The 52324-nt window shown below is 42.3% G+C and overlaps 1 protein-coding gene across 2 annotated transcripts; it reads left to right on the forward strand.

Moving 5' to 3' along the window:
- The first annotated feature begins 27522 nt into the window (after positions 1 to 27522).
- On the forward strand, positions 27523 to 43899 carry LOC116375313 (mucin-2). 2 transcript variants are annotated; one of them, XM_031832611.1, is made up of 14 exons: positions 27523 to 28026; positions 28156 to 28217; positions 28302 to 28450; positions 28619 to 28780; positions 33632 to 34002; positions 34263 to 34327; positions 34408 to 34592; positions 38901 to 39304; positions 39571 to 39635; positions 39716 to 39900; positions 42197 to 42402; positions 42532 to 42593; positions 42681 to 42829; positions 43301 to 43899. In XM_031832611.1, the coding sequence occupies exons 1-14, from the start codon at positions 27748 to 27750 to the stop codon at positions 43390 to 43392; spliced, it is 2436 nt and encodes an 811-aa protein (XP_031688471.1). In that variant the 5' UTR covers positions 27523 to 27747; the 3' UTR covers positions 43393 to 43899. The 2 variants fall into 2 exon arrangements, with proteins under 2 accessions (XP_031688471.1, XP_031688470.1); XM_031832610.1 differs by lacking the exons at positions 27523 to 28026; positions 28156 to 28217; positions 28302 to 28450; positions 28619 to 28780 and adding an exon at positions 28788 to 32017.
- Positions 43900 to 52324: the final 8425 nt, after the last annotated feature.

A 52324-nucleotide genomic window follows, 5' to 3' on the forward strand; every position in this document is an offset into this window, starting at 1 on the left:
TCATTTTTTGAAGAAAAAAAAACGTTCCCGTTTTAATGCTAGTGGCAGGTCATTGGTAAAATTAGAAAGAGTAGAGGGCCTGGAGAGCTGCCCTGTGGTACTCCACATTTTACATGTTTGACATAAGAGAAGCTTACATTAAAGAAAACCCTTTGAGTTCTATTAGATAGAAAGCCATAACAGATACGTTTTTTAAACAACAGGTTATGGTCAATAATATAAAAGTGTGCACTGAAATCTAACAATACAGCTCTCCAGAATCTTCTTCTTATCAACTTCTTTCAACCATTCATCAGTCATTTGTGTCAGTGCAGTAGTTGTTGAGTGTCCTTCTCTATCAATATGCTGAAAGTCTGTTGTTCTTTTGTTTACAGAGAAATAGCATTGTATTTGGCCAAACTGGCAGCAAGCTTATAGGTCTGCTGTTAGAACCAGTAAATGCTGATTTACCACTCTTGGGTAGCGGAATTACTTTTCTTCCCTTCCAGGACTCAGGACAAAGACATTCCTCTGGCTCAGGTTAAAGATATGACAGATAGGAGTGGCTGTAGAGTCAGCTACCATCCTCAGTATCTTTTCATCAAAGTCGTCAATGCCAGGAGTTTTGTCATTAATAATCGATAACAATAATTTGTCTACCTCTCACACAATAACATTACAAAATTCAAACCTGCGATGCTTTTCATTCATTATTATTATTTTTTTTACGCATGAATATGATGGCTCACTGCTCGCTGTTGGCATTTCCTGCCTAAGTTTTCAGACTTTGTCAATAAAGTCATTAAAACAATTGCCAACATCAAATGTTTTTGTGATGAATTATTTTATTTCACCTTTATTTAACCAGGTAGGCAAGTTGAGAACAAGTTCTCATTTACAATTGCGACCTGGCCAAGATAAAGCAAAGCAGTTCGACACATACAACAACACAGAGTTACACATGGAGTAAAACAAGCATACAGTCAATAATACAGTAGAAAAATAAGTCTATATACAATGTGAGCAAGTGAGGTGAGATGAGGGAGGTAAAGGCAAAAAAAGGCCATGGTGGCGAAGTAAATACAATATAGCAAGTAAAACACTGGAATGGTAGATTTGCAGTGGAAGAATGTGCAAAGTAGAGATAGAAATAATGGGGTGAAAAGGAGCAAAATAAATGCATAAATAAATACAGTTGGGAAAGAGGTAGTTGTTTGGGCTAAATTATAGATGGGCTATGTACAGGTGCAGTAATCTGTGAGCTGCTCTGACAGCTGGTGCTTAAAGCTAGTGAGGGAGATAAGTGTTTCCAGTTTCAGAGATTTTTGTAGTTCGTTCCAGTCATTGGCAGCAGAGAACTGGAAGGAGAGGCGGCCAAAGGAAGAATTGGTTTTGGGGGTGACCGGAGAGATATACCTGCTGGAGCGCGTGCTACATACAGGTGGGTGCTGCTATGGTGACCAGCGAGCTGAGATAAGGGGGGACTTTACCTAGCAGGGTCTTGTAGATGACCTGGAGCCAGTGGGTTTGGCGATGAGTATGAAGCGAGGGCCAGCCAACGAGAGTGTACAGGTCGCAGTGGTTGGCAGTATATGGGGCTTTGGTGACAAAACGGATGGCACTGTGATAGACTGCATCCAATTTATTGAGCAGGGATTGGAGGCTATTTTGTAAATGACATCGCTGAAGTCGAGGATTGGTACGATGGTCAGTTTTACAAGGGTATGTTTGGCAGCATGAGTGAAGGATGCTCTGTTGCGAAATAGGAAGCCAATTCTAGATTTAAATTTGGATTGGAGATGTTTGATGTGAGTCTGGAAGGAGAGTTTATAGTCTAACCAGACACCTAGGTATTTGTAGTTGTCCACATATTCTAAGTCAGAGCCGTTCAGAGTAGTGATGTTGGACAGGTGGACAGGTGCAGGCAGCGATCGGTTGAAGAGCATTTAAGAGTTGAATTTGTCTTTCTCCCCATAATTTCATTTAAAGTACTCCAAAGTTTTTTTCCATAATTCTTTATAACATTGCTCTTGGCTTCATTGCTCTTGGCTTCATTATACAGTTTCTTCTTCTTTTTGTTGAGTTTAGTCACATTATTTCTCAATTTGCAGTAAGTCAGCCAGTCAGATGTGCAGCCAGACTTATTAGCCACTCCTTTCCCCCCCCCATCTCTTTCAACCATTCAGTTTTTCAATTCCTCATCAATCCATGAAGCCTTAACAGTTCTAACAGTCAGTTTCTTAACAGGTGCATGTTCAATCATTGGAAGAAGTAATTTCATAAATTCATCAAGTGCAGTGTCTGGATGCTCAGACCAACAAATATTTGTGACATCATCCACATAAGAGTCACATGGTCCAAATACACCAAGACATTTGTGTATAGAGCACAACATAATCTATTCCCCATCGGGGGACTGTAAAGATTTGGCATGGGTCCTCAGATCCTCAAAAGGTTCTACAGCTGCACTATTGAGAGCATCCTGACGGGTTGCGTCACTGACTTGTATGGCAACTGCTCGGCCTCCGACCGCAATGCCTTACAAAGGGCAGTGCGTACGGCCCAATACATCACTGGGCCATCCAGGACCTCTATACCAGGCGGTGGCAGAGGAAGGCCTAGCCACCCATAGACTGTTCTCTCTGCTATCTCACGGCAAGTGGTACCCGAGCGCCAAGTCTAGGTCCAAGAGGCTTCTAAACAACTTCTACCCCCAATCCAGACAATATGCATTGACACCCGCCCCCCCACGTCTTTTCATGCTCTCTATTTATTATCTATGAATAGTCACTTTTATAACTCTACCTACATGTACATATTACCTCAATTACCTCGACTAAGCTTTGGCCTCGCATATTGACTCTACTGGTACCCGCTGTATATAACGTCGCAATTGTTATTTTACTGCTGCTCTTTACTAATTTGTTACGTTTATTTCTTCGGTATTTATTTAAAAACTGCAGTGTTGGTTAAGGTCTTGTAAGTAAGCATTTCACTGTAAGGTCCTGTTGTATTCGGCGGATATTTGATTTGTTTTGTATGTGACCAATAAAATTTGGTTTGCTTTGATTGGTTTGATTTGGTCCTTCAGAGATTGTTGAATTTATACATCAGGTGATGAAGGAACTGAAAAGAAGACTGGAGAGACACTTTAATTTAGATGCTGACAACTTTACGTTTGCAATTTTTACTGGATGAATTTGTATTGTAATACAATATTAATTCTAGGACATCAGATTTGATACAATAGGTGCAAACTAACTGTGACAAAAGTAGTGTTTTTCATTTGTTACTTTTATATTGTATTTATTGATTGACAACCCTAATGTCACAATATGCTTTGTGTTTTGCTCTAGCCTAATGACCATTACACGGAAGTAGAGAACAGGTCTTGGCAGTTAAAAGGAATGCATTAACAATACATCGTAGACATGAGACAAGGAACAGATTGGTCACCACTACAGTACCTCATATCACGTCATACCACATTACCTTATATAAGTGCCCACAGTCAAGATTAAGTCATCTAAGGGTGCATCATGGATTCTAAGACAAACTACTCCTGAACTTCTGAGTATTGCACTATAGATACTGGATACATATAACTTGGTGTAGCTCTCGTCAAATAAATGATAAAATCAACCAATAAGACATTTTAGAATCAACAGAATTTATATTTCACAATAATGGGTAAGTATTTGAATATTCATTATAATAAGCCACATTTGTACTATTTTTCTTTTTTTTTCTTCTGTAAACTCACTTTGAAATACATTTTCTGTCAATCATATAGAAAAGGGTCCTTATGCATTATTTCAGTACAATACCTTTGAAATGATTCATGGCGTTAATTCATAGAATATCTCTTGTTTTTTTTATGGCCAACCACCACAGACTGAAAAAAAAGTGCATCTACTTATCACCCAGATAATAAATGTTATAATGATTTCTTCGCTGTCCCTCAGCCTCAGTAGTAAGCAAACCTGTGGTGTCACAGAAAGTTCAGAAAATGGAGATGAGCTTCAAAAGTAACTAGGATTCATTTAGATCCAATGTAGGCTATATCTATATCTCAATCTTAATTTGTTTCATTCTGGTGCTCCTAAACATTGTATTTTGGGTTTAGGAGCAAACTGCATTCATTTTTTGACCTATAAATGAATGATGTAAACCTGTTGATTTTTAAAGAGTTTAACTAATAAATGCCCCATGAGCTTAGTTCAACTGTCGTAGCCAATGAGATGCAAAATATATGCTTGTTTTCCCAATTCTGTAAAGTAAATGTAAACAAACACTGTACAGCAAGCGGTACCGGAGCGCCAAGTCTAGGTGCAAAATGTTTCTTAACAGCTTTTACCCCCATAAGACTGCTGGACAATTAATCAAAAGGCCCTGACTATTTGCATTGACCCCCCACCCTTTGTTTTTACATTGCTGCTACTCGCTGTTTATTATCAGTTTACACCTACCTATATATACAAATAACCTCGACTAACCTGTACCCCCACACATTAAAAACCTTTACAGGATCGGTGGGTCCCCCACGGGACGGTTGAGCTAACGTAGGCAAATTAGCATGAGGTTGTAAGTAACAAGAAAATTTAACAGGACATCTGAAATTGGCATACAACTTAAATTCTTGTTAATCTAACTGCACTGTCCAATTTACAGTAGATATTACAGTGAAATAATACCATGCTATTGTTTGAGGTGAGTGCACAGTTATGAACTGGAAAAGTTATTAATAAACCAGTTAGGCGCATTTGGGCAGTCTGAAAACAATATTTTTTAACAGAAATACAATGGTTCATTGGATCAGCCGTCAGACTTTTACTGAGGGAATTGTTTATATGTTGTCAAATTTTGTATTCAATATAACATTTGAAAAAATGCAACAACAAAAAAATGCTAAAAAAAGAATATATGTTTTTGTATTTAGAGATTTAAAAAGTATTCATCCATAATCTGCTGGTTTAAAAGTCCACTCCTTGGAATGTCTTAACAAAATTAAACCAAAATATTTAGGCTGACTTCTTTCAGTGTCCAGATTAATGGATTTCCGGTATATGCAAATATGTTCTTATTTAATTAGATATCGCATAATTTTTCATTTTAAATACAATATTTCAGAAAATGTGTAATACAAAAAAATTATTATATTTGTGTCTACATTCAACTGGTAAAAGTTGATTGTCATATGATTAAGGGGGGAAAATGTATCTATTAGGATAGGATAACTGCAGAACTCAGTTAGCTTAAGGCTGTCTCAATTCATTTGTTGAATTGTTCTATATCTTAAGCTATAGCTACAGTGGTTGAAACATGAAGAAAGTATTCAGATCCCTTGACTTTTATTCTAAAATGGATTAAATACATGTTTTTCTTCATCAATCTACACACAATACCCCATAATGATAAAGCAAAAACAGGTTTGTAGAAATGTTGGTAAATTTATTCAAAAAAATTGAATAGCAGCAAATTGGTTTTAAAAGTGCATCATGTCAAAATGTGTAGAATAGCAAGATCACCACCGGTCGACATTGCGCCACTGTCATGACTCTCCTTCCTTGGGAGGATCAAAGGTGCCAGATCAGCTAGGCACATGGGGGACAGATTGACAGATCCCCCCCCCCCCCACTCTCTCCCACAGGAGAGCAGGGAGAGAGGGATTATGGACGGTTTTATGACTTCACAACCGGTTGTAAAATTATAGAGAACTTTCTCTAAATTGCCATGCAGTATTGTGAAGGTAAAACTCCCTTTGTTACAGAGAGACTCTTGCCACCAAAATGTGGGAAAAAGTCAGTTGGGACTTAAAGAATAATTCTGTCAAAGTGTTATTTATTTTGTGATGCCATTAATGATGGTATAGCTAAATAACTGTATCTCTGAAGATGTACACATTCGAGCTGTCAGGTTTGCATCTAAATGTTGTATAAAATATATGATTAAGTATGACAATACTTTTGTGAAGATTTTAGCCTTCTAAATGAGAATTGTTTTTCATCTAAACTTCTGCCCAGTCAGTAGCCATGTCACAGTGAGCTCAGAGTTTGTGCCAGCATGGTGGAACGCCCCCTTTTGGCCAGGGTGCATAAAAGGTGTTTCAAACTCTAGAGACCAAGTAGACGACGGTGTGAGCCCAATGTCACAAAATTGTTAGAAGCTCTGAAACTCTCAAGACGAGTGAAGACTAAAGACTAGACCAGCACATTCACAGTCTGCAGCTGTGTATGACAAATTACTCATAGAACATTGACGATAGACTCTGATACAACCGTGGGTACGCCTGAAGTATCTATCCTAACGAACACTCCAAGACCAGAAAAGCTTTACTAGAAAGGACATTGTGACCTCTGGTGGACAAACCAGAATCTTACATCCCTCGATAACTTCACCATAGGACCGATCGAGTTCAACAGAGGAGACAGAGAAAGACATCTACAGGAAAACATATATTGTATTTCTAATCCGAATGAACGTGGTTAGGGTGCTAAGTGTTCATATTTCTGTGAGCGTAACTTCCATATCTATGTACGATAAGTTGACTCTCTTTGTCTCTCCCTCTCTTCATCTTTCCCCACACTCCTTTCCATTGTGTAAAAAGCTGTCATATCGTGTCAGTCCACTAGGGACTTTTATCTCATGTAAGTGTACATGTGTATTCTGTTATTATTTAGTTAGTTAATAAATAAATCAGTTTCGTGTAGTACTGAATTTTCAAAAGGACTAGGGTTCTTGCAGATATCATGAGGTCTACGATGTTCAGAATGAGACTGATGAGGTAATAATTAATAATTGACTGTTATTTATCTAAGAGATATCCATATATCTTTAGAGTTTAAGTTGGGAGATAGTAACTCGTTAAACAACTATTCCCATGGTGCCCCAAATTCCTAATGAGTTAATTGTTACATGATTAATTTATTTGAGTAACAAATAAACATAATTAGTTGATTAAATAAATAACAGTCATCAGATTAATGATATTCACGTCACGACACAGCTCATAAGTTACCTGCTGAGCTCAAGAACTTAATTGGCGGTTCACAAAAGATATATATGTATAGGGGGTCCTTCACATAAAAATGTTTTAAAACACAAGATTTAGCAGACGCTGTTATGCAGTGCGACTTAGTACATTCAACAAGCTGTCATACTGTGTCAGTCCACTAGGGACTAGGAGTTTAAGTCTACTGCAGAGATAGCCTGCAGAGTTCTGTCATACTATCCAGATATGTGCCCAAACAATTCGAGTTTCTACTTTTAAAAATACACCTATCCAGAAACAAGTCTCTCACAGTTGCCACCTTTTATAGACCCCATTCACCCTCATCCCGTCAGTAGAGGATGCCTGGTTGCTCTTTAAAAGTGCTTTCCTCACCATCTTAAATAAGCATGCACCATTCAAAAAATGTAGAACTAAGAACAGATATAGCCCTTGGTTCACCCCAGATTTGACTGCCCTTGACCAGCACAAAAACATCCTGTGACGTTCTGCATTAGCATCGAATACAAGTCAGGAACCAATATACTCAGTCAGTTAGGAAAGCTAAGGCTACTTTTTTCAAACATAAATTTGAATCCTGTAGCACTAATTCCAAAACGTTTTGGGACACTGTAAAGTCCATGGAGAATAAGAGCACCACTGAGGATAGGAAACACTGTCACCACCGATAAATATACGATAATCGATCATTTCAATAAGCATTTTCCTATGGCTGGCAATGCTCTCCACCCAGCCAACATCTCAGCACAGCACACCCCACAGCAACTTGCCCAAGCCCCCCCCCCCCCCAGCTTCTCCTTCACCCAAATCCAGACACCTGATGTCCTGAAAGAGCTGCAAAATCTGGATCTCTACAAGTCAGCTGGGCTACACAATCTGGACCCTCTCTTTCAAAAATTATCCACCAAAATTGTTGCAACCCCTCTTAAAAGCCTATTCTATTCTCTTTCGTATCATCTGAGATCCACAAAGATTGGAAAGCTGCCGCGGTCATCCCCCTCTTCAAAGGGGGAGACACTCTAGACCCAAACTGTTATAGACCTATATCCATCCTGCCCTGCCCTCTGAAATCTTCGAAAGCCATGTTAACAAACAGATCACAACCATTTTGAATCCCACCGTACCTTCCCCACTATGAAATCTGGTTTCCGAGCTGGCCATGGGTGCACCTCGGTCACGCTCAAGGTCCTAAACGATATCATTACCGCCATCGATAAAAGACAGTACTGTGCAGCCGTCTTCGTCGACCTGTCCAATGCATTCGACTCTGTCTATCACAGCATTCTTATCGGCAGACTCAACAGCCTTGGCTTCTCAAATGACTGCCTCGCCTGGTTCACCAACTACATCTCAGATAGAGTTCAGTGTGTCAAATCAGAGGGCCTGTTGTCCAGACCTCTGGCAGTCTCTATGGGGGTGTCACAACGGCCCATATACTACCCACCACTGCGACCTGTATGCTCTCGTTGGCTGGCACTCACTACATATTTGTCATTATTCCTTCTCCACCAAACATTACAGTTGGCACTATGCATTGGGGCAGGTAGCGTTCTCCTGGCATCCGCTAAACCCAGATTCATTCGTCTGACTGCCAGATGGTGAATCGTGATTCATCACTCCAAAGAACGAATTTCCACTGCTCCAGAATACAATGGCGGCGATCTTTACATCAATGCTTGGCATTGCGCATGATGATCTTTGGCTTGTGTGTGTGCTGCTGCTCTTCCATGGAAACCCATTTCTTGAAGATCCCGACAAACAGTGCTGACGTTGCTTCCTGGAGTGTTGCAACCGAGGACAGATGATTTCTACGCATTTCAGCACTCGACGGTCACGTTCTGTGAGATTGTGTGGCCTACCACTTCGTGGCTGAGCCAATTTAGCTCCTGGAAGTTTCCACTTTAATAGCACCTACAGTTGACTGAGGAACCTCTAGCAGGGCAGACATTTTTTAAACTGACTTGTTGAAAAGGAGGCATCCTATGATGGTGCCACGTTGAAAGTCAATGAGTTCTTCAGTAAGGCCACTCTACTGCCAATGTTTGTCTATGGAGATTGCATGGCTGTGTGCTCAATTTTATAAACCTGTCAGCAATGGGTGTGGCTGAAATAGCCAAATCCAGTAATTTGAAGGGGTGTCAGATCAGGAGTATCATCCAATCCGACCATTACCTGTCAATTTACGGATATGATAACGAGTATGGCCATGTCAGCACACTCATACCCTATAGGCTGACTCGTCATCATCGGTGATCAGGCCTACCACCGTTGTGACGTCTGAAAACTTAATCGTGGTTTTGGAGTCCTGCGAGGCCAAGCAGTCGTTGGTGAACAGGGAGTACAGGAGGGGACTAAGCACGCACCCTTACGGGGCCCCCGTGTAAAGGGTCAGCATGGCAGATGTGGTATGGCATGTCCTAACCACCAGGGGGCGGTCTTCGGGAAAGCCAGGATCCAGTTGCAGAGGGAGGTGTTCAGTCCCAGTGTCCTTAGCTTAGTGATGAGCTTGGAGGGCACTATGGTGTTGAATGTAGAGTTGTTGTCTATGAACAGCATTGTCACATAGGTATCCCTCTTGTCCAGATGGGAAAGAGCAGTGTGCAGTGCAATAGAGATTGCGTCATCTGCGGATCTGTTGGGGCAGAATGCGAATTGGAGTGGGTCCAGGGTGCAAAGGAGGATGGTGTTGATGTGAGCAATGACCAGCCTTTCAAGCAGTGGAGGACAACTCATAATAATGTCTGGAACGGAGCGAATAGAATTCCATCAAACAAATGGAAACCATGTTGGAAACCAGGGAAAAGTGCTGAGTCACTGCTTATTTTTGTTAGAACGTTTATTTTTGTTTGGACAATGAAATGAGGTGGTGTCAACTTTTCTTGAGTATACACATTTTTACTATGATACGTTTATTTCGTTTTTAGTGTAATTGTTTTTGACCATAAATATTTGTGTTGATAAACACAAACATGAAAACATTTTAATGATATCTATTTAAGACAACAAACATTTTGGGGGATCCTCGATTATTGGTTGTCATACTTGAGTAAAAGAAAAGATAACTTAATAGAAAATGACTCAAGTAAAAGTGAAAGTCACCCAGTAAAATACCACTTGAGTAAAAGTCTAAAAGTATTTGGTTTTATATATTCTTAAGTATCAAAAGTAAATGGAATTGCTAAAATGTACTTAAGTGTCAAACGTAAAAGTATAAATCACTTCAACTGCCTTATGTTAAGGAAACCAGACGGCACAATTTGTTGTTTATTTTTTATTGACGGATAGCCAGGGGCAAACTCCAACATAATTTACAAACGAAGCATTTGTGTTTAGTGAGTCCTCCAGATCAGAGGCAGTAGGGATGTTCCCTGTTTAGTGAGTCCTCCAGATCAGAGGCAGTAGGGATGTTCCCTGTTTAGTGAGTCCTCCAGATCAGAGGCAGTAGGGATGTTCCCTGTTTAGTGAGTCCTCCAGATCAGAGGCAGTAGGGATGTTCCCTGTTTAGTGAGTCCTCCAGATCAGAGGCAGTAGGGATGACCAGGGATGTTCTCTGTTTAGTGAGTCCTCCAGATCAGAGGCAGTAGGGATGACCGGGGATGTTCTCTGTTTAGTGAGTCCTCCAGATCAGAGGCAGTAGGGATGACCGGGAATGTTCCCTGTTTAGTGAGTCCTCCAGATCAGAGGCAGTAGGGATGACCAGGGATGTTCTCTGTTTAGTGAGTCCTCCAGATCAGAGGCAGTAGGGATGACCGGGGATGTTCCCTGTTTAGTGAGTCCTCCAGATCAGAGGCAGTAGGGATGACCAGGGATGTTCTCTGTTTAGTGAGTCCTCCAGATCAGAGGCAGTAGGGATGACCAGGGATGTTCTCTGTTTAGTGAGTCCTCCAGATCAGAGGCAGTAGGGATGACCAGGGATGTTCTCTGTTTAGTGAGTCCTCCAGATCAGAGGCAGTAGGGATGACCAGGGATGTTCTCTGTTTAGTGAGTCCTCCAGATCAGAGGCAGTAGGGATGACCGGGGATGTTCCCTGTTTAGTGAGTCCTCCAGATCAGAGGCAGTAGGGATGACCGTGGATGTTCTCTGTTTAGTGAGTCCTCCAGATCAGAGGCAGTAGGGATGACCGGGGATGTTCTCTGTTTAGTGAGTCCACCAGATCAGAGGCAGTAGGGATGACCGGGGATGTTCTCTGTTTAGTGAGTCCTCCAGATCAGAGGCAGTAGGGATGACCGGGGATGTTCTCTGTTTAGTGAGTCCTCCAGATCAGAGGCAGTAGGGATGACCGGGGATGTTCTCTGTTTAGTGAGTCCTCCAGATCAGAGGCAGTAGGGATGACTGGGGATGTTCTCTGTTTAGCGAGTCCTCCAGATCAGAGGCAGTAGATGACCAGGGATGTTCTCTGTTTAGCGAGTCCTCCAGATCAGAGGCAGTAGGGATGACCAGGGATGTTCTCTTGACAAGTCTATGTTTGGACCATATTCCTATGAAAATGTAACAAATACTTTTGGGTTTCAGGGAAAATCAGGATTCAGGATTATTTTCTTTCCGAATGTAGTGAAGTAAAAGTAAAAGTTGCCAAAAATACAAAAAGTAAAGTACAGATAGCAAAAAATATTTTTCCATAGGTACTTTACACCACTGGTGCAAAGTACACCACCGCAATCAAAGAGGATAAACAACAGTACAGGGACAAAGTGGAGTCGCAATTCAATAGCTCAGATACGAGACGTGTGTGTCAGGGACTCTACACAATCACCGATTATAAAGGGCAAGCCAGCCACATCGCAGACACCAACACCTCGCTCCCAGACAATCTAAACACAGTCTTTGCCCGTTTCACGGAAAAACACAGGGCCACCGCCCTGATCTAAATGATAGCACTCACTTCTGTCATCATGAATCGCTTCAAGGTCCAGACCTAATCCCAATTGAGATGTTGTGGCAGGACTTGAAACCAGCAGTTCATGCTTGAAAACTCACAAATGTCGCTGAGTGAAAGCAGTTCTGCATGCAAGAATGGTCCAAAATTCCTCCATGCGATGTGAGAGACTGATAAAGCTACAGAAAGGGTTTGGTTGCAGTCATTGTAGCAAAAGGTGTCACAACCAGTTATTGAGTGTAAGGGGACAAATACTTTTTCACACAGGGGAATTGGGTGTTGCATAGCGTTTTTCCTTCAATAAATAAAATAAGTATACATTTTATCTCTGATTTGTAAAAGCAGGTTCTATTTATCTAATATTAGGTTTTGGTCAAAGATCAGATAACATTTAGTATTAAAAATATACATAAAAATAAAGAAAGTCAGAAAGAGGGCAAATACTTGTTCTGAGTCTTCATGTCTCATATATAGACTGACGAATTTCAGAAGAAAGTTATTTGTTTCTGGCCATTTTGAGCCAGAAACAAAGAACCCACAAATGCTGATGCTCCAGATACTCAACTAGTCTAAAGAAGGCCAGTTTTATCGCTTCTTTAATCAGGACAACAGTTTAGAGCTGTGCTAACATAATTGCAAAAGGGTTTTGTAAGAATCAATTAGCCTTTTAAAATTATAAACTTGGATTAGCTAACACAACGTGTCATTGGAACACAAGAGTGATGGTTGCTGGTAATGGGCCTCTGTACGCATATGTAGATATTCCATTTAAAAAATCATCAGTTTCAAAAGTCATTTTCAGCTACAAAAGTACACATCCAGTGGATAGAGAGCCGTTTATTATGTTCAACATAGGAGGGCCAAACACAGGAAGCAGCTCTTTCGGTAGTTTAGCTGGAATAGGGTCCAGTATGCAGCTTGAAGGTTTAGAGGCCATGATTATTTTCATCATTGTGTCAAGAGATACAGTACTAAAACACTTTGAGTGTCTCTCTTGATCCTAGGTCCTGGCAGAGTTGTGCAGACTCAGGACAACTGAGCTTTGAAGGAATACGCAGATTTAAAGAGGAGTCCGTAATTTGCTTTCTAATAATCATGATCTTTTCCTCAAAGAAGTTCATGAATTTATTACTGCTGAAGTGAAAGCCATCCTCACTTGGGGAATGCTGCTTTTTAGTTAGCTTTGCGACGGTATCAAAAATCTATTTCGGATTGTTCTTATTTTCCTCAATTAAGTTGGAAAAATAGGATGATCGAGCAGCAGTAAGGGCTCTTCGATACTGCACGGTACTGTCTTTACAAGCTAGTCGGAAGACTTCCAGTTTGGAGTGGCGCCATTTCCGTTCCAATTTTCTGGAAGCTTGCTTCAGAGCTCGGGTATTTTCTGTATACCAGGGAGCTAGTTTCTTATGAGAAATGTTTTTAGTTTTTTGGGGTGCAACTGCATCTAGGGTATTGCGCAAGGTTAAATTGAGTTCCTCAGTTAGGTGGTTAACTGATTGTTGTCCTCTGATGTCCTTGGGTAGGCAGAGGGAGTCTGGAAGGGCATCAAGGAATATTTGTGTTGTCTGTGAATTTATAGCACGACTTTTGATGCTCCTTGGTTGGGGTCTGAGCAGATTATTTGTTGCAATTGCAAATGTAATAAAATGGTGGTCCGATAGTCCAGGATTATGAGGAAAAACATTAAGATCCACAACATTTATTCCATGGGACAAAACTAGGTCCAGAGTATGACTGTGACAGTGAGTAGGTCCAGTGACATGTTGGACAAAACCCACCCTCTGCTATGACTACAAGGTCTGATAGGAATTCAGGGAACTCAATGAGGAACATTGTATATGGCCCAGGAGGCCATATACTGGGCCTCTTTACGCATATGTAGATATTCCATTTAAAAAATCATCAGTTTCAAAAGTCATTTTCAGCTACAAAAGTACACATCCAGTGGATAGAGAGCCGTTTATTATGTTCAACATAGGAGGGCCAAACACAGGAAGCAGCTCTTTCGGTAGTTTAGTTGGAATAGGGTCCAGTATGCAGCTTGAAGGTTTAGAGGCCATGATTATTTTCATCATTGTGTCAAGAGATATAGTACTAAAACACTCGAATAGTCCCCTCGATATGCAACTGTTCAGGGAAGTCAGGAACCAATACACGCAGTCAGTCAGGAAAGCTAAGGCCAGCTTCTTCTTCAGGCAGAAGTTTGCATCCTGTAGCTCCAACTCCAAAAAGTTCTGGGACACTGTGAAGTCCATGGAGAACAAGAGCACCTCCTCCCAGCTGCCCACTGCACTGAGGCTAGGTAACACGGTCACCACCGATAAATCCATGATTATCGAAAACTTCAACAAGCATTTCTCAACAGCTGGCCATGACTTCCGCCTGGCTACTCCAACCTCGGCCAACAGCTCCGCCCCCCCCGCAGCTACTCGCCCAAGCCTCTCCAGGTTCTCCTTTACCCAAATCCAGATTTCAGAAATGTTCTGAAAGAGCTGCAAAACCTGGACCCGTACAAATCAGCTGGGCTTGACAATCTGGACCCTCTATTTCTGAAACTATCCGCCGCCATTGTCGCAACCCCTATTACCAGCCTGTTCAACCTCTCTTTCATATCGTCTGAGATCCCCAAGGATTGGAAAGCTGCCGCAGTCATCCCCCTCTTCAAAGGGGGAGACACCCTGGACCCAAACTGTTACAGACCTATATCCATCCTGCCCTGCCTATCTAAGGTCTTCGAAAGCCAAGTCAACAAACAGGTCACTGACCATCTCGAATCCCACCGTACCTTCTCCGCTGTGCAATCTGGTTTCCGAGCCGGTCACGGGTGCACCTCAGCCACGCTCAAGGTACTAAACGATATCATAACCGCCATTGATAAAAGACAGTACTGTGCAGCCGTCTTCATCGACCTTGCCAAGGCTTTCGACTCTGTCAATCACCATATTCTTATCGGCAGACTCAGTAGCCTCTGTTTTTCGGAGGACTGCCTTGCCTGGTTCACCAATTACTTTGCAGACAGAGTTCAGTGTGTCAAATGCATGCTGTCCGGTCCTCTGGCAGTCTCTATGGGGGTGCCACAGGGTTCAATTCGCGGGCCGACTCTTTTCACTGTATCAATGATGTTGCTCTTGCTGCGGGCGATTCCCTGATCCACCTCTACGCAGACGACACCATTCTATATACTTCCGGCCCGTCCTTGGACACTGTGCTATCTAACCTCCAAACGAGCTTCAATGCCATACAACACTCCTTCCGTGGCCTCCAACTGCTCTTAAACGCTAGTAAAACCAAATGCATGCTTTTCAACCGTTCTCTGCCTGCACCCGCACACCTGACCAGCATCACCACCCTGGATGGTTCCGACCTTGAATATGTGGACATCTATAAGTACCTAGGTGTCTGGCTAGACTGTAAACTCTCCTTCCAGACTCATATCAAACATCTCCAATCGAAAATCAAATCAAGAGTCGGCTTTCTATTCCGCATCAAAGCCTCCTTCACTCACGTCGCCAAACTTACCCTAGTAAAACTGACTATCCTACCGATCCTCGACTTCGGCGATGTCATCTACAAAATTGCTTCCAACACTCTACTCAGCAAACTGGATGCAGTTTATCACAGTGCCATCTGCTTTGTCACGAAAGCACCTTATACCACCCACCACTGCGACTTGTATGCTCTAGTCGGCTTGCCCTCGCTACATATTCGTCGCCAGACCCACTGGCTCCAGGTCATCTACAAGTCCATGCTAGGTAAAGCTCCGCCTTATCTCAGTTCACTGGTCACGATGGCAACACCCATCCGTAGCACGCGCTCCAGCAGGTGTATCTCACTGATCATCCCTAAAGGCAACACCTCATTTGGCTGCCTTTCGTTCCAGTTCTCTGCTGCCTGTGACTGGAACGAATTGCAAAAATCGCTGAAGTTGGAGACTTTCATCTCCCTCACCAACTTCAAACATCTGCTATCTGAGCAGCTAACCGATCGCTGCAGCTGTACATAGTCTATCGGTAAACAGCTCACCCATTTTTACCTACCTCATCCCCATACTGTTTTTATTTATTTACTTTTCTGCTCTTTTGTACACCAATATCTCTACCTGTACATGACCATCTGATCATTTATCACTCCAGTGTGAATCTTAAAAATGTATATACACAATGTATATAGACTCCCCTTTTTTTTCTACTGTGTTATTGACTTGTTAATTGTTTACTCCATGTGTAACTCTGTGTTGTCTGTTCACACTGCTATGCTTTATCTTGGCCAGGTCGCAGTTGCAAATGAGAACTTGTTCTCAACTAGCCTACCTGGTTAAATAAAGGTGTTCTCAACTAGCCTACCTGGTTAAATAAAGGTGTTCTCAACTAGCCTACCTGGTTAAATAAAGGTGTTCTCAACTAGCCTACCTGGTTAAATAAAGGTGTTCTCAACTAGCCTACCTGGTTAAATAAAGGTGTTCTCAACTAGCCTACCTGGTTAAATAAAGGTGAAATAAAATTTAAAATTTAAATTTAAATTAAAAATTAAAAACAGTAGCTATAAAAAGTGATTGAGTATAATAGCTAATAGCTACATGGATTTCATGACTAGAAGCTCAAAAGATGAAAAGGTCATTATTTTTTAAATTTGCTATCGGAATATTAGCATCACCTCCACCTTTGCGGGATGCACGGGGGATATGGTCACTAGTGTAACCAGGGCGTGAGGCCTCATTAAACACAGTAAATTCATCAGGCTTAAACCATGTTTCAGTCAGGCCAATCACATCAAGATTATGATCAGTGATTAGTTCATTGACTGTAATTGCCTTTGAAGTAAGGGATCTAACATTAAGTAGCCCTATTTTGAGATGTGAGGTATCACGATCTCTTGCAAAAATAATAGGAATAGACAAGGTCTTTATCCTAGTGAGATTACTAAGGCGAACACCGCCATGTTTTAGTTTTGCCCAACCCAGGTCGAGGCACAGACACGGTCTCAATGGGGATAGATGAGCTGACTCCACTAAGCTGGCAGGCTGGCTAACAGCCTGCTGCCTGGCCTGCACCCTATTTCATTGTGGAGCTAGAGGAGTTAGAGCCCTGTCTCTGTTGGTAGATAAGAAGAGAGCACCCCTCCAGCTAGGATGGAGTCCGTCACTCCTCAGCAGGCAAGGCTTGGTCCTGTTTGTGGGTGAATCCCAGAAAGAGGGCCAATTATCTACAAATTCCATATTTTGGGAGGGGCAGAAAACAGTTTTCAACCAGCGATTGAGTTGTGAGACTCTGCTGTAGAGCTTTGTATGGAGAGTTGTTTTATTATGCTAATTCGATTTCCGTGGGGGTATGGACATTGACTCTAGGGGGTTTAACGGCTGTGGTAAGGACAAAACTGAGGATGGATCAACAACACTGTAGTTAGTCCACAATACTAATCTAAATTACAGAGTGAAAAGAAGGAAGCCTGTACAGAATACAAATATTCCAAAACATGCATCCTGTTTGCAATAAGGCACAAAAGTAAAACTGCTCATTTGCAAAGAAATGTCATTTATGTCCTGAATACAAAGCTTTATGTTTTGAGAAAATCCAACACAACACATCACTGAGTACCGCTCTTCATATTTTCAAGCATGGTGGTGGCTGTATCGTGTTATGCTTATGCTTGTCATCGGCAAGGACTAGGGAGTTTTTTAGGATAAAAATAAACGGAATAGAGCTAAGCACAGGCAAAATCCTAAAGGAAAACCTGGTTCAGCCTGCTTTCCAGAAGACGTGTTTCAGCAGGACAATATATATCTATACAGGGCGATAGCCAGATGCAGACACGGGGGGCAGATGGTTCGAGTCTCTGATATTTATTATAATCCAAGGGGCAGACAAGAGACAGGTTGTGGACAGGCAAAAGATCATAAACCAGGTCAGAGTCCAGGAGGTACAGAGTGGCAGGCAGGCTCAAGGTCAGGGCAGGAAAGGATCAATACTGGGAGGACTAGAAAAAAATGGAGATGAGGAAAAACCAGGAGCGCAGAAAAACACGCTGGCAACAGACAAACAGAGAGGACAGGAATAAATACCCAGGGACTAATGGGGAAAACAGGTGACACCTGGAGATGGATGGAGACAATCACAAAGACAGGTGAAACAGATCAGGGCATGACACAATAACCTAAAACACAAGGCCAAGTAGACAGTACACTGGAGTTGCTTACCAAGACGACATTGAATGTTCCTGAGTGGCCTAGTTACTGTTTTGACTTAAATTGCCTTGAATATCTATGGCTGTCTAGCAATGATCTAGCAGTCTTATATGGAACACATACCTACCCCACTATATATACCACCAGGGGTCTTTTCACTGTCCCCAAATTCAGAATAAATTCATGAAAGCGTACAGTATTATATAGAGCCATTACATGAAACTTCCTTCCATCTCATATGATAAATTGAACAGCAAACCTGGTTTAAAAAAACAGATAAAAGGAACACCTCACGGCACTACGTCTCTCCACTATTTGACCTAGATAGATTGTGTGTATGTATTGATATGTAGGCTACGTGCCATTTTTAAATGGATGTAGTTTTGATCTTGAACTGTTCTTGTCTATTAGTGTTCTGTATTATGTCATGTTTTATGTTTTGTGTGACCCCAGGAAGAGTAGCTGCTTCTTTCGCAACAGCTAACGGGGATCCTAATAAAATTCCAAATTATCAACCACCAACTTGACAGAGCTTGAATATTTTTTTAAGAATAATGTGCAAATATTGTACAATCCAGGTGTGCAAAGCTCTTTGAGACTTACCCAGAAAGACACACAGCTGTAATCGCTGTCAAAGGTGATTCCCTCATTGGCTGGCCCTCGCTTCATACTCATCGCCAAACCCACTAGCTCCAGGTAATCTACAAGACCCTGCTAGGTAAAGTCCCCCCTTATCTCAGCTCAACGGTCACCATAGCAGCACCCACCTGTAGCACGCGCTCCAGCAGGTATATCTCTCTGGTCACCCCCAAAACCAATTCTTCCTTTGGCCGCCTCTCCTTCCAGTTCTCTGCTGCCAATGACTGGAACGAACTACAAAAATCTCTGAAACTGGAAACACTTATCTTCCTCACTAGCTTAAAGCACCAGCTGTAAGAGCAGCTCACAGATTACTGCACCTGTACATAGCCCATCTATAATTTAGCCCAAACAACTACCTCTGCCCCTACTGTATTGATTTATTGATTTATTTTGCTCCTTTGCACCCCATTATTTTATTTCTACTTTGCACATTCTTCCACTGCAAATCTACCATTCCAGTGTTTTACTAGCTATATTGTATTTACTTCGCCACCATGGCCTTTTGTTTTGCCTTTACCTCATTTGCTCACATTGTATATAGACTTATTTTTCTACTATATTATTGACTGTTTGTTTTACTCCATGTGTAACTCTGTGTTGTTGTATGTGTCAAACTGCTTTGCTTTATCTTGGCCAGGTCGAAATTGTAAATGAGAACTTGTTCTCAACTTGCCTACCTGGTTAAATAAAGGTGAAATAAATAAATAAATAAACATTTAACTCAGGGGTGTGAATACTTAAGTAAATCCAATATTTCTCCACTTCATTTTCAATACATTTGAAAAAAAATCTAAAAACATGTTTACACCTTTCGATTACTAGTTCAACGCTCTAACAACTAGGCTACGCTGCCACCCCAAATAGGATTATTAAACAAGAATTCTCAGGGGGGAAACAACCAGCCTGGCGCATCACACTGAACATGTAACAAAACAATTCCAACAAGGGCATGGGGTGGGAACAGAGGAATATATATATATATATATATATATATATATATATATACAATGTGATTAGGGAATGTAAACCAGGTGTGACAAGACAAAACAAATGGAACACTGAAAAATGGAGCGGCAATGGCTAGAAGGCCGGTGACGTCGACCGCCGAACGACGCCCAAACAAGGAAAGGAGCCGACTTCGGGGGAAGTCGTGACGATATTTGTGTTGAGCTAGTAATGGAGCAGTTTATATCTGGAGGTAGCTAATACGTAACAGGCACTGTAGGTCATATTTTCATGGTATTAGAGTTACCTCTCCCATATTGAACAGTTGTTGTGCTTTAACCAAATCCATTGTATTGTATATTTATGTCTTTAGATCATAATTCTCAAAGAACACATATGATGAGTTTATACCAAGCGCTCCTTCTAATGGGTAAGGGATGTGTATTCAACAGAATTAGACATTTTGGAATATACATCAATGATGTCATTGTTATTATTTTAATAAAATAAATGTTCCTCTGTTTTTGCTGAACAATAGTGGTCATTACAATGAATCCTACAACCGCAACCGTTACAGCCTTCAATGATGCATCAACAACAACTGATGAACCCACTACAACCATAACTGATGCATTGACTACAACTGGTCAACCCACTACAACCATCAACGGTGCATCACCAACTACTGTTAAAGCCACAGCCACTACAACCATCACCGAGTTATCAAAAACAACTGGTGAACCAAATAAAATGGTCATTGATGCAATGACAAAAACTGGTGAACCGCTACAGCCGTCACTGATTCAACGACAACAACTGGTGAACATACTAAAACCACCACTGAGTCAACGACAACAACAGGTGAACCCACTAAAACCACCACTGAGTCAACGACAACAACAGGTGAACCCACTAAAACCACCACTGAGTCAACGACAACAACTGGTGAACCCCCTAAAACCACCACTGAGTCAACGACAACAACTGGTGAACATACTAAAACCACCACTGAGTCAACGACAACAACTAGTGAACCCACTAAAACCACCACTGAGTCAACGACAACAACTGGTGAACATACTAAAACCACCCCTGAGTCAACAAAAACAACTGGTGAAACCACTAAATCCACTGAGTCAACAAAAACAACTGGTGAACCCACTAAAACTGTCACTGTTTCATCCAGAACAACTGGTGAACCCATTACAATCGTTTTTGCGTCATCCAGAACCACTGGTGAAAATACTACAACCATCAATGATTCACCAAAAACAACGAGTGAACCCACAACAAGCGTCACTGATGCAACAACTACTGCCAGTGAAAACGCTACAACCATCACTGGTGTTGTCGATAAAAACAGATGCAGCTGCAACTGTCATTGATGCACCGAGAACAACAGGTGAACCCACTACAACCATCATTGATGTGTCGATAGTAACTGGTGAACCCACTACAACCATCACTGATTCATCAACAACAGCTGGTGAACCCACTGAAACATTGACAATAACTAGTGAATCCACTACAACAGTCACTGGTGTGTCGACAACAAAGTTTACAGCTGCACCCACTACAAACGTCACTGGTAGATTGACATCAACGGTTACAGCGTCACCCACAACAACAACTGTCATTGGAGCATCAACAACAACTACAACAACTAGTGAACTTACTTCAACTGTCACTCGTGTGTCGACACCAACTGGTGATCCCACTACAACTATCATTGGTTCATCAACAACAACTGGTGAACCCACTACAACCATCACTGGTGTGTCAACAACAACTGGTGAACCCACTACAACCATCACTGGTGTGTCAACAACAACTGGTGAACCCACTACAACCATCATTGATGCATCAAAAACAACTGGTGAACCCACGACAATTGTCACTTGGACAACAAAAACAACTGACGAACCAACGACAACCATGACTGAGTCAACAAAAACAACTGGTGAACCCACAACAAAAGTTACTGCTGTGTCGACAACAACTGTTGAGCCCACTACAGCCATCACAGAGTCAACAAAAACAACTGGTGACCCCACTACATCAGTCACGGTTTCATCAACAACAACTGGTGAACCCACAACAACAGTCACTGTTGTGTCAACAACAACTGGTGAACCCACTACAACCCTCATTGGTTTGTCAACAACAACTGGTGAACCCACTACAACCCTCATTGGTTTGTCAACAACAACTGGTGAACCCACTACAACCCTCATTGGTTTGTCAACAACAACTGGTGAACCCACTACAACTGTTACTGGGGCATCAAAAACAACTGGTGAACCCACTACAACTGTTACCTGGGCATCAAAAACAACTGGTGAACCCACAACAACAGTCACTGCTGTGTCGACAACAACTGGTGAACCCACTACAACAGTCACTGCTGTGTCGACAACAACTGGTGAACCCACTACAACTGTCAGTGGTGTGTCGACAACAATGGTGACAGATGTACCAATTACAAAATTAACAGGTGCATTGACAACATCTGGGGAACCAACTACTTCTGTCACGGTTTCATCAACAACAACTGATGAACCCACCACAACCATCACTGAGTCAACAAAAACAACTGGTGAACCCACTACAACTGTCACTGTTGTGTCAACAACAACTGGTGAACCCACTACAACTGTTACTTTGCCATCAACAACAACTGGTGAACCCACTACGACAGTCACTGGTGTTTCGGCAACAACAAATGAACCTTCTACAACCATCACTGGTGTGTCATCAACAACTGGTGAACCCACTACAACCATCACTGAGTCAACAAAAACAACTGGTGAACCCACAACAACAGTAACTGTTGTGTCGACAACAACTGGTGAACCCACTACAACTGTTACTGGGGCATCAACAACAACTGATGAACCCACCACAACCATCACTGAGTCAACAAAAACAACTGGTGAACCCACTACAACTGTCACTGTTGTATCAACAACAACTGGTGAACCCACTACAACTGTTACTGGGACATCAACAACAACTGGTGAACCCATTAAAACCATCACTGAGTCTACAAAAACAACTGGTGAACAAAGTAGATCAGTCACTGGTTCATCTACAACAACTGGTGAACTCACTATGACCATCTCTGAGTCAACAAAAACAACTGTTCAACCCACAACAACAGTCACTGCTGTGTCGACAACAACTGGTGAACCCACAACAACAGTCACTGCTGTGTCGACAACAACTGGTGAACCCACTACAACTGTCAGTGGTGTGTCGACAACAATGGTGACAGATGTACCAATTACAACATTAACAGGTGCATTGGCAACAACTGGTGACCCCACCACAACCATCACTGAGTCAACAAAAACAACTGGTGAACCCACTACAACCATCACTGAGTCAACAAAAACAACTGGTGAACCCACCACAACCATCACTGAGTCAACAAAAACAACTGGTGAACCCACCACAACCATCACTGAGTCAACAAAAACAACTGGTGAACCCACTACAACTGTCACTGTTGTATCAACAACAACTGGTGAACCCACTACAACTGTTACTGGGGCATCAACAACAACTGGTGAACCCACTACAACCATCACTGAGTCAACCAAAACAACTGTTCAACCCACATCAACAGTCACTGGTGTGTCATCAACAACTGGTGACCCCACTACAATCATCACTGTGTCATCAAAATCAACTGGTGAACCCACTATAGCAGTCCCTGGTCCATCGACAGAAACTGATGAACCCACTACAACTGTTACTGTTTCATCAACAACAGCTGGTTCTTCCACTACAACCATCACTGAGTCAACAAAAACAAGTGGTGAACCCACTACAACTGTCAGTGGTGTGTCGACAACAATGGTGACAGCTGTACCAATTACAAAATTAACAGGTGCATTGACAACATCTGGGGAACCAACTACTTCTGTCACGGTTTCATCAACAACAACTGATGAACCCACCACAACCATCACTGAGTCAACAAAAACAACTGGTGAACCCACTACAACTGTCACTGTTGTGTCAACAACAACTGGTGAACCCACTACAACTGTTACTTTGCCATCAACAACAACTGGTGAACCCACTACGACAGTCACTGGTGTTTCGGCAACAACAAATGAACCTTCTACAACCATCACTGGTGTGTCATCAACAACTGGTGAACCCACTACAACCATCACTGAGTCAACAAAAACAACTGGTGAACCCACAACAACAGTAACTGTTGTGTCGACAACAACTGGTGAACCCACTACAACTGTTACTGGGGCATCAACAACAACTGATGAACCCACCACAACCATCACTGAGTCAACAAAAACAACTGGTGAACCCACTACAACTGTCACTGTTGTATCAACAACAACTGGTGAACCCACTACAACTGTTACTGGGACATCAACAACAACTGGTGAACCCATTAAAACCATCACTGAGTCTACAAAAACAACTGGTGAACAAAGTAGATCAGTCACTGGTTCATCTACAACAACTGGTGAACTCACTATGACCATCTCTGAGTCAACAAAAACAACTGTTCAACCCACAACAACAGTCACTGCTGTGTCGACAACAACTGGTGAACCCACAACAACAGTCACTGCTGTGTCGACAACAACTGGTGAACCCACTACAACTGTCAGTGGTGTGTCGACAACAATGGTGACAGATGTACCAATTACAACATTAACAGGTGCATTGGCAACAACTGGTGACCCCACCACAACCATCACTGAGTCAACAAAAACAACTGGTGAACCCACTACAACCATCACTGAGTCAACAAAAACAACTGGTGAACCCACCACAACCATCACTGAGTCAACAAAAACAACTGGTGAACCCACCACAACCATCACTGAGTCAACAAAAACAACTGGTGAACCCACTACAACTGTCACTGTTGTATCAACAACAACTGGTGAACCCACTACAACTGTTACTGGGGCATCAACAACAACTGGTGAACCCACTACAACCATCACTGAGTCAACCAAAACAACTGTTCAACCCACATCAACAGTCACTGGTGTGTCATCAACAACTGGTGACCCCACTACAATCATCACTGTGTCATCAAAATCAACTGGTGAACCCACTATAGCAGTCCCTGGTCCATCGACAGAAACTGATGAACCCACTACAACTGTTACTGTTTCATCAACAACAGCTGGTTCTTCCACTACAACCATCACTGAGTCAACAAAAAGAAGTGGTGAACCCACAACAACAGTCACTGCTGTGTCGACAACAACTGGTGAACCCACAACAACAGTCACTGCTGTGTCGACAACAACTGGTGAACCCACTACAACTGTCAGTGGTGTGTCGACAACAATGGTGACAGATGTACCAATTACAACATTAACAGGTGCATTGGCAACAACTGGTGACCCCACCACAACCATCACTGAGTCAACAAAAACAACTGGTGAACCCACTACAACCATCACTGAGTCAACAAAAACAACTGGTGAACCCACCACAACCATCACTGAGTCAACAAAAACAACTGGTGAACCCACCACAACCATCACTGAGTCAACAAAAACAACTGGTGAACCCACTACAACTGTCACTGTTGTATCAACAACAACTGGTGAACCCACTACAACTGTTACTGGGGCATCAACAACAACTGGTGAACCCACTACAACCATCACTGAGTCAACCAAAACAACTGTTCAACCCACATCAACAGTCACTGGTGTGTCATCAACAACTGGTGACCCCACTACAATCATCACTGTGTCATCAAAATCAACTGGTGAACCCACTATAGCAGTCCCTGGTCCATCGACAGAAACTGATGAACCCACTACAACTGTTACTGTTTCATCAACAACAGCTGGTTCTTCCACTACAACCATCACTGAGTCAACAAAAAGAAGTGGTGAACCCACTACAACTGTCAGTGGTGTGTCGACAACAATGGTGACAGATGTACCAATTACAAAATTAACAGGTGCATTGACAACATCTGGGGAACCAACTACTTCTGTCACGGTTTCATCAACAACAACTGATGAACCCACCACAACCATCACTGAGTCAACAAAAACAACTGGTGAACCCACTACAACTGTCACTGTTGTGTCAACAACAACTGGTGAACCCACTACAACTGTTACTTTGCCATCAACAACAACTGGTGAACCCACTACGACAGTCACTGGTGTTTCGGCAACAACAAATGAACCTTCTACAACCATCACTGGTGTGTCATCAACAACTGGTGAACCCACTACAACCATCACTGAGTCAACAAAAACAACTGGTGAACCCACAACAACAGTAACTGTTGTGTCGACAACAACTGGTGAACCCACTACAACTGTTACTGGGGCATCAACAACAACTGATGAACCCACCACAACCATCACTGAGTCAACAAAAACAACTGGTGAACCCACTACAACTGTCACTGTTGTATCAACAACAACTGGTGAACCCACTACAACTGTTACTGGGACATCAACAACAACTGGTGAACCCATTAAAACCATCACTGAGTCTACAAAAACAACTGGTGAACAAAGTAGATCAGTCACTGGTTCATCTACAACAACTGGTGAACTCACTATGACCATCTCTGAGTCAACAAAAACAACTGTTCAACCCACAACAACAGTCACTGCTGTGTCGACAACAACTGGTGAACCCACAACAACAGTCACTGCTGTGTCGACAACAACTGGTGAACCCACTACAACTGTCAGTGGTGTGTCGACAACAATGGTGACAGATGTACCAATTACAACATTAACAGGTGCATTGGCAACAACTGGTGACCCCACCACAACCATCACTGAGTCAACAAAAACAACTGGTGAACCCACTACAACCATCACTGAGTCAACAAAAACAACTGGTGAACCCACCACAACCATCACTGAGTCAACAAGAACAACTGGTGAACCCACCACAACCATCACTGAGTCAACAAAATCAACTGGTGAACCCACTACAACTGTCACTGTTGTATCAACAACAACTGGTGAACCCACTACAACTGTTACTGGGACATCAACAACAACTGGTGAACCCACTACAACCATCACCGAGTCAACCAAAACAACTGTTCAACCCACATCAACAGTCACTGGTGTGTCATCAACAACTGGTGACCCCACTACAATCATCACTGTGTCATCAAAATCAACTGGTGAACCCACTATAGCAGTCCCTGGTCCATCGACAGAAACTGATGAACCCACTACAACTGTTACTGTTTCATCAACAACAGCTGGTTCTTCCACTACAACCATCACTGAGTCAACAAAAACAAGTGGTGAACCCACTACAACTGTCACTGTTGTGTCGATAACAACTGGTGAACCCACTACAACTGTTACTGGGGCATCGACAACAACTGGTGAACCCACTACATCCATCAGTGGTGTGTCGACAACAATGGTGACAGATGTACCAATTACAACATTAACAGGTGCATTGACAACAACTGGTGACCCCACCACAACCATCACTGAGTCAACAAAAACAATTGATGAACCCACTACAACCATCACTGAGTCAACAAAAACAACTGGTGAACCCACAACAACCATCACTGAGTCAACAAAAACAACTGGTGAACCCGCCACAACCATCACTGAGTCAACAAAAACAACTGGTGAACCCACCACAACCATCACTGAGTCAACAAAAACAACTGGTGAACCCACTACAACTGTCACTGTTGTATCAACAACAACTGGTGACCCCACCACAACCATCACTGAGTCAACAAAAACAACTGGTGAACCCACTACAACTGTCACTGTTGTATCAACAACAACTGGTGACCCCACCACAACCATCACTGAGTCAACAAAAACAACTGGTGAACCCACCACAACCATCACTAAGTCAACAAAAACAACTGGTGAACCCACTACAACTGTCACTGGGGCATCAACAACAACTGGTGAACCCACTACAACTGTCACTGGGGCATCAACAACAACTGGTGAACCCACTACAACTGTTACTGGGGCATCAACAACAACTTCTGAACCCACTACAACCGTAACTGATTCATCAACTACAGCTGAGTCAACAAAAACAACTGGTGAACCCACTACAATATTCACTAGTGTGTTGACAAAAATGGTTACAGCGTCACCCACTACATCCGTCACTGGTACATCAGCAACAACGGCTACAGCTGCACCCACAACAACCGTCACTAGTGCATCAAATGTCAACACAACGACAACGGCTACTCCTGTCATCACTACTGCCATCGTCCCGACAACTGCAACTACCGCTGTTGCAATCACTAGGGTTCCTGTGGTGTTCAGGTCCAGAGGAGAGACATTTACCTCTGATCTATCAAATCCATCTTCTCAGGCCTTTCAAACAAGAGCATTACTGATTAAAACTCAGGTGAGCCTCCCAAAACAATGAAGATGTGAATGTCCAAACAAGAGGGGTAGAATATAGTAACACACTCAGCTTTTAATCAACAGGAAGTTGTTTGTATAAAAATCATCTGTTTCTTGTTTTGCCTTCCAGCTTGAACCTTTCTATCGATCGGCTTTCACCTCTTTCAACAGTTTGGATGTGACAGAATTCAGGTGATTTCTTTGCATTACATGTTGTGTGTTGATTTAAATTGATGTCACTTTCTATCTAACATGTTGTCTCTCATTTGTTCTCAGCTCTGGATCCATCATCAATACTGTAAATGTAGCATTCAGCTCCCCCTCGGTCCCTAATATCACAGAGATTGGCACTGTTTTGATAAATGCTGCCCCAAACATCACAGCTTTCAATATTGACCCCAACTCAGTGACGGTCAACAGCACAGGTAAACACATTTATTAATTATATCCTTATATATATATATTTGGTAAATGAACAGTTTGTACGCCGTGCATTTTGTACAGCATTGTATCATGTGTCATTACATTACAGGGCAACAAACACTCGTCGTATTTTCATTTGATCGTGTTTCCTTTTTCTGTTACAACTGCAGCCACAAAAACTCTTACCAGTGCAATAACAACGAGTGGCTTATCGACAAGAACTGGTGAACCCACTACATCCGTCACCAGTGTGTCGACAATGAGTGATGCATCAACAACTGCTGTTACAGCCGAACCCGCTGCAGCTGTCATTGATGCACCGACAACAACAGGTGAACCCACTACAACCATAACTGATTCATCAACAATAACTTCTGAACCCACTACAACCATCACTGATTCATCAACAACAACAGGTGAACCCACTACAACCATAACTGATTCATCAACAATAACTTCTGAACCCACTACAACCATCACTGATTCATCAACAGCAACTGGTGAACCCACTGAAACATTGACAATAACTAGTGAATCCACTACAACAGTCACTGGTGTGTCGGTAACAAAGTTTACAGCTGAAGCCACTACAATCATCACTGGGGCATCAACAACAACTGGTGAACCTTCTTCAGCCGTTGTTGGTGTGTCGACAACAAGTTACGAATCCACAACTACTGTTACTGCAGCAACTACTACAACAATCACAGGTGTGTCGACAACAACTGTTGAACCCACTACAACCGTTACTGATGCACCGACAACAACTGTTGAACCCACTACAACTTTCACTGGTGTGTCGACAACAACTGGTGAACCCACGGCAACCGTCACCAGTGTGTCAACAATGAGTGGTGCATCAACAACTACTACTACAGCTACAACCACTACAACTCTCACTGATTCATCAACAACAATGGTTACAGCTTTATCCAATTTAACCGCCACTGGTGTGTCGCCAAAAACGGTTAGAGCCGCAGCCACTACAGCCGTCACTGGTGTGTCGACAACAAGTGATGCACCAACAACTACTGTTACTGCAGCACCCACTACAACCGGCATGGGTGTGTTGACGACAACTACTAGTGAACCCATGACAACCATTACTGGTCCATTGACAACATCTGGTGAACCCACTACAACCATCACTGGTGTGTTGACAACGGTTACAGCTGCACCCACTACAACTGTCAATGATTCATCAACAACCATTGGTGAACCCACTACAACCAAAACAGATTCATCATCAACAACTGGTGAACCCACAACAACCATCACTGGTGTGTCGACAACAACTAGTGAACCCACTACATCCGTCATGGGTGTGTTGACGACAACAGTAACTGGTTCATCGACAACTACTAGTGAACCCATGACAACCATTACTGGTCCATTGACAACATACGGTGAACCCAATACGACCGTCACTCGTGTGACGACAACAACTGCTGATCCCACTACAACCATCACTGGTGTGTTGAAAACAACGTTTACAGAAGTACCCATTACAACTGTCACAGGTTTGTCGACAACAACTGGTGAACCCACTACAACCAAAACTGATTCATTGACATCAACTGGTGAACCCACTACGACTGTCACTGGTATGTCGACAAAACCTGGTGAACCCTCCGCAACCTTCACCAGTATGTCAACAATGAGTGGTGCATCAACAACTACTACAACAGCTGCACCCACTACAACTCTCACTGATTCATCAACAACAACAGTTAGAGTCGCAGCCACTACAGCCGCCACTGGTGTGTCGACAACAAGTGATGCACCAACAACTACTGTTACTGCAGCACCCACTACAACAATCACTGGGATGTCGACAACAACTTGCGAACCCACTACAACCATCACCGATGTGTCGATAACAAAGTTTACAGCTGCACGCCCAACAACTGTCACTGGAGCATCAACAACTGGTGAACTTACTTCAACAGTCACTGGTGTGTCGATAACAAAGTTTACAGCTGCACTCACAACAATCATCACTGGGGCATCAACAACAACTGGTGAACCCACTACAACCATCACTGGTATGTCGACAAAACCTGGTGAACCCACTACATCCGTCATGGGTGTGTTGACGACAACAGTAACTGGTTCATCGACAACTACTAGTGAACCCATGACAAGCATTACTGGCCCATTGACAACATCTGGTGAACCCAATACGACCGTCACTCGTGTGTCGACAACAACTGCTGAACCCACTACAACCATCACTGGTGTGTCGACAACAACTGGTGAACCCACTACAACCTTCACTGGTTTGTCGACAACAACTGGTGAACCCACTACAACCATCACTGGTGTGTTGACAATGAGTGGTGCATCAACATCTAATACTACAGCTGCACCCACTACAACTGTCACTGATTCATCAACAACAATGGTTACAGTGGCACCAACTACAGCCGCCACTGGTGTGTCGACAACAACAGTTAGAGTCGCAGCCACTACAGCCGCCACTGGTGTGTCGACAACAAGTGATGCACCAACAACTACTTTTACTGCAGCACCCACTACAACCGTCATGGGTGTGTTGACGACAGCTGGTGAACCCACTACAACAGTCACCAGTGTGTCGATAACAAAGTTTACAGCTGCACGCCCAACAAACGTCACTGGAGCATCAACAACAACTGGTGAACCTACTTCAGCCGTTGTTGGTGTGTCGACAACAAGTTACGAATCCACAACTACTGTTACTGCAGCAACTACTACAAGCATCACAGGTGTGTCGACAACAACTGGTGAACCCACTACAACCGTTACTGGTGCACCGACAACAACTGGTGAACCCACTACAATCATTACCGGTGTGTTGACAACAACGGTTACAGCTGCATCCACTACAACTGTCACTGATTCATTAACAACCATTGGTGAACCCACTACAATTAAAACTGATTCATCAACAACAACTGGTGAACCCACTGAAACCGTCACTGGTTCATTGACATCAACTGGTGAACCCACTACAACCATCACTGGTGTGTCAACAACAACTGGTGAACCCACTACAACCATCACTGGTATGTCGACAAAACCTGGTGAACCCACTGCAACCTTCACTGGTGTGTCGACAACAATTGATGCAACAACAGCTACTGTTACTGCAGCACCCACTACAACCGTCATGGGTGTGTTGACGACAACTGGTGAACCCACTACAACCGTCATTGATGCATCAACAACTACTAGTGAACCCACTACAACCGTTACTGGTCCATTGACAACATCTGGTGAACCCACTACGACCATCACTGTTGTGTCGACAACAAATGCTGAACCCACTACGACCATCACTGGTGTGTCGACAACACGTGATGCAACAACAGCTACTGTTTCTGCAGCACCCACTACAATCGTCATGGGTGTGTTGACGAAAACTGGTGAACCCACTGCCACAATCACTGGTGTGTCGACTGTAACGGTTACAGATATACCCATTACAACCGTAACAGGTGCATTGACAACAGCGATTACAACGGCTCCAAATACATTCATCACTGTTGTGTCGGCATCTACTGATGAACCCAATTCAACTGTAACTGGTAGGTCAACAACAACTGGAGAACTCCCTTCACCCGTCACTGGTAGGACGACAACAACAACAAATTACGAACATTTCAGTTGTTTTGCCTGCTCGTGCTCTGTAATACACATGTTGTTAATGTGAGTGTTTTATATCAGAATATCACAGTTCTTCTCGTTCTAATGCAGCTAATCCAGTGCATTCGGAAAGTATTGAGAACCCTTGAATTTTCCATATTTTGTTACGTTCCTCATTCTAAAGTTTTTTTCCCCGTCATCAATCTACCCAATTATGACAAAGCAAAAACAGTTTTTTAGCAAATTTATAAAAAATTATAAACTGAAATATTACATTTTTATACCCTAAGTATTCAGGCCCTTTACTTAGTACTTTGTTGAAGCACCTTTGGCAGTGATTACAGTCTTGAGGCTTCTTGGGTATGATGCAACAAGCTTTGCACACCTGTTTTTGGCGAGTTGTTCCCATTCTTCTCTGCAGATCCTCTCAAGCTCTCTCAGGTTGAATGGGGAGCGTCGTTGCACAGCTATTTTAAGGTCTCTCCAAAGATGTTCAAAATGTTCAAGTCAGGGCTATGGATTGGCCACTTTAAGAGACTTGTCCCAAAGCCACTCCTGCGTTGTGTGTGCTTAGGGTAATTGTGTGCTTAGGGTAATTGTCCTGTTGAAAGGTGAACATTCTCCCCAGTCTGAGGCCCTGAGCCCTCTGGAGCAGGTTTTCATCAAGGATTTCTCTGTGCTTCACTCCTTTCATCTTTCCCTCGATCCTGACTAGTCTCCCAGTCCATGTCGCTGAACAACCCACAAAGAATTAAGGTGCCACCACCATGCTGTACTGTAGGGATGGTACCAGATTTCCCCCAGACGTGACGTTTGGCCTTTAATCCAAAGAGTTAATTCCTGGTTTCACCAGATCAGAGAATCTTGTTTCTCATGGTCTGAGAGTCTTTCGGAGTCCAAGTCATGTGCCTTTTACTGAGGAGTGGCTTTGATCTGGTCACTCTATCTGTCCTGTTTCAAACTTCTTCCATGTAAGAGGCCACTGTGTTCTTGGGGACCTTAAATGCTGTTGACACAATGATGCAATGGAATTTAACACAGATGGACTCCAATCAAGTTGTAGAAATATCTCAAAGATGGTCAGTGGAAAAATGATATACCTGAGCTAAGTTTCGAGTCTCATAGCAAGGTTCTGCATACTTATGTAAATAAGGTAAATTATGTTAATAAGGTATTTCTGTTTATTTTGTAATACATTTTTAAACATTTCTTTAAAACCTGCTATCGCTTTGTCATTATGGGGTATTTTGTGAAGATTAATGAGGGAAAAGAAAACGTATTTAATCCATTTTAGAAAAACGGCTGTAACGTAACAAAATCTGGGATAAAGTTAAGGGGTCTGAATTTCAGAAATGGTTTTCAGTTGAAGTGGTTCATGTGAAATGATCAGGAAGCCTGTTTACAGTGAATTACATAAAAGCTCAACATATGATGATTTAGTTGTCAATATAAGATCATCATGTTATACTCCCATCTGTCATCGTAACGATGACTGTGTTATACTGCCACACAGCCTTAAAGAGATGTTGAAATGTCTATTTTATGTTTTAACTTAGCTGCTCCTGCAACAAGTTCTGTTCCTCCTACAACTTATGTTACTACCACTGTGGCTGGTACTACCACCACAACAACTGGAGAATCTGTCACTGTTCCTGCTACCGTTCCTACAACTAGGCCCACAACTACAGTGTCAAGGAAAGCATCACCACTGTCAACAACTACCAGCACAGCTCCAACTACCACAACAACCAACGCAACAACCACTACTACAACAACAACTACTACAAGTACAACAATAACAACTACAACTGCACGTCCTCGACTTGCTCCACTGGTGGCTTTCGTCATACAACAAGTGTTTGTCGAAGCTTTAAATGACCCTCAAAGTACACAATTCCAAGAACTTGCAGTAACTATTACTGCAGTGGTAAGTCCTAGGAATTCAGAGTTTGTTCATATTGGGTGTATGACCATCAATAATGTTTGGCGATTGTTGGAAAATCTATATTCCATATTTTATTTGTTTTAATCAGGCGACAATAAGTCTCCATCACTACAGATCTATTTATATTCCTCAATGTCTATCTTAAATAACTAGGGCTTAGCTATGTGGATAGGAATATATAGAAATGTTTTTGTGTGTGTTAAATCATTCAAATGTTCTCCTGTTTGTACCATTCCTTACAGTTCGATGTGATCTACAGAGCAAAATATGGGATCCTCTTCATCCGGACGATTGTTCTTGGATTCACGTAATATTCCATTATATTCTATTCTATTCTTTTTAACCTTTGGCATGCCACTGTCCATGACCTTTTATGACCTTTTGCAGACCTATTTTCCATTCCCGTATGGATGCAGAAACACAGGCAGAGGTCCAACTAGTGTTCAATGAGACCTCCACTCAATCTGTCCCTGAGGTTACTGACATTAGGGATACACTGAAAGAAGCTGTGACCAATCCAAACACTTTCTTTGGCAACCTCTCAGTGGATGTTACCACCATCATTGTTAAAGGTGAGTAAAACCATTGGGTGAACGAAAACAATTATACACAGACAAATCTGAGTGTTACATTTAATGCTTTTCTACAGTCTATACACATCCCAGTGTTGGGGAGTAGTGAACTACAGATGGTGGATCTTACTTTGAGCCGGTTTGCTATAGCAGGAAGTTTTCCTGCAACAGGGTAATGAAATTAACATCTGACATCTGTACATGTAGTTCAACTAATAATTGAACTACATTTTGCAGTAACTTGGTGGTAGTTGAACTGAATTCATGTCGAATTAGACTTTTCAGTATTTCATTCAGTTTCTTATCATGTCGCTAACTACTGGAACTACACACTACTTTTTTGGCACAAAAATGAAATGAAATATGGATGAGAAAAGTAGGCTATAATTTCCATCCGTCTTGCAGTTTGTAGTGTATGACATTTCAGATTTGCATATGACATTTTTCAGAAAATATCCGGTCCAAACGTCTGAAAATATAAAAAAACACAAAACAAAAAAGAAACCCTCTGTCCTGGTCGATATTATTGTGTTTGTCTTTATTTATTTGGCCGGGGTGTGACATGGGTTTATTGTGGTGTGTTTTGTCTTGGGGTTTTGTTAGTTATTGGGTGTGTGGCTTAGTGGAGGTATCTAGCAAAGTCTATGGCTGTCTGGAGTGGTTCTCAATCAGAGGCAGGTGTTTATCGTTGTCTCTGATTGGGAACCATATTTAGGCAGCCATATTCTTTGAGTGTTTTGTGGGTGATTGTTCCTGTCTCTGTGTTAGTTGTCACCACCACAGGCTGTATAGGTTTTCACATTTCCGTTTGTTGTTTTGTATTGTTCGTATTCATCGTCATTAAAGATGTCTCGATTTAACCACGCTGCATTTTGGTCTGATCCTTGCTATACCTCTTCGTCAGAGGAGGAGATAGAAGAAAGCCGTTACACCCTCATTCAATCAAAATGAAGCCAGAACTCTACTCCAGTTTAGTGTTAGGGCCCAGGTATCTGAGAGGATGGAACTACTGCAGCTTGTGAAAAAATATTGGATTTATTTTCTATGTAAGACAAGTCAACAAATAAGCAGTACCCAGAGGGAGCAACCACAAACATTTATTTTTAAATGAAGAGAAGAATCAAGAAAGCAAACACAGAACAGACAGTGTGCATATGTACACATACACCAAAGTTTTACAACACCTACTCATTCAAGGTTTTTTCTTTATTTTTACTCAATTATACATTGTAGAATAATATTGAAGAAATTAAAACTATGTCACATAGTAACCAAATTTGTTTTAAACAAATCAAAACATGTTTTATATTTGAGACTCTTCAAATAGTCACCATTTGCTTTGATGACAGCTTTGCACTCTCTTGGCATTCTCTCAACCAGCTTCACCTGGAAGGCTTTTCCAACGGTCTTGAAGGAGTTCCCGTGTATGCTGAGTCCTTGTTGGCTGCTTTTCCTTCACTCTGTGGTCCGACTCATCCCAAACCATCTCAATTTTGATTGATGTCGGGGGTTGGGGAGGCCAGGTCATCTGATGCAGCACGCCATTACTCTCCTTCTTGGTACAATAGCCCTTACACAGCCTGGAGGTGTATTGGGTCATTGTCCTGTTGAAAATCAAATGATAGTCCCACTAAGCCTAAACCAGATGGGATGGCGGATCACTGCAGAATGCTGTGGTAGCCATGCTGGTTAAGTGTGCCTTGAATTCAAAATAAATCACAGACAGTGTCACCAGCAAAGCTCCCCCACACCATCACACCTCCTCCTGCGTGCTTTACGGTGGGAAATACACAAGCGGAGATCATCTGTTCACCCACACCACGTCTCACAAAGACACGGCGGTTGGAACCAAAAAATCTCCACTTTGGACTCCAGACCAGAGGACAAATTTCCACCGGTCTAACGTGCATTGCATGCATTTCTTGGCCCAAGCAAGTCTCTTCTTATTATTGGTGTCCTTTAGTAGTGGTTTCTTTGCAACAATTCGACAATGAAGGCCTGATTTCTAAAGACCATTGACATCTCGTGGAAGGCATAGGAACTGCAATTTGAGTCCTAAGTCAATGGATACTGTAATGGCATTAAGTAGAAAACTACAACAACAACAAAAAATCATACTTCCTGAATGTTTTTTTCTCAGGTTTTCGCCTGCCAAATCAGTTCTGTTATACTCACAGACTTTATTTTAAGAGTTTTGGAAACTTTAGAGTGTTTTCTATCCAATAGGCATATCATATCTTCTGGGCCTGAGAAGAAGGCAGTTTAATTTGGGCACGCTCTTCATCCAAAATTCCAAATGTTGCCCCCTACCCTAGAGACGTTATGAGACTCAAAATTGAGCTCATCTGTGTTGTTTCCATTGATCAGACTTGATATGTTTCTACAACTTAATTGGAGTCAACCTGTGGTAAATTCAATTGATTGGACATGATTTGGAAAGGCACTCACCTGTCTATATAAAGCCCCACAGTTGACAGTGCATGGCATAGCTAAAACAAAGCCATCAGGTCAAAGGAATTGTCCATAAAGTTCAGAGATAGGATTGTGCCAAGGCACAGATCTGAGGATGGGTACCAAAGCATTTCTGCAGCATTGGATTGTGTCAAGGCACAGATCTGAGGATGGGTACCAAAGCATTTCTGCAGCATTGAAGGTCCTGAAAAACGCAGTGGCCTCCATGATTCTTAAATGGACAAAGTTTGTAACCACCAAGACTCTTCCTAGAGCTAGCCCCCCTCCAAACTGAGCAGTCAAGGGAAAGGGTCATTGGTCAGGGAGGTGACAAAGAACCAAGCACCCGATGGTCCCTCTGACAGAGCTCCAGAGTTCCTCTGTGGAGATGGCAGAACCTTCCAGAAGGACAACGATCTCTGCAGCACTCAACCAATCAGTCCTTTATGGTAGATTGGCCTGACGGAAGCAACTTCTCCATAAAAGGCACATGACAGCCCACTCTTAGTTTGCCAAAAGGCACCTAAAGACTCTCAGACCATGAGAAACAAGATTCTCAGGTCTGATGAAACCAAGATTGAACTATTTGGCCTGAATCCAAGCATCACGTCTGGAGGAAACCTGGCACCATCCCTACAGTGAAACTTGGTGGTGGAAGCATCATGATGTGGGGATGTTTTTTTTAGCAGCAGGGACAGGGAGACTAGTCAGGATCAACACAAAGATGAATGGAGCAAAGTACAGCGAGATCCTTGATGAACACCTGATCTAAAGCTCTCAGAATTTCAGGCTGAAGCAAAGGTTCACCTTCCAACAGGACAACAACGCTAAGCACACAAACAAGACGGGACTGGGTTCGGGACAAATCTCTTTAAGACCTTGAGGGCCCCAGCCAGAGCCCAGCCTTGAACCCGATTAAACATCTCTGAGAAGACATGAACATAGCTGTGCATCAACGCTTCCCATTGAACCTGACAGCTTGAGAGGTTCTGCAGAAAAAAATGGGAGAAACTCTCCAAATACAGGTGTGCCAAGCTTGTACCGACATACCCAAGTAGACTCAAGGCTGTAATCGCTGACAAAGTACTTAGTAAATGGCCTGAGGTCAGTAATCCAGATAGGTAGATGTCAAAAATCCTGATAGGTGGGGAAAAGTTACAGCAAGGCAGGCAAGCAGGAATGATCAGAACTGGGAAACTAGAAAACATGGACTACAGCAAAGCCAAGAGCAAGGGAAAAACATTGGTAGGTTTGAATGAACAGAACAAAACGAAACAGCAACAGAGAAACAGAGATCACAGGTATAAATACACAGGGGATAATGGGGAAGATGGGCGACACCTGGAGGGGGGTGGAGACAATCACATAGACAGGTGAAACAGATCAGGGTGTGACATCTTCTGAGCTCAATTTCGAGACTCATAGCAAAGGTTCCCGAAAACGTATGTTAAAAAGGTATTTCAATTTTTTTTGTAATACATTTTTTAAACATTTCTTAAAACCTGTTTTTGCATTGACATTATTATTTAGTGAATATTGATGAGGAGGAAAAAAGTATTTAATCCATTTCAGAATACGGCTGTAATATAACAAAATGTGGGAAAAAGTCAAGGGGTCTGAATTTCCAAATGTACTGTATACTTTAGAAATGTTTTTCAGTTGAAGTGGTTCATGTGAAGTGATCAGGAAGCCTGTTTACAGGCTGTCGGAAGTGAATTACATAAAAGACCAACATATGATGATTTAGTTGTCAATATAAGATCATCATGTTATACTCCCATCTGTTACGATGACTGTGTTATACTGCCACACAGCCTTAAAGAGATGTTGAAATGTCCATTTTATGTTTTAACTTAGCTGCTCCTGCAACAAGTTCTGTTCCTCCTACAACTTCTGTTACTACCACTGTGGCTGGTACTACCACCGCAACAACTGGAGAATCTGTCACTGTTCCTGATACCATTACTACAACTAGGCCCACAATTACAACCACTACATATGTGGCCCCCACAACTACAGTGTCAAGGACAACATCACCACTGTCAACAACAAGCACAGCTTCAACTACAACAACCAACGCAACAACAACTACTACAACACCCACTAATACTACTAGTACAGCAACAACAACAACTACTACAACTGCACATCTTCAACCTGCTCCAGTGGTGTCTTTCGTCATACAACAAGTGTTTGTAGAAGCTTTAAATGACCCTCAAAGTACACAATTCCAAGAACTTGCAGTAACTATTACTGCAGTGGTAAGTCCTAGGAATTCAGAGTTGGTTTTTATTGGGTGTATGACCATCAATAATGTTTGGCGATTGTTGGAAAATCTATTGTTAAAGTACATCTTTAAATTGTTCTAATCAGGCGACAATTAGTCTCCATCACTACAGATCTATTTATATTCCCCAATATCTATCTTTAATAACTAGGGCTTAGCTATGTGGATAGGAATATATAGAAATGTTTTTGTGTGTGTTAAATCATTCAAATGTTCTCCTGTTTGTACCATTCCTTACAGTTCGATGTGATCTACAAAGCAAAATATGGGATCCTTTTCATCCGGACGATTGTTCTTGGATTCACGTAATATTCCATTATATTCTATTCTATTCTTTTTAACCTTTGGCATGCCACTGTTCATGACCTTTTATGACCTTTTGCAGACCTATTTTCCATTCCCGTATGGATGCAGAAACACAGGCAGAGGTCCAACTGGTGTTCAATGAGACCTCCACTCAATCTGTCCCTGAGGTTACTGACATTAGGGATACACTGAAAGAGGCTGTGACCAATCCAAACATTACCTTTGGCAACCTCTCTGTGGATGTCACCACCATCATTGTTCAAGGTGAGTAAACCAAGTTGGGTGAACAAAAACGATTATACACAGCAATTTCTCCAGTGTTGAATGAAATCTGAGTGTTACATTTAATGCTTACATATGTACATGTAGTTCAACTAATAATTTAACTACATTTTGCAGTAGCTTGGTGGTAGTTGCACCGAATTCATATCTAATTAGTGTTTTCAGTAGTTAATTACATTTCTTGCCGTGTAGCTAACTAGTGGAACTACACTACTTTTTTATGACAAATTGGGGGGAGGGGCAGGGAGGTGTCCAGACGTCCAAAAAATAACAAGGTACAAAAAGAAAAAGTAACCCTCAGTCATTCAAAGTGCAGCCAGAACCCTACTCCAGGTTAGTGTTAGAGCCCAGGTACCTGAGAGAATGGAACTGCTGCAGCTAGCTATTTTTGTGAACAATTATTTGATTTATTTTCTATACAAGACAACAAATAAGCAGTACAAGCAATACCTAGTTGGAGCAACCACGCCCAAAAAATATAAATATTTTAAAGAAAAAATTAAGTGAAGAATCAAAAAATCAAACACAGAACAGACAGTGTGCATATGTACACATACATACAGATGGAGTATCTTAATTTGAGCCACTTTGCTACAGCAGGAAAATAATCCTGCAGCAACAAAAGATGTGCATTTTTATGTGGCTTATAATTAGTCAACATTGTCTGTTGGGGTTGATACATCTTTCGTACAGGGAAATCCTGTCTGACATTTTACAGTGCAAGCTCCAATAATTTTGGTAGCTGAACTTTCTAATTTACATACGATGCATTCAGAAAGTATTCAGACCCATTGACTTTATCATCATTTTGTTAAATTGCAGCCTTATTCTAAAATTGATTCAATAAAAAAAAATCCTCAGCAATACAATACACAATACTGCATAATGACAAGGTGAATTTTTTTTTTTTAAACATTTTTGCTATTTTTTTAAATTAAAAAACAGAAACACCTTGTTTACATAAGTATTCAGACCTTTGTTGTGGTCTTGTGCATCCCATTGACAGCCTTGATATATTTTTACAACTTCATTGAAGTCCACCTGCAGTAAATTCAATTGATTGGACATGATTTGGAAAGGCACACATCTGTCAATATAAGGTTCCACAGTTGACAGTGCATGTCAGAGGAAAAACCAAGCCATGAGGTCAAAGGAATTGTCTGTAGAGCTTCGAGATAGGATTGTGTCAAGGCACAGATATGGGGAAGGGTACCAAAACATTTCTGCAGCATTGAAGGTCCCGAATAACACAGTAGCCTCCATCATTCTTACATTTTGGAACCACCAAGACTCTTCCTAGAGCTAGCACCCCTGCCAACTGACCTGTCAGGAGGAGAAAGGCCTTGGTCAGGGACCACAAATCTGATGGTTACTCTGACAGAGCTCTAGAGTTCCTCTGTGGAGATGGGAGAAACTTCCAGAAGGACAACCATCTATGCAGCACTCCACCAATCAGGCATTTGTGGTAGAATGGCCAGATGGAAGCCACTCCTCAGTAAAAGGCACATAACAGCCCACTTGGAGTTTGCCAAAAGACACCTGAAGACTCTCAGACCATAAGAAACAAGATTCTCTGGTCTGATGATACCAAGATTGAAATATTTTTTCATGAATGCCAAGCGTCACGTCTGGAGGAAACCTGGCACCATCCCTATGGTGAAATACGGTGTTGGCAGCATCATGCTATGCATGTGTTTTTCAGAGGCAGGGGGAGACATGTCAGGATCAAGACAATCTCTGAAAGTCCTTGAGTTCCCCAGCCTGAGCCCCTACTTGAACCCAATCGAACATCTCTGAAAAGACCTGAACATAGCTGTGCACTAACTCTCACCATCGAACCTGACAGAGCTTGAGAGGTTCTGCAGAGAAGAATGGAGAAACTCCCCAAATACAGGTGTGCCAAGCTTGTAGCTCCAAACCTAAGAAGACTCAAGGCTGTAATCGCTGTAAAAGGTTCTTTAACAAAGTACTGACTAAAGGGCCTAAATACTTATGTAAATATGATATTTCATTTTTAAATATTATTATAACTTAGGAAAACATTAAAAATACATGTTTTTTAATGTGTCTTTATGGGGATTTTGTGTGTAGATTGATGATGGAAATAAATCATTTAATCAGTTTAATAATAAGGCTGTAACATAGCAAAATTTGTAAAGAGTCAAGGGGTCTGAATTCCTTCCAAAGGTACTGTATGTATATAGACTTGTACAGCATAGACATGCATAGACAAAGCATTAGTTTGTACAGTAACTTTTCTGCTCTTTTGACTTCAAAGTGCCCACCACAAATAACAACACAACTACAACGGCTACTCCTGTCATCACTACTGCTATCATCACAACTACAACCACTGAAACTACCGTTGTGGCACTCACTAAGGTGACTGTGGTGTTCCGGTCCAGCGGAGAGACATTTACCTCTGACCTATCAAACACATCTTCTCAGGCCTTTCAAACCCGAGCATTACTGATTAAAACTCAGGTGAGCCTCCCAAAACAATGAAGATGTGAATGTCCTATTGAAAGGGGTAGAATACAGTTACATAGTCAGCGTTTAATCAACAGGAAGTTGTTTGTTTAAACTTCATCTGTTTCTTGTTTTGTCTTCCAGCTTGATCCTTTCTATCGATCAGCTTTCACCTCTTTCAACAGTTTGACTGTGACAGAATTCAGGTGATTTTTTTTTTGCATTACATTTTGTATGTTGATATAAATTGATCTCACTTTCTATCTAACATGTTATCTCTCATTTGTTCCCAGCTCTGGATCCATCATCAATACTATGAATTTAGCATTCAGCTCCTCCTCCGTCCCAAATTCCATGGAGATTGGCACTGTTTTAATAAATGCCGCCCCAAAAATCACAGCTTTCAACATTGACCCCACCTCAGTGAGAGTCAACAACACAGGTTAACATATTTATTTATTTATTTGTATTCTATTATAAGTTAAATAAATATACAGTGGGGCAAAAAAAAGTATTTAGTCAGCCACCAATTGTGCAAGTTCTCCCACTTAAAAAGATGAGAGAGGCCTGTAATTTTCATCACACTTCAACTATGACAGACAAAATGAGATAGAAAAATCCAGAAAAACACATTGTTGGATTTTTAATGAATTTATTAGCAAAATATGGTGGAAAATAAGTATTTGTGGCTGACTAAATACTTTTTTGCCCCACTGTATTGTCTAAAAATATAATTATTGTATTTTCTTCACCATTGTATCATATGCCATTATCTCTACATGAATCACTAATTTATGAGTTTGCGTTCCAGTTGTATTTAGCAAATCAGCTGTCTCACTAATCACATTACAGGGCAACAAACACTCTTCCTATTTTCATTTGAACATGTTTCCCTTTTCTCTTTCCATCCCAGCTGTGACCTCAAGTGGAATAAGCAGCAAGACCAGTCTCTGCACGGCATTCTTTCTGGTGGTTCTGTCGCTGCTACTGTCAAGCCAGCATTAGTCTCAGTGGCAACGCCCACTAAAAACACTATTTCACTCACTGGCAAGCAGCAGAACGAAATAGTGTGTGTAGTCATATTTTCACTTTGAGAACTTCCCACACATTCCAACCCCTACCCCAATTCCACCCATGATTTGAATAGTGTCCAAAAATGATCAAGTCTTGTATGCTGACATAAGATACACTATTTGTGGCAGTTGAACACAATGATGTAATATAATTACTGCCTATTCAATCAAAATGTGTAAGTGTATGGGGTCCGTCATAAGTCGATGTTATTTCCATGCAATGAAAAATAATGTTTGATTTAATATGTACTTAAGCCTATTTTTGATTCTCTCTGTAGCTGATATGAACTAAAACGTTGATTTACTCTGTTGCTGATATGAACTAAAACATTTAATCACTCTCGCTGATATGAACTAAAACGTTGATTTACTCTGTCGCTGATATGAACTAAAACGTTGATTTACTCTGTCGCTGATATGAAATAAAACGTTGATTCACTCTGTTGCTGATATAAACAAAAACATGTATTCACTCTGTTTGCCGATATGAACTAATGAGAGAAATATTTTATTTTATATTTTGACTTGACCAGTGAAACCTGGATAACTGATTTAAATAAGGCCCTTAAGAGCAAAATGTTCTACAATTTAAATCAATGTAGTTTTCATTCTGTTATACCATAAACATGTAATTCTTTCTTCAATGGTCCTGATCAGAGTTGTGGACTTGAGTCGGATTGCAACATGCGGGAAGAAAATTACAGACGGAGGCGCAACAATTTTCAATCGTGTCTAATATATCCGAGAGCTATCCATCACCCGAGGTTGTGTGTTTATGAGTGTGTGTAACTTGTTTCATGGGTTTCTTTTTGCTGGCTTGTGATGTCTGGAGCCTGTATTGTTATGTGCGCTCCTCACTGCTTGCCTAGATTATACTTGCAGATTGACTCACCACCGCGCTGTTTGGAGCTGGGAGAGATAAAATGAGCACATTTGTGGCAGAGTGCCTCCTAGAATGGTTGTTGACTCTTCCTAACCTGCTGATTATGGCGAGTGCTTGAACCTCTGATTGTGTTTATGCGTCACACAAATCCCACCATCCCTCTCTCTGCTGTCCTCCGCAGTTGTGAGCTTTTTCCGTTGATTCTTTCATCTGAGGCACCGCATTTAGATACAGTTTTCCTGATAGAAAAGCAATATATAGATCTGTACTCAATTCTCTATTCTACACGGCAAAGGCTGTTATAGGGGGGTAACTCATGGCTACCCATGTATTTCCACGGAGGGGAACCACTACTTCAAGGTCTCACCGATTGAAACGCTGTTAGTGCGCACCAAAGCTAACTAGCTAACCATTTCACATCCGTTTCATACATACTCTATTCTATTCTATTCTATACTATCTTAGTTTATGTCGCTCTGACACAGCTCGTGCAAATACTTACATATTTTATTTCCATTCCTTCACTTTAGATTGTGTGTATTGTTAGATACAACTTCTTAGATATTACTGCACTGTTGGAGCTAGAAACAAGCCTTTTGGTACAAAATCGCAATAATATCTGCTAAACACGTGTATGTGACAAATAACATTCGATTTTATTTGAAATACCTCACCCCCTCATGCCTTATTGCTTAATCACGCATCATCATATATCTTCAAAACAAAAACAAGTACTGTATCCTGTGAGCTCAATTGTAAAATGATTCCATTCTAGAATGAAAGAGGGGTATAAATGAATCAATCACGGTCAGAATAAAAAAAAGTATTTAATAAAGTTGTTGTGTCATTGAACAGGAGTTTTACTGTGTATTGTCTTAAACACATACTGTCACATCAATCGAAGGAAGATTTCAAGGACAGAGAACCTGTTTTGATGGATCCGTTTATGCTGTCCCTTAGTTCCAAAACCCCCCCAGTTATAATCCAGGTTGATTATAGGATACCATAACATCATTCCACAGGGTCAAACTCCAGTTCCCATGGACTGCCATATATGCAGGTTTGCATTCCTCCCTTACACAAATGTCATTGACTGAGGAGTCTACAAACCCGAGGAGTATACTAATAATGGGATAAAGATGTTCATGAGCTAACTTTGGTCAATTCTGAACTCAACTCAGGATAACCGTTGACACGAAGGTGGCTCACCATTCAGGTAAACCAAATACGGCCATATTGACAGTCTAGTAAAAGAAAGGCTGCACTTCTAATAGCCTATTTGCAGCAATAGCCTGAATTTGCAGGATAACTTATTTTTTTTCCTTTTGATTTAGGCAAAAACATAGTTGTTCATGGAATGCGGTTTTTGCGTTGTCTCAATGAAGATATTGGCATTCAACTCACAGGTCTGTACACGCAAGGTATGCACACAACAGTACAGGCCTGGCTTGAGTTAGTTACAGGTGTTGGATCAATATCCTTCCTTTGTAGCGTGGTTGGAGCCTGAGTTGGAATGTGAAGCTAACTGAAGCTAGCTATAGGGGCGGTAGGGTAGCCTAGTGGTTAGAGCGTTGGACTAGTAACCGGAAGGCTGTTAACCCACTGTTCCTAGGCCGTCATTGAAAATAAGAATTTGTTCTTAACTGACTTGCCTAGTTAAATAAAGGTAAAACATATATATATGTTTTAATTACATAGAAAAGTTAGCTTAAAAAAAACTGAATAGATCTAGCTAGCATCACACTATGGGCCTACTGCTCTGGTTTCCCTGGTCTAAATCAGACACTCATTAAGTTAAATGATAAGAATGAAACCAGCAGATGCTGCAGCCATGCAGAAATGTAGTTTGATAACCTAAATTACACAGTCCTCCTCGGCCCTCCATGGTTTATACATAACTCAAACTCCACAGCCCTCCATGGTTTATACATAACCCAAACTCCACAGCCCTCCATGGTTTATACATAACTCAAACTCCCCAGCCCTCCACGGTTTATACATAACCCAAACTCCACAGCCTTCCACGGTTTATACATAACCCAAACTCCACAGCCCTCCATGGTTTATACATAACCCAAACTCCACAGCCCTCCATGGTTTATACTGAAATGTCATTGTAACCAATGTTACCTCAAAACAAATTAGGCACTGAACAAATTTCAAGTCTGCTGAGTGTAAACTTGAATGATGTGAAAATTCTGTGCAACTTGGAGTTTGCGTTTACTGTGAACACTAAGGCTGTACCCACTTTAAGTTACAGTTTTAACAGTGGCCAAGTAGGCTACTGGGGCTATTTGATCATAATGTTATCAGAACTCAGGAAAAGACCCAGATGCAGACAGCTAGAGTCACAGATGTTTATTGAAAAACAGGTCAAAGGCAGGCAGAGGTCTGTAATCCAGGGCAGAGTTAATAAGGTACAGAACAGCAGGCAGTCTTGGGGTCAGGAAAGGCAGAGGTTTGTAAACGGGTCAGAGTCAGGCAGGTACAAAAAGGCAGGCTGGCTCGGGGTCAGGGCAGGCAGAATGGTCAGAACCGGGAAAACTATGAAACAGAACTTGAAAAAAGCAGGAAGATGGGAAAACGTGTTGGTAAGATCTGACAAGATGAACTGGCAACAGACAAACAGAGAACACAGGCATAATTACACTGAGGATAATGGGGAAGATGGGCAACACCTGGAGGGGGGTGGAGACAAGCACAAAGACAAGTGAAACAGATCAGGGTATGACAAATGTGGGCCTATCAGAGTGGCCAACCATAAAGAAATATGGAGAAAAAGCATCCCATAATATTTTAACATGTAATAGCTGTTATTACATTCAGCATACAGTAGCATCCAATGTGTGGTGATCGATGTAGGCCTACATTCCATGAGACTTTTGAAAAAAACATCCAGGCTTGACATTAACCTGCTTATCCACTTGTCCTTCAGACAAGGAGGTGACTGAAAATGTTGTTGTGCTGTTAGATGCAAGAAACCACTTTACAAAAAAAATGCATTATTATTCCCATACCATTATTACGGAGAATCAGACACAATATGCTACCCTCTGCCTATTGGCTACTTAGCTTATTTAAGCCAGTCTCAATATACAACACTGCTCCTTCAAGACAAAGAAAATATTGTTAACTGACTCGATTTTCAAAGATGTCCAGAAATGTACACGTTTTGTGCTCTTTTCGGAAGCAATCACTCCTCTACTGCTGACTACAAATTATCTAAAGTTGGGCTAATAACTCACTAACTAGCAAAGGATATGAACAAAATGTGCACATGGCTAAATGCAGCTCTCGCTTTGATCTCAAAACAAGCGCATCTACTCACGACTGCTCATGCTGTAAACACAGTCCAGTTCAAAGTAAATGACACAGAACCATATAGGTTAATGGTCTATTTAAATATAGGCCTACTGCAGTTCTGATTGGTTATGCTGCACCTGTCTGCGTAGAGTATGGGCTGAGTCCTGAGTGTAAATGCAATCTCTTGCATAGTTTGTTTTGTTTTGGTATGTTGCATTGAAAGTGACTAAAAAAGTGTTCATTCATTAAAATTGTCAGAGTAAAGGAAAACGTTGCTAGTGTTAACAGGGAAAACTCTAGAACAGTGGTCACTTTTCTGAGTCAAGATCAATTTCTGAGTCAAAATGCAAGCGGAGATGTACAGCTCAGTTTTTTTTAACATGCCTTAAAAAACATAGGCCTATGCAATATTAACCAATTAAAAACAGTACTCTGGCAAAAATGTTTGTTCAGTAAGCTATAGGCCCAAAACATTATCACTGCATAATGGCTTTGCTTGAATAGCCAATGCGGAGCAAATTTTGAATAAAGCTATATGATCACGATGGTAATAGATCCGTTGTTGTATTACTTGTGAGGCACAGCTGTGTCAGCATACATTTAAGAACTTAAACATGAACTCACTCATAAAAACTGCATCTCTTTGCTGTCTTCGTTGACAGTCTCTCCAGTCATGGTTTTAAACGTTTTGAATTTTCACAGAATCAACTTTTCTATAGCTTTCTTTAATGCCTGCTACATTACCGCAGACAAGGTAATCTTTTTATTTTTTTATTTTTATTTCACCTTTATTTAACCAGGTAGGCTAGTTGAGAACAAGTTCTCATTTGCAACTGCGACCTGGCCAAGATAAAGCATAGCAGTGTGAGCAGACAACAAAGAGTTACACATGGAGTAAACAATTAACAAGTCAATAACACAGTAGAAACCAAAGGGGGAGTCTATATACAATGTGTGCAAAAGGCATGAGGAGGTAGGCAAATAATTACAATTTTGCAGATTAACACTGGAGTGATGAATGATCAGATGGTCATGTACAGGTAGAGATATTGGTGTGCAAAAGAGCAGAAAAGTAAATAAATAAAAACAGTATGGGGATGAGGTAGGTGAGAAAGGGTGGGCTATTTACCAATAGACTATGTACAGCTGCAGCGATCGGTTAGCCGCTCAGATAGCTGATGTTTGAAGTTGGTGAGGGAGATAAAAGTCTCCAACTTCAGCGATTTTTGCAATTCGTTCCAGTCACAGGCAGCAGAGTACTGGAACGAAAGGCGGCCAAATGAGGTGTTGGCTTTAGGGATGATCAGTGAGATACACCTGCTGGAGCGCGTGCTACGGATGGGTGTTGCCATCGTGACCAGTGAGCTGAGATAAGGCGGAGCTTTACCTAGCATGGACTTGTAGATGACCTGGAGCCAGTGGGTCTGGCGACGAATATGTAGCGAGGGCCAGCCGACTAGAGCATACAAGTCGCAGTGGTGGGTGGTATAAGGTGCTTTAGTGACGAAACGGATGGCACTGTGATAGACTGCATCCAGTTTGCTGAGTAGAGTGTTGGAAGCCATTTTGTAGATGACATCGCCGAAGTCGAGGATCGGTAGGATAGTCAGTTTTACTAGGGTAAGCTTGGCGGCGTGAGTGAAGGAGGCTTTGTTGCGGAATAGAAAGCCGACTCTTGATTTGATTTTCGATTGGAGATGTTTGATATGAGTCTGGAAGGAGAGTTTGCAGTCTAGCCAGACACCTAGGTACTTATAGACGTCCACATATTCTAGGTCGGAACCATCCAGGGTGGTGATGCTAGTCGGGCATGCGGGTGCAGGCAGCGACCGGTTGAAAAGCATGCATTTGGTTTTACTAGCGTTTAAGAGCAGTTGGAGGCCACGGAAGGAGTGTTGTATGGCATTGAAGCTTGTTTGGAGGTTAGATAGCACAGTGTCCAAAGACGGGCCGAAGGTATATAGAATGGTGTCGTCTGCGTAGAGGTGGATCAGGGAATCGCCCGCAGCAAGAGCAACATCATTGATATACACAGAGAAAAGAGTCGGCCCGAGAATTGAACCCTGTGGCACCCCCATAGAGACTGCCAGAGGACCAGACAGCATGCCCTCCGATTTGACGCACTGAACTCTGTCTGCAAGGTAATTGGTGAACCAGGCAAGGCAGTCATCCGAAAAACCGAGGCTCCTGAGTCTGCCGATAAGAATATGGTGATTGACAGAGTCGAAAGCCTTGGCAAGGTCGATGAAGACGGCTGCACAGTACTGTCTTTTATCGATGGCGGTTATGATATCGTTGAGTACCTTGAGTGTGGCTGAGGTGCACCCATGACCGGCTCGGAAACCAGATTGCACAGCGGAGAAGGTGCGGTGGGATTCGAGATGGTCAGTGACCTGTTTGTTGACTTGGCTTTCGAAGACCTTAGATAGGCAGGGCAGGATGGATATAGGTCTGTAACAGTTTGGGTCCAGGGTGTCTCCCCCTTTGAAGAGGGGGATGACTGCGGCAGCTTTCCAATCCTTGGGGATCTCAGACGATATGAAAGAGAGGTTGAACAGGCTGGTAATAGGGGTTGCGACAATGGTGGCAGATAGTTTCAGAAATAGAGGGTCCAGATTGTCAAGCCCAGCTGATTTGTACGGGTCCAGGTTTTGCAGCTCTTTCAGAACATCTGCTATCTGGATTTGGTTAAAGGAGAACCTGGAGAGGCTTGGGCGAGGAGCTGCGGGGGGGGCGGAGCTGTTGGCCGAGGTTGAAGTAGCCAGGCGGAAGGCATGGCCAGCCATTGAGAAATGCTTATTGAAGTTTTCGATAATCATGGATTTATCAGTGGTGACCGTGTTACCTAGCCTCAGTGCAGTGGGCAGCTGGGAGGAGGTGCTCTTGTTCTCCATGGACTTCACGGTGTCCCAGAACTTTTTGGAGTTGGAGCTACAGGATGCAAACTTCTGCCTGAAGAAGCTGGCCTTAGCTTTCCTGACTGACTGCGTGTATTGGTTCCGGACTTCCCTGAACAGTTGCATATCACGGGGACTATTCGATGCTATTGCAGTCCGCCACAGGATGTTTTTGTGCTGGTCGAGGGCAGTCAGGTCTGGGGTGAACCAAGGGCTGTATCTGTTCTTAGTTCTGCATTTTTTGAACGGAGCATGCTTATCTAAAATGGTGAGGAAGTTACTTTTAAAGAATGACCAGGCATCCTCAACTGACGGGATGAGGTCGATGTCCTTCCAGGATACCCGGGCCAGGTCGATTAGAAAGGCCTGCTCACAGAAGTGTTTTAGGGAGCGTTTGACAGTGATGAGGGGTGGTCGTTTGACTGCAGCTCCGTAGCGGATACAGGCAATGAGGCAGTGATCGCTGAGATCCTGGTTGAAGACAGCGGAGGTGTATTTGGAGGGCCAGTTGGTCAGGATGACGTCTATGAGGGTGCCCTTGTTTACAGAGTTAGGGTTGTACCTGGTGGGTTCCTTGATGATTTGTGTGAGATTGAGGGCATCTAGCTTAGATTGTAGGACTGGCGAGGTGTTAAGCATATCCCAGTTTAGGTCACCTAACAGAACAAACTCTGAAGCTAGATGGGGGGCGATCAATTCACAAATGGTGTCCAGGGCACAGCTGGGAGCTGAGGGGGGTCGGTAGCAGGCGGCAACCGTGAGAGACTTATTTCTGGAGAGAGTAATTTTCAAAATTAGTAGTTCGAACTGTTTGGGTATGGACCTGGAAAGTATGACATTACTTTGCAGGCTATCTCTGCAGTAAACTGCAACTCCGCCCCCTTTGGCAGTTCTATCTTGACGGAAGATGTTATAGTTGGGTATGGAAATCTCTGAATTTTTGGTGGCCTTCCTGAGCCAGGATTCAGACACAGCAAGGACATCAGGGTTAGCAGAGTGTGCTAAAGCAGTGAGTAAAACAAACTTAGGGAGGAGGCTTCTGATGTTGACATGCATGAAACCAAGGCTTTTTCGATCACAGAAGTCAACAAATGAGGGTGCCTGGGGACATGCAGGGCCTGGGTTTACCTCCACATCACCCGCGGAACAGAGAAGGAGTAGTATGAGGGTGCGGCTAAAGGCTATCAAAACTGGTCGCATAGAGCGTTGGGGACAGAGAATAAGAGGAGCAGGTTTCTGGGCATGGTAGAATATATTCAGGGCATAATGCGCAGACAGGGGTATGGTGGTGTGCGGGTACAGCGGAGGTAAGCCCAGGCACTGGGTGATGATGAGGGAGGTTGTATCTCTGGACATGCTGGTAGTAATGGGTGAGGTCACCGCATGTGTGGGAGGTGGGACAAAGGAGTTATCAGGGGCGTGAAGAGTGGAACTAGGGGCTCCATTGTGAACTAAAACAATGATAACTAACCTGAACAACAGTATACAAGGCATATTGACATTTGAGAGAGACATACAGCGAGGCATACAGTAATCACAGGTGTTGAATTGGGAAAGCTAGCTAAAACAGTAGGTGAGACAACAGCTAATCAGCTAGCACAACAACAGCAGGTAAAATGGCGTAGACTAGGCAACGGGGCCAACAGATAGAACAAACAAGCAGAATGGAGTACCGTGATTAATGGACAGTCCAGCGTGCATCAGCTATGTCAGCCAAGAGATCAGTGTCCAGGGGGCAGCGGTGGATGGGGCAGGGAAGCTGGCCTGGCGAGTGTTATCCA

This window comes from Oncorhynchus kisutch, linkage group LG9 (assembly GCF_002021735.2).
Source record: "Oncorhynchus kisutch isolate 150728-3 linkage group LG9, Okis_V2, whole genome shotgun sequence".
NCBI classification, from domain to species: Eukaryota; Metazoa; Chordata; class Actinopteri; order Salmoniformes; family Salmonidae; genus Oncorhynchus; species Oncorhynchus kisutch.

What these genes read in the sequence shown, in the direction of transcription:
- LOC116375313 (XM_031832610.1), top strand. Translation starts at nt 29,296, where the DNA reads ATGAGTGGTGCATCAACAACTACTACTACAGCTACAACCACTACAACT. An exon ending in CAGTAACTATTACTGCAGTG is followed by an intron (nt 34,003 to 34,262) that starts GTAAGTCCTAGG and finishes CATTCCTTACAG; the next exon opens with TTCGATGTGATCTACAGAGC. An exon ending in TACCACCATCATTGTTAAAG is followed by an intron (nt 34,593 to 38,900) that starts GTGAGTAAAACC and finishes GTTTTAACTTAG; the next exon opens with CTGCTCCTGCAACAAGTTCT.